This window comes from Tiliqua scincoides, chromosome 3, assembly GCF_035046505.1.
Source record: "Tiliqua scincoides isolate rTilSci1 chromosome 3, rTilSci1.hap2, whole genome shotgun sequence".
NCBI lineage: Eukaryota > Metazoa > Chordata > Lepidosauria > Squamata > Scincidae > Tiliqua > Tiliqua scincoides.
This window is the reverse complement of record NC_089823.1, coordinates 103,467,207-103,539,295: the sequence shown is the minus strand read 5'-3', so window position 1 is coordinate 103,539,295 and position 72,089 is coordinate 103,467,207. Positions and strand designations below refer to the sequence as shown.

The following is a 72,089-nucleotide window of genomic DNA, read 5'->3' as shown; positions in this document are numbered from 1 at the left end:
CTTTGTCAATTGCCTTGAATGCCATCTTTAGCAGCAATGTTGGAACGTTTTATTTTTAATTAAATAACATCTCCATTTACCATTATAGTGCCCATTGACCTATTTTGGAGATATATCCTTCTGGATTTCTTCATAGTCTGCTTTGGATTTCACCATGCTGAATAATTTGGTGCCACCAACCAGCTTGGCCACCTCACTGATGTTCACCTCTGACTCCAGATCATTTATTAATGTTAAATAAATAACAATGTTTCAGTCCAGATCTTTGAAACACCCCTCCCATGAACTATTCATTTATTCCTACTCTCTCTGCTTCCTTTCTGTAACCAGTAAGCAGTCTATCAATGGACATATCCTCTTATCTTGTGAGTGATGTTTAGTTAGGAGCATTTGGTGAAGGACTTCATCCATATTTTATTGGAAGTCCAAAGATCTAATGTTTGCTGTATTGCCTCCATCCATGAGTTTGATAACACACACACACACAAAAATAGTAAAAGTCTGGTGAGGCATGATCTTCTTCTGCAAGCCTTGCTGATTTGACCTCTGTCAAGCTTGTTCTTCTCTGTGTTAATCATTCTAGCTTTAATAATACTTTCTACCAGTTTTGAAAACAAGTTAAACTGGCAGCTTGAAATCTCCTGGATAACCCCAGATCCTTTTGAAAAAATTATGGCTGCAACTCTACACACACTTTCCTGAGAGTAAGCCTCACTGAACACAATGGGACTTACATCTGAGTAGACATGCATAGGATTGAGCTGTGCGTTACTTTGGCTACTTTCCAGTCCTCTGTAAAGTGACAAATTTTAATGGTGGCGTATATTGTTGTTAAAAGAACAGGAATTCAATAGTTCAGGGGTGTCAAACTCATGTCATACAGAGGGCCGAAAAACATTCATGATGTCTGATGAGGGCCGGAGGTGATGTCATTACACACGAAGTGATGTCATTAATCAGGTCAAAACCAGAAATAAACACTCTGTTGTCATGTAGGAACTCATTAGCTGCTAATGACAGGAGAGAAAATACACAAATCTTGACCATATTTCAAGATATGGGAGAGCCCAATTATCATGTGGGCCACCCTTTCAAGCAGTGTCACCTCAGCATTGCTCAGCAGTGAGAGCCCGAGGGCCAGATTAAAAGCTTCTGCAGGCCACATCCGGCCCCCAGGCCTTATGTTTGACACCCCTGATCTAGTTTTAATGACACATTGGTGAATGCTATTCTGCTCCTTCAGAATTTGTCTGTAACTTGCCTAAATGTAATTTGTCAGTCTGTTCTAATTATGGTACATGAATATCGCATGGCACCACACCATTCTGTTCTTTTCAAAAGTTCCTGAGCCATTTTTATTTTCATTTCCTTTTTTTTTTGCCTCCTTCACAGCCTTTGCCAGCTTTAGCACTGAAGCAATCTTCATTCATGTGCATATCACGGCAAGGTGACTTGTCTATATTATTATCACATTGCAACCTGTACATAGTGGCTGACAGCAACCACCTGCAGGCAGACATCGAAATCTGTGTCAGCCCAGATGGCATTCCCTCACTGCCAGTGACTTTGCCTTTTTTCATGGAATAACATTTCAGCTCCACAAATCAACCTGTTATAAACGAGGAAGAGGTGCCTCTTTTTGTCTTTGATGCCACTCTTACAGCATAGCTATACCACAGCCTTAACTGCTTTCATTGCTCCTCTCCAGGGAACCCTGTGAACAGTGGTACTGAGAATTAAAAGTCTTCTTAGCAACTTCACCAAACTACAGCTCCCAGGAACCTTGGCAGAACAGAATGAGAGTTTAATGGCTTCTAAAAGCATAAAGGTTTGTAGTGTACATATGCAGCTAGAGGGCCTTATTTATTGAGGAATGTTTTCTACCCTTCCATGTTACCTCTCCTAGGACAACTTAGTGTAGTATTAAGCCAATCTAAATGCGCAATAAAGACCAACATTTAAAAAAAAAACACATTAAATGAACAGCAGAGTTAAAATCACTCAAACAATATCTTTAAAGACAAGGCAAAATAAAAAGACTTTTGCCTGGTTCCCAGAAATAATGGGTGCCAGATGAGGCTTACAGGGGAGAGCATTCCATAGATCAGTGATGGACAATCCAGGGTCACATGGGTCCAGACTGAGTGGGTCACATGAGTGGCCCTTCTATCTCAGTGGGCTGCAATACTGAAATCAGGTATGTGCGCTAACCATAATCCCATGAATATGATGGGGAAATATGGCAACCCTGAACTTGGGCAATGGTAACCAAAATGTTCCATTGGCCACACACAGAACTGCTGGGTAGGTGACATGCAGCCTGCACCTGAGAAGTCCTTCTCTCCAGCTACCACACATCTAACGTCCAAAGGCAAGGGTCCCCAGAACAGGGCCTTTGAAGAAAATTAGTGTACAGACAGGTATATATGGGGGGATGGTCCTCCATATACTCAGGTCGCAAACCATATAGGGCAATGGTTCTCAAACTGTAGGTCATGCCCCAATGTTGGTAGTTCATGAAACTGACAGGGCAGATTAGGCTATGTGCATCAGGGATTAAACAACCTGCTACTTGGGGGATCACTGCTGCTCAATCACCATTATAGCCACACCCCTTAGCATTTATAAATCAAGCAGCAGCCTCTAGGGCAGTGGTTCCCAAACTATGAGACATGACTCCACAAGGAGCCACAGAAACCAGGTAGGGGAGCCGCTGCCCTATACAATAGATAGGATTGTAGCCCTAATGGGGAGCCGTAGCCAGTGGCTCAGTAGGTCAGGGGACCTGCCAATTGAAAAGGTTTGGGAACCACTGTTCTAGGACCTCTAAAAAGTTTGGGAATCGTTGACATAGGGTTTACAAGGTAACCACCAGCACTTTGAATTGTGCTCAGACAAATGCAAAAGGAGTTAAGAATTGGCAGGATATGTTCCTTTCGGCCAGTCCCATAAACGTAAGCAATGTTCAGAGCTGGCTTCTACACTGGGGCCCCCATGACCCTCTCCATCATCCCTCTGATGGTGCACTGGGTATTGCCACTGCCACTGTAATGAGGGTCCAGAGGTCAATCAGAGGTGGACCCTGACCGACCTAGCTGAGCTCTAGGGCCATTCCTGGAAATGCTTACTCTCCTAATAATTATTCTCAAGATACTTTTATGTGTAGGTGAAAACTGGATGAATAGCAGAGCATAAAGGAAAAACATGTTTATGCTTCAGTTAACATACCACCATCACACACAGCTTTATAGGACATTTTTGAGGAAAATTGTAGAGATGTTTTAGAAAACTGAAGGGGGAGAAGAAATCTTTTGTTTTAAGGTGAGCTGAATAGCTTTCATGAATAAATAAATAAATAAATAAATAAATAAATAAATAAATAAATAAAAGCCAAATGATGGATTTTAATGTGATGCTCTAGCAGAGTCCAGAGACCTAAGATTATGCCTAAGAGTACTGTGGAATCCATTCTGAGGGTGCCATGATTTGCAGTTTTTCAGAGAGCAGAATCAAATTACTCTGGTCTTTTTGGAGTGCAAGCAAATTACCCTACCCCTTCATACTGATTACAGGGCATGCATGTCAGTCACAACATATACCAAAAGGGAAATGGAACTCACTCATTTCTGCTAGTGTACAAGCCCTGGCTTGATCCTTTATCCCTTTTGCAGGTAGAGGAGTTGCATGGAACATCCCCACTTGCATATACCTGCACACCTGGGGTGTACTTGCAGAGCTGCTGTCTCTGTTGAAGAGAATGTGAAAGTTGCTCATGTAAGAGATCCACAGCTCAATCCTATGCATTACTACTCTGAAGTAAGCCTCATTTTGCTCAATGGGACTTACTCCCAGGTAACTATGTAAAGGATTACATAAGAACATAAGAAGAACCCCAAAGGGGCCAAAGGCCTATCTAATCCAGCTTCCTGCACTTCACAGTGGTCTACTAGATGCTCCAGGGAGCACACAAGACAAGAGACCTGCATCATGGTGCTGTCCCTTGCATCTAGAATTCTGAGGTAGCCTACTTCTAAAATCAGGAGGTTGCACAAACACATCATGGTTTGTAACTTGTGATGGTCTTTTCCTCCAGATATTTTCCAATTTCTTTTTAAAGGCATCTAGGCTAGATGCCATCACCACATCCTGTGGCAAGGAGTTCCACAGACTATTTACATGCTGGGTAAAGGAATATTTTCTTTCCTTCTTTTCTTCTTTTCTTCTTCTTTCTTCAGCCCAGTCACCCAGTGGCCAACATACACAGCCCAGGATTGTAGGTGATGTCTTTAAACAGGCGCAGTTATACTATTTTGACATTCAGGTAACAACTGAGGAAGTATATCCTAACCAAGATTTACGGTTCTAAGATAAATAGGTTTGAAGCCATGGGTTTCAATGGGCTACACCAGGGGTGCCCAATATGTAAATCGCGAGCTACCAGTCAATCTCGAGGCGAAATGAGTCGATCGCAGGCTTCTCTCCCGTCCACGCATTCCTGGGAGTGAGCCCCGCCCTGGGAGTGAAGCTCCCTGGAGTGACGCATTCCTGGGAGTGAGCCCCTGGCAGGCTTGTGAGCCCAGGGAGTGAGCCCAGGGAGCAAGCCCAGGGAGTGAGTCCAGGGAGCCTAAGGAGTGAGCCCAGGGAGCCCAGGGAGTGAGCACCTGGCAGGCTCCTCCCTGGGAGAGGAGCCGCTGGCAGGCTTCTCTCCCGTCCACGCATCCCTGGGAGTGAGCCCCATTGACTCTACTGGGGCTGACTTACCTTTCCCCTGTTTTTGCACTGGTATGCATGGAGATCTGCCCCCCCCCCAACTTCCATCTGTTGGTTCTGTGTGCAAGGGGTTTTGCACTGGTCTTGCTGTGATGTCTATATAGAGATCTTCCCTCCCCCACACCTTTCCCCTGTTTTTGCACTGGTCTGTATAGAGATCTGCCCCCCCCCCCACACTTGTATTGGAATCAAGGAAGATCTGGTGAGGAGGTAGATGTGGTGTCAGCAGTGGCCCCTTTAAGGGTAAGGCCTGGGCTTCCAGCAGAGTGTGCTGCACAGCTGCAGCCTCTTGAAGGCAATAGGGCCCTCAGGGATATAAGAGCACCTGAGGCAGGAAGGGCTCCACTTATTTATGTGAGTCAGCCTTTTCCTACATGAAGATCTTTAAGTCCAAGTACCGTTCCACCATGACTGATGAACATTTGGAAGTGTGCTTGAGGCTGGCTGTCAGCAGCTATGCATCCTTGGCTGATTCACTTCAGTGCAAGTCATCAAAGTAAACTCAAGTAATTACAAAAAATGTTTATAGTTAATTACGTTGTGTTGTGCAATATTGGCTCATGTGGTTATGCAAGGTACACCAACATACATTGTACACATAAATGTTATATGTTATGATGGCGCAAACATTGTAAAAAAACTCTGGTAGATCTCCGGGCCTTGCTGGGTTTCAAAGTAGCTCTCGAGCCAAAAAAGTGTGAGCACCCCTGGGCTACACGTACTTTAAAAAATTATGCACCATCTGGGATATTTGTATTAATGGAAACAAAGTGTCTCAATTATATCAGGTACCTGAAATACAGTCTATGAATTCTCCTCATTTGAATCATTCATAGTCCCAATAGAGTATCAGGTTAGTAATGGTAAGATAAGTTCTTTTATTTCCATTAGCATTACACAGATCTTATATACTGATATGCTTCCCTCTGATTAATTGAATAATTAATTATGGATCGGTACAGTTTATTGTATTAAATGTTAGTTAGCGACCCATCTAAGCTGTTAATAGGCAATAATATGAATTGATTGAATGCAAGACTTCTAACAATTTCATACAATATTCATCCTCTTGTTATGAAGAGGAAAAAAAGGTGATCTGGAGATATTTGGCACAGAATGAAAATTCTTGCAATAGAGTGTATTGAATCTCAGGTACACCATGGGTTTGATGGACTATCCTTGATATTATTTGTCCAAAACTGCCCACAATTATGACAAATTATAAAAGTATGACACATTGAGGTGTCATTGAGGTATACTGGACATGGACTAGAAAGACCCAAGTTCAAATCTCTGTTGAAGCAGGTACGAGCAGCTTACCTGGTAACCCTGGACAAAGTATCCCCCAGCCTAATCTGACTCTCAGGACTGTTATGAAAACCAACAGGAATAAATGTGCTACATGTGCTGCTCTCCAGAGCTTCTTAGAAACAAATGTGATCAATATTGTACTGTACTGTATGTAACACAGAGTGGTCAGTAGGATAGGGAGCAAAGCCTCAGATCTTACAGAGCAATCCAAACTCACCCCTGAGCCAGCACAAGTCCATTGCACTGGCTCCTGAGTGTCACAAAGGTGCCATAAAGCAAGTTTGTCGCTACTCAAGAGCTGGCTAGGCCAGCACAAGGACATGCTCTGGCCTGCCAGCACCAGATCCTGCCCTGGAGAGGGTGAGTTTGTGCTGGCCAAGATAAACCAGCACAGGGGATGGGAGTGAGTGGTGGGAGGGCAGATTGGGAGGAGGCATTTTTGCACAGGGAGAGGTTGGACTGGGAGGTGGATTGGGCCTGTGGAACTGGCTGTGGCAGCTTACGCCAAATCTCAACCCCTGTCCCGAGCCCAATTGGCCTTAAGTGGGTTGCTCAGTTTTGCACCCACGAAATTGCGGGTGCAGATCCAAGTAACCCCCTTAGGGGTGGCTGGCACACAACATAGTGTAAGGTGAAAAATATCCCCTTACTCTTGAGTTGCCCTCCAGTCGGCAGGATACAGCACAGGCAACTCAGTCTGCCATCTCCAGCACAAGTTAGGATTGTGCCCCGAGTCTCAGAACTCAGGCTGCTTTATATGAGGAGATGGTTCTTCAAGTATCTTGGTCCCACATAATGCAGAACTTTAAAGACTGAGATCAGCACTTTTAATGAATGACCCCAGAAATGAAAATGCAACCAATGAAGATGATACGATAGCAGAGTGGTGTAATCGGATTGATGGGCCCCAATTCAAACTCTAGTGGATGCATTTTGTTTCTGGACAGTAACCGAACCGTGTTCAATGTCAGCCCCATGTGAGCTGAGCCAGTGCAGGCCCCCTGCGCCAACTCCTGAGTGTTGTAAAGCACATTCGTGCTAACTCAGGAGTCCATTGGGCCAGCATGGACGCTTGCGCTGACTAGCAAAGGACAGCGTAAGTTTGCAGTGGCCTGGGCAGGGGGTGGGTAGCAGGAGGGTGGGAGGCAGAAAAGGGGTGTTTTGGGGCTGGGGAGGGCAAGACAGGATATGGATTGGGCCCAGGAGGGTGTGGGATCAGCCATGGCAACGCACGTTGAATCCTAACTCTTGCTTATGGGCCTTGCAGCATTACACAGGCTGCTTTCATTTCCACCAGTGAAACTGCTGGCACAGGTCCAAGTGGCTCCATAAGGGTGGCTGGGGCTTGACAATATCCCCTTACCCCAAGTTGACCTCTAGCCTGCACCTAACCTGCACAGGATAAAGCACAGGCCACTTGGCCTGGTTGTTCCAGGGCAAGTTAGGATTACACCCTGAATGAATCTCCGTAGTCTGATATGACTATTACTAAGACCCAAATAACAAGTGCAGAAATCCATGTGCTAATGGGAATTTTTAATGGAACAAGTTCATATTAGGTGGCAAAACTCATGTGGGTTTCCTTACCCCATGGATTCAATGCCACAGAATTTCAATCTCTTTGCCACTCATCACCCTCCTAATCCATGAGTTTGAATTCTTCCACATGGGTTTTTGAGTGCATCGTTGCAAAATTCACATGGAGCTTGTTATCCGTGAGCTTGAGCTTGAGACGGTGTCCTAGACCACCCTGCTCAGAGGGAAACTCCCGACCCTTTCAGGTGCTGCTGGGATTTCTGCAGACCTAGGAAATACGCTGAGGGATGCTATACAGTGTGGGAGTGGAGCAGCATATGCTATGAAGAAAGCCCTGGATTATGATGCCCATGTGGTCATAAATCCCACGTGAACTGAAACCCACAAATGTGGCCCCTAGGTGCATTTTCCCATGGGACAGGTGCATGTTTGGTTTGGGCCTAAGGCATGAATGACCAAGGTTAGATCCCCAGACCCAACATAAGCTTTCCATGGTACAAAACTTCATTGCAACACTAAGCTCAAAAAGCAAACAAATGCCATGGGCTCGTACACTCAAGCCCTTTCAGCTTTCAGACCCCTGTTCTGAAAACATTGATTAGCAGGAGAGAAAAGATGAAAATAGAGTCAGATGTCACTCAAGGAAATTACCACTCTACAGAGGATAGTTTGGGGCTGAAGCATCATGTTACCATGCTGTGCCTTTCAAAGTTGCCGACAGTTCTTGTCATTAATAATCAGTAAATAAGATCTGCAGGTGGGCATTGAAGGCACCCGGTCCTGAGCCAAGAAACAGTCGCTGGAGCGTCTGTCTCGAAGATGGGCGACCAGGCTCATTTGCAGAACCCTGCTTATGTTTCCACACAAAAGGGCAACCCTACTTAGCATAGCTTCAGGGAAGCTGCCACAGTACAGGGAATGCTAATTACTGTTACCAACTGGCAATGATGCATCCAAAATTAAATGGCCTGTGACTGAACAGATGAACCATTTTTACAGCCCTAAGATTGGGGAACATGAATAATTTTTTTCCCCCAATTAGCACAATCCCATTGGCCTAAATGGGCTAGCAGAAACATTTCCTTGATTAAGCTATGTGCATGTATTTCACACATAATTGCTTTTGCAGGTTTATACATTATATACAAAGCACCCCCAGTAAGCCATCTATGAAGCTGTCTTATACAGAGTCAGGTCTACCTAGCTGAGGGTTGTTGAGGCTGACTGATAGCAGCTCTCCGTGTTTCAGATGGGGACCTTGCATGGAGATGCAAGGAATTAAACAGGGGAACTACTGCAGGTGATGCAGGGGCTCTACCACTGAGTTGCAGCCCCGCCCCCCCAGTCATTTTTTTAAAAAATTTAATTGAATATAGTCTTTCCATGAAATGGCTCTCAAGGCAGCTTACAACAATAATACAATTAATCAATCATAATGTCAATTAAATCTGCTGTATTATTTTTATGTATTTATATCTTGTCCATCTACAAAACAAGGTGCTGTTCTTACACTGCATTTAACAGTGACAAATCCCTGCCTGCAAGCCTAAAGTCTAAACCAGTGATTTTCAACCTTTTTCATCCCATGGCACACTGACAAGGCACTAAAATGGTCAAGGCACACCACCAGGTTTTTGACAATTGACAAGGCGCACCATGCTGCCACTGGGGGTTCACATCTCCCATTGGCCCTATTAATAAATGACCTTCCCCCAAATTCCTGTGGCACACCTGTGGACCACTCGTGGCACACCAGTGTGCTGCAGCACAGTGGTTGAAAATGGCTGGTCTAAACAGACGAACACATAAGGAAAAGGCAGAAAGGGGTAACCTAATATTAATCAAAGACAAAATTTAACACAGTCACAGAGTCATACAACTTGGCAAGTGCCAGGATCATAAAAGGCTTAAATAAGAGATGTACAGTACAATCCTATGAATGTCAGCTCAGAAGTAAATCCCATTGTGTTCATGGGGTTTAGTCCTAGGAAAGTGTAATAGGATTACAGCCTTGGGGTGGAAGAGATTCATTTTCATGGATCATCCACAAACAACAAATTGGGGGCCCAATCATAAGCTTTGCATGCTCGCTCACTACTGGTGCTAGCCCAGTGCTGGCTGGTGCTGGGCTAGCGTCGGAGCTCCACCACTCGGTGGTCGCATGGATCGCTGGGCAGCAGAGAGCTAGATGGAGATGTGGGGGGGGGGAGGTGGAGAGGAGGCATTCCGGGGAGGAGGGAGGGAGGGCAGGGAGAGGGCGAGGAGAAGGCGTTCCAGGGGGAGGGAGTTGGTGGGGGAGGTAGGACCACCTGACATGGAGGCTCTTGATTCTATGCTGACCTTTGGGTCGCTGTAGAATCAAGTAGTCCCATTGTGGGGCTACTCGCTTTACCTGGGGGAAAGGGACGAAAGCTTGGGCTGCCCATCTGACACATCTTTCTGAGGCAAAATTTAGTAATATGGGAGTCACTGTTGAACATGCTTTACACTTACTGGTAGTTGAGGACAACTTCATTTTCAACAGTGAAGACACCTGCAACAATATGTCTCCAAATGATTTTAGTTCATGGCTGGGAGATTTCAATCCATGTGGGAGACAGTGTTCCCTAAGGTATTCCAGACCATTAAGCATCGTATAAGTCTGTCATGGAGGTGGGTCCCTCCCTCTGGATACGTCTTCTCAGAGGAGTGAGGGGGAAATGTGGGAGAAGAGTACTGGGGATGCTGTGCTTTGAAGCAAGATGCCCTTTCTATGAGATTCGGGTGGTACTAAAGTGGATATGTCGTTCCTATAAGATTTGGATTAGAGGGAAGTGTGAAATCGGGATCAATTGCAGCAGCACAGGTCAAATCTTAACCCGTCTCTGGCCCAATCAGCCTTACACAGTCTTTTCGGATTTGTGCTAGCAAAATCGCTGGCACGGATCCCAGTAGCCCCATGGGGCTATCCCCTTACCCTGAGTTGCCCTCCAGCTGGCACCTACCTTGCACTGGATACAGCTCAGACCACTTGGACTGGCTGTTCCAGTCCAAGTTAGGATTGGGCCACCCGAGACTCAGTTGTGAATAGGACTATCTCAGTGTCAATCTCACTTCTGCCATTAACTCTCTTGGTGGTCTTGGGTAAGCCACTCCCTCTCAACCTTAGTGGCAAAATGAGGATAATAATACTTCAATGAGAACTTCATCAAGCTAATACATATGAAGCACCTGCACTCTCAAAAAGAACTATATAAATGAAGGGTGTTGTTATATCTGATGTTTTGGATGATCAGTTTCTTCCTGCTTTTGACTATTTCTACTGCTAATTGTTTTTACATGTTTTGGAGGTTAGTCGCGATCTAAATCCTTAATGTTTATATTGGTTTTTCTATGAGATTATATTTGATATATTTTGTTAGCTGCCTTGGGCACCCACACTGTGGGTGAAAGGCAGGGTATAAATGTGATAAATATCCTGTTTTCAGTAAAGTGCCACAAAGGACTATCTTAGGGTGGAATCACCCTTTGTTTTTGAGGTGTTAATATGCCGGTGAATTGATTTAAAGTTTTTCTGTTGAATAACTGTGTGCCTTTTAACAGCATAATGGTTTTATTAATCAATTGATTAATGGATTAAATACCAAAACTTCAATATACGGTAGGTGCCTTTTTGAGATAGGGAATTGGAAAGCCCGGTTCACCCATGGATGTGCATCACTTGACTACTCAAGTGACTGTCAGTGTGAAATGATTTGGTTCCAATAAATCTAATTTTATGCAATTCTAAAATTCTGTCCATGATGCTGGATTTGTGATAGTCTATTATTCACATATGCAAGTCACCACTTAAGGATGAAGTAATAAATCGCCATTTAAAAAACAAAACTGACCATTTGTTATTAGGAGAGAGAATTTTTAATACATTTTCATTCCTTAGTACAGTAACCAACCACAAATAAACAACTGTGCCCTGACCTTTCAACTTTGTAGCTTAAAATTGGCCCTCACCAGCCAAAACTGGGCCTCCTCCCAATGAAAGCTGTAGCTGATTAAGAGGGCGAGGAAGAGGCATGATGGGGAGGCGGGAGGTGTGCCAGAGGGCGGGAGCGGGGAAGGAGGGAGGTGGAATGGTGGAGCAAAGCCTTTTGGTCGGCGGTGAATCAAGTAGTCCCATTGTGGGACTACTCCCTTTACCTGGGGGAAGGAGACAAAAGTCCCATTTTGTCTCCTGGGGGAAGGAGACAAAAGGCCATTTTCTGTGCCACCGCAGCCGCACACCCGGGCAGCTTAGGATTGGGCTGTAAGGGCCCGATCCTATCCAATTTTCCAGTGCCGGTGTAGCAGTGCCAATGGGGTGTGCACTGCATCCTGTGTTGGAGGGGCAGTCACAGAGGCCTCAAGCTATGGGAACATTTGTTCCCTTACCTCGGGGCTGCATTACAGCTACACCAGTGCTGGAAAGTTGGATAGGATTGGGTCTTAAGCTGCTTATTAAGCCTTATTAAAGCTTGCAGTCTTCTGATAAGCTCATTGTCAGGGACATGAACATCCCTGCATCATTAGCAGGTTCCAATTACTAATATTAGGTTAGCATGGGAAGTACTGGCATGTGGTGGAAATTTCATACAACTAGGGCCTTTGCTCAAAAACAAGCTTGAGTGCTAAGAATATTAAAACGTGGCCCACACAGCACATTATAAACATGAAAGTTTGAAAAGTGGATATGGGAGACCTTTAATGTTGAAAAACAAAGGGTGTAAAAATGTGGAGAATTTGTAAAGTTTCTTCTCTGCAGAAAGATGAGATCTTCTAGTCATATCTGCTGAGTCGCGTGGTTCTCCTCAGTGATTTTGTTCGTCGCAAATGCTTCTAGCCAATCAAACTTCCCCATTAATCCAAACAGACTTATAATGAAAAGTCAACCTTAATTGAATTTCCTCATTAAGAACACCATCAAATAGATACAGAACACCTTTCACCACCTTGTTTAAATTAGATTCATTTTTCTGATTAATTATTAAAAGCAAAGTTTAAAAAATCATAAAATCTTAAATGCTATTAAAAATTGATTGACTTCACTTTTCATTGACCCACTTAATATATATATTTTTAGAAATCACAGCTAATACATTTGGTAGATGTTTCAGACCTAGCTTTGTAATCATTTTCTCATCTGTCAGCTAATCGTGGCTTCATAAATATTGATTTCAGATCCAATTTTATTCGTCTTCCTTGGAAGAAAGTGTTTTTTTGAACTTGCTGTTGGGGGGAAAAAATCACGCTAATTTTTGCTCCACCCCAAAATCTGTATCTGCGAAGATAGTCATTTGTTATGTACTGTGGAATGTGGCAAGTATGTAGTCTGGAAAGATGCTGAATATCAATTTCTCTAATGGAGAAAATCAGAATCATGGAGTCTGATCCTATAAATGTTTGCCAGGTCCCACTAAGTTCAATTGGACTTACACCCTAAGTATGTATAGGATACATCCTTAGACTCAGATCATACACTTGGGGCTCCCCATGTAATAATTAACAGGAATGGGTAGAACTGCTGACTTGCTCTTTATTTATAATATTTCTATTCTGCCCTTCAGGTAAAAGCCTCTCATCACATGGAGGCATCTGTTCTGTGAATAAGCATGTCCACACATGGCTCCAACATACATCATTGCCAAGATTTGCACAACCATGGAGGTGGCCGGGCATACCTGGGAGGAGGGGTTAGGGGGGAATATCCCAGGAGGCCTTCTGAGGCTTCTGGGAGACCTAAAAACATCACTTCCAATTTTTGGCAAAAACCGGAAGTGACCCTTTTAGGCCTTCCAGAGGCCTCAGAAGTCCTAAAAATGACTTGTCAAAATGACAAATTCTTATTTTGTTTGTTTTAAGGCCTGGGAGGTGGCAGTTTGTGGTTTGCAATTGGTGGTGAGAACAATCATGGTAGCCCAGTGGATAGGCCCCACATGAAGGCAACAGGTAATCCAATAGGCATTCCACATTATCTCCAGCGGGTAGAAGCCTACTAGTAGCCTTACACAGTCCTGCAGGTGATTGTTTGAGAGTCATCTGCCTTATGAAAGCCACTATTCCCAAAATAGGTTTACTTCTCAGGTGGGTTTGTTTTTACCCAGTTGTTTGGATTTGTGTTCTTTCTCCCTCGATGAGAGTCTATGAGTCCAATCAAGGATCAAGTATGAGAGAGAGAGAGAGAGAGAGAGAGAGAGAGAGAGAGAGAGAGAGAGAGAGAGAGTGCATTGTATCTACAAATTACTTAATTCATGTTCAAGTGTGCATCACTTAATGACAGGGATACATTCTCCTATCCCCATTAGGGCTCCACGCAGTCCATGTAATTTTTACAGGAACACAGAATATAGCTTTTTGTAATATTCACCTTGCGTATATATGTAGATCATAAATGGAAGCAAAAAGGCACTCCTACAAAGCAGCAGGTACATTACCCCACATCAGATCTCCAGAGAGATGCCCTGCACCCACAATGTGCCAACAGCTGTCAGCCAACTCTCAGAACTTTCTTTCTCTGCCTGACACTTCCTCAATGCAAACTGATGTTTGTCACACACATCGCTCCCCTTAGTTGTGTGTGTCACCTTCCCCAAGCTCTGATGGGTATCTAGTTCAAAGGCAGGGCAGAGATTCCCATCTGTCTCTTAACTATTAGCTTCCACTGAGGAAATATCAAGTACGCATTCTAACCATAAACAGCAAGCGACCTAATGAAAGAATGGTCAGCCAGAAGTCATAATATATGATAATGCCATGTTTACAATACTCCTGCAAGCCCATGTTAACTATAAGGAACATAATATTTGTAATTAACTTTAATGCTTTTAATGATATTTTAATACTGCTTGCTCATTTTTGACTGTTAAAGCTTTTTGCTTTAATGCTTTGAGCAGGAAAATGACTAGGAATCTGAACATAAAAACCTAAAGAAGAGTAATAATTTAGGGGCAGTAGTCTGCTATTCCCCAGCAGCACTGCAATTTTCCAGCCTGCGGTGCTGTGCTACCACTGGACACATCCTATGATCTCAGACCAAGAGCGCTGCACAAGCTGTTACTACCCTGTGAGCAGTGACAATGAGCATCAGTTGCGACTTCCCAGTATCACACACATGTGCTGCACTACACAGAAAACCAAAAAGTACTAGGCTTGCACAGTGCACCAGGATGAATAGTGGAAGCTGCTTCATTCTGTCAGATTGCTGGTCCATCTCACTTGATACTGTCTACACTGAATGGCAGTGCCTCTCACTGGATTCAGACACTGCTGTTTCCCAGCTGTGCATAGATGCCAGGGATGGAGCCGAGCATCTTCTGCTCATAGAGTGCTATAGTAAGTATGTGCTCTGCTACTGAGCTAAAGAAAAGCACAGAAAACATTCAGAGGTGCAAAATATCCTCATTATGTAATGCAGGTTTGCAAACCACACTTGCCAGATTCCTGAAATGAAGAACAATCATTTCAAGGCTGGGAAACTGTTATCTCTTTCAGGCTACTGATACTAACTGAGAGCTCAATCCTGAGCTCCGCGGGCCAGCTCACCACCGGCGCACAGTGTTGCAAACGTACCATAAGGCACGTAAGGCCTAGCACCAGTGGTAGCCCAGCACTGGTCGGCGTAGGGCTACCACCGGAGCTCCACTGCTCAGCAGTCTTGTGGACCGCCAAGCAGTGGTGAGGTAGGTAGAGGCATGGGGGAGGCATGGAGGAGGCATTCCAGGGTGGGGGGAGGTGAAGGGAGGGCGGGGAGATGGCAGGGAGGAGGCGATCTGGGGGGGGAGCGGGGTGGTAGGGAGGTGGTACCAGTGGAGCTTTGCTCCACCAGATCCAGTGCCTCTGTGTCGGGCTAACTGCCCAACAAGGAGGCTCTAAAGGTCGGTGGAGAATCGAGGAGCTCCATTTGGGGCTACTCGCTTTACCCAGGGGAAAGGGATGAAAGGAGCTGCCAGCGGCTGACTGGAGCATGTAGGATGTGGTGGCAGCCATTTTCGGCACCACTGCAGCCCTGTGCCCCAGGCAGCTCAGAATTGGGTTGTTAGGTATTTATGGACAAGCTTCATATATGACAGTATCCTCAATGAATTGTGAACCCCATTGGGTTCTTCCCAAAGGGAAAATTTGTACTAGTGACCATAGCCACGGGGGACTCTAACCTCCTCCGGGAGAATCCAGACCTCTTCCTTGAAATTTCAGCTTTCATGTTAAATGTAAAATGTAAATTCCAACTTCTACTTAAAATCTCTAACAAGGAAAAAGGCCGCATTTGTTTTGGCCAACAAATGCAAAGACACTGGGATACCTAATAAACAGAAGGATGTTATTTTTAAGTTGTCTCAAATTAAATGTAGTTTTATTTGAATCTTCCTTCACTCAACATAAAAGGGGGGTGCACATGCACTGAATGAAAGTGCGACTGCCCCTGCCCCTAACTTTGGTGTGTCCACCCTCTGTGCCAACTGATGTCCGCACAATCACAGTTATGTGTTCAAGGAGCTTACATGTTGACAGCAGCACACATAGGGTTCCTCTATACAATCTGGTTGGGGTGATCGGAGGTATGCACATGTTTATGACCCACATGTATATATGGAATGCACTGAGGGGCAGCTGTAGCATCATACTCACTAGATCCTCCCTTGGTGTCAATGTGTCCACTGCCCATCCCCTTTTGCATATTCACTGTTAGTCCACCATATACAGTACTTGTAGGCCTCTTTCAAGCTAATGGCAGATATTGAGGACATGGCCAAAGATACAGTGATGTCATGGACAGAGGCAGCAGGCATTGACCCCTCTGTGAACCGAGTGAACCAGGGCAGCCTTCCATTGCCCAAAAGTTCCTGACTGTATGGGGAGGCCACATGCGTGTCCACCATATGCACATTGTCCTTTTCACAGTAAATGTTCAGACATTAGGTCATGACCAATACAGCAGTGGTTCACACACATTTAGCACCGGGACCCACTTTTTAGAATGAGAATCTGTCAGGACCCACCAGAAGTGATGCCATGACCAGAAGTGACAACATCAAGCAGGAAACGTTTTAACAATCCTAGGCTGCAATCCTACCCACACTTACCCAGGAGTAAGATCTATTTGCTATCATTGTTAAAAGAATATTAATACTTGTTAAAAGTACAGGTCTGTAACATTTCTCCAAATGCAGTCACATACCATGGTAGCATCAAGTCTAATATATGAAAAATAAAATATTGAACTGAATGGGGACCCACCTGAAATTGGCTTGCGACCCACCAAGTGGGTCCCGACCCACAGTTTAAGAAACACTGCAATACAGTGTTCCTCTTTCTATTTTTATGTGGGGAATGAATGTGTGCATAAGAGTTCGAGCACACAGGAGGAAACTGATTACTTAACAGGAAATACCCAATATATAACCAACCCTATGAGGGAGGGTAAGAGATACAGCAGTGACTAGCCAAAGGTCACCCACTGAACTTCCAGGCTATGTTGGGAGGTTCTCAGGGTCAGAGACTTGAAGCCCAATCCTGTCCAACTTTCCAGTGCTGATAAAGCCACAGTGCAGCTGAAACGTAAGGGAACAAACACCCTCTTACCTTAAGGAGGCATCCGTGACACCCACCTCCACTGCGGGATGCAGTGCACACCCCATTAGAATGTTCCAGTTTAATTTTTGACAAAAACAACTGACCAGAGATTTATGTGATGTTAAGGACTTATCACATGAAATGTGGAAGAGGGTGCCTACCCTAAACTGTATTCTTGTCCACAATAGAAGAGGCACTAGGTAACTTTGAACAACGCAAAGTCAAATCTTACAAGTAGAAATAAAAAGAATTTTATAAGAGATATTATTTCAGATTATGATGTGGATGATTATGATGTGGTGGTGGTTCCACTGATTCTGGAAAAAGTAATACAGAATGAAAAACATTGTTGTCTATGGTGATTATTACATCATCACAATGATAGTACTTACCAGGACTGTAATGATATTATGGTTAGATGTGCAACACAATCCTACCTTTCGCTGGAACAGGCAAGCCAGGATGTTTGCACTGTATCCAGTGCAAGATAGAGCTGCAAAGTGGATCAGCTCTTCCTCTTACCCTCGGGTAAGCCACTGCAACCCCTATGGGTCTCCTCGGACCTGTGCCACCTCATTGCACAAGTCTGAGGAGAGTGGAGCAGCTTCAAACAGCTCCCTCCCGCACTGCTCAGGTATGGGGGCTAGGATCCAGCATAACAGCTGTATCCCAGTTCCACATCCCACTCCCCACCTGCCTGCCCCCAAGACCGCCCTCCACCCACCCTCCCCCCTGCTCCGGAACACCTCCCTCTCGCCTCCTCCCCACCCTCCACAGAGGTTTGTGTCGGCCGATGCAAGGCTTGCTCCCTCTGTTGGCATGGAGGCTGGATTCAGTCTCCCCCAGGCCGGCACACCACTGCGCGCCAGCCCAGCCAACTCCCAAGGAGGCCCAAACATGCTTTACAGCATGTTTGTGACCCTCCTGGGCTGGTGCAAGGGACTTGCCCAAGGTCCTCAGGATTGCACCCTTAGACTAGGGCAGTATTTCTCAAACTGTGGGTCAGAACCACTAGGTGGGTCACAAGCCAATTTCAAGTGGGCCCCCATTCATTTCAATGTGTATTTTATTTTTAATATTAGACTTGATGCTACCATGATATGTGACTGCATTTGGGGAAAGGTTACAGATCTGTACTTTTAACAGGCTACTATGTATATATGCTTTTAACATTGATAGTCAATGGAGCTTACTCCAGGGTAAGTTTGGATAGGATTGCATCCTTTTGATGTTTGGTGAACTTTTTTTTAATAGATCAGCAAGTGCTTGGGAGGGTTCCTCTTCATTTTAAATAAATTGTAAAAACTATACTTCTTATAAACTTTTGACTTTTGATTTACTTACTTAACCCATTTTTGCCTGGCCCACATGTGTACACATTTGGTTCCTGTTGCAAATATGTAATGTCAGGCAGAAATGACTTGATTTGATTTTACTGTATAGGGGTGTTAAAAATTTTCCTCTCTGATGATGTCACTTCTGGCCATGGCATCACTTCCAGATTAATGACATCACCTCTGGTGGTTCCTGACCAATTGTCATTCTAAAAAGTAGGTCTAAAAAGTGTCAAAATGTTTGAGAACCACTGGACTAGGGTGATCAAGGTTAAAATTTCCATTCCACCCAAAAGCTTACAGTCACTCATTGTCTGTCAACTTAGGGCCCAATCCTATTCAATTTTCCAGTGCCAGTGCAGCTGTGCCAATGGGGTGTGCACTGCATCCAGTGGTGGGGAGGCAGTCACAGAGATCTAATCAAGATATGGGAACATTTGGTCCCTTACCTTGGGGTTGCACTGTGGCTGCACCAGTGCTGGAAAGTTGGATAAGATTGGGCCCTAAGGCTGCAATTTTACACTTTCCTGGGAGTAAGCCCCACTGAACATAATGGGACTTACTTTTGAGTAGACCGGTTTAGGATTGGGCTGTCACTTCAGAGACTGTTGTAAGGCTGGGGGTATCTTTAGTTTATCTTTCTTTGAGATGGTAAACTGGTGCCTGGGCTGGATTAATGATACTGTTTAGCATCTGAAAAGTTTGTTTGGGTGTTAGAGGACTTAACATGCATGATCCTTACTTAGAAAACTGGTCTGTACACTGTCAGCCTCCTGGTCTCCCTACCTCTGTAGTGCCAGCAGCACCTGTCAGGTTTCAGCCAGGAGCTTTTCCTCTGCCCTCCCTGGAGATACCAATGATTAAACCTAGGACCTTTCTGCATACCAAGTAATTTCTCCTCCACCAGGCTTACAGCCCCTCCTGTAACCCTTGCACCGACCCAGGAAAGTAACAGCCCAATCCTATACGTGTCTACTCAGAAGTAACTCACATCAAGTTCAATAGATCTATTCCCAAGTAAGTGTGTATAGCAGTGGTTCTCACACTTTTTACACCGGGACCCACTTTTTAGAATAAGAATCTGTTGGGACCCAACCGGAAGTGATGACATGACCAGAAGTGACATCATCAAGCAAGGAAATTTTTAACAATCCGAGGCTGCAATCCTACCCACACTTACCCAGGAGTAAAAAGCATAAACACAGTAATCTGTTAAAAGTACAGATCTGTCACATTTCCCCAAATGCAGTCACATTCCATTACAGCAGCAAGTCTAATGTATTAAAAATAAAATATTGAAATGAATGGGGACCCACCTGAAATTGGCTTGTGACCCACCTAGTGGGTCCTGACCCACAGTTTGAGAAACACTGATGTATAGGATTGCAGCCTGAGTGTTTCTGCTATGACCATATTGCAGATGCTGGAGGCTCGAGGGCCAGTGGGTTTTCTATGGTCAGCTACTGAGGCTGCAGTCCTCTCCACACTTTCCTAGGAGTAAGCTCCATTGACTCTAATGGGACTTACTTCTGAGTAGACAGGCACAGGATTGGGTTCTTAGCCTGCCCTCCTATCCGCACTTTCCTGGGAGGAAGCCCCATTGACTATAATGGGGTTTACTTCTGAGTAGACATGCCTATGCTTGGGCTGTCAGTCTGTAACAGCAGCAACAGGCCAAGCGGTGACTCCCCACTACATAGCTCCAGGGAGGGCGTCAAGGATCAGGCACTTTTATTCTTTCAGTGGAGGGGGAGTGCGGCCCTCCTGTAGCCTGAAGTGGTGCAGTCCGGGCAGAGCTCTCCCATCTGCGCGTGTTCCTTTCCTCCCTTCCGCCCCACGCGAGGCCGGAGAAAGGGACACGTCCTGCCTGGGTGAGTTCAGCCTCCCCGGCTCCTCCTCCCCCCTCCCAGGAGCTTCTGAAAAGCGCTCTCGTTGCCGTGCCGCCGCGGAAGCTTGTCCTCGCCGCCTTGCCGTAGCCGAGACCTTCCCGGCGTGAGAGTTGAAGAGCCAGCCCTCCTCCCCCTCCGCCGCCGCCGCGGTTGTGGCAGCCGCCTGTGGATTGGAACGTTCACGCTCGCGGGATTCGAAGGCGACGTCACAATGGCTCAGAACGTTCAGGGGGTGACACTGTCTCTCACGCTGCCCATCACTTGCCACATTTGCCTGGGGAAGGTAACGGCACCTGCGCTCGTGGGGATGATGCTGCGACCCTGGAGGGACCCGCTCCCTTTGTATAGGGGCGGCGGAGTTCCTTCTCGGGAAGGCTCGTTCCCTGGCTGGAAGCTGGGCGCTGCTCCTGCCCTGTGTGAATGGAGGGGCTGCTGGGAAGGGGGCGGGGGGCTTCTCCTCTCCCCCTCCCTCCCCCCTCTCCTTTTGTGAATGGTGGCTCCTAGCTGGGTGGTTTGCTATTGGATGTATGTGATGGACTTACACGTGGTGGTGGGGTATGGGTGGTGGGGGGTGAAAGGGTGCCAGCTCTGCAAGTGACAGAGTAGGCCACAGGATGCAGTGCTCAACCCTGGGCCAGCCAGGCACACGCTCACCGAAACGTCTCAGAGAAGACCCCCCTTCTCCTTGCTTCCTCTTGCCCTTGAAAACTTTCCTGAAGGTCAGTGGATCCGCTGAGTTATCCTTGATTTTGCACCTTCAGGGGTTTCTATGGTTGACTTACTAACACCGGCCCAGATTTATGGTGCCGTTTCAGGGCTAGCTGATGTGACCGTTGCCTTGTGTTGAGGCCTGTGGGCTGAATGCGGCCCCCAGTGTATCTGGCCTCTTGTTTATAATTGGGCTCTCCTAGCTTGACAGTGGGAAATATAGATTTCTTTTTTGTGAGGGAAATATAGATTTTTATTTTAAAAGTTTCATACTACAATAAATAATACAAAGGAAAAGAAACCACATTTTACATTTTCAACTACAGTCACGTTACATCAACTGTTTAACTAGAACACAGATACATCACGTTATAGGTGGATTCGCCCCATCTAACCACTCCCACCATTTTTTCCACCTGTCTCTACCGGTTCTTACCCTTTTGTAAGCCGCGACACCGTATACTCTGGAGACCTCAAAGTGGACCCATCCCTGCGTGTTGGTGGACTTTTTCTCCTTTATTTCTTTGCCCCTTTGAATGCCCACTGCAAAAAGGACATACAGATTTATCAATCTTACCGTAGACCGTGGCACCTCGCACCTATCGTCTCCTCCCCTCCGTTGTACCGCATTACTTGTCCTCTTGAGTTCCCTCATACCTCCCGCCGGCTCCTTCCCAGAGATGGTAGTCTCCTAGGCCTGTTGGGCCAGTTCAGGCCACTTAAAGGCCCTCGCTACGCCCCTCCACAACTCCTTCACTGGCATGCACTCTTGGATGAAATGGGCTACCATTTCTATCAGCGGCAGGGCTCCTACCAATCTAGAGAGTGTCGACCCCGAACAGGTCAGCCTCTTGCACCTCATATCTTGAAAGTAGGAACAAGATTTGCATAGATTCTCCTCTGCAGTTAATGAGTTTCTAGGTGAGAACAAAGTGCTCAATTTTCTCCATCTACTTCAGGGATCTTCAAACTCTGGTCCAGGGGCCAGATGTGGCCTGCAGCGAGCCTCTATCCTGCCCATGGCCAGCCTCTGATCATCTGAGAGCCTCTGATCAACTGAGGGTGCAGTCCTAACCCCTTATGTCAGTGCTTTCCAGCACTGGCATAGCAGTGCCAATGGGACGTGTGCTGTATCCTGCAGTTGGGTGTCACTCATGGAGGCCTCCTCAAAGTAAGGGAATATTTGTTCTCTTACCTTGGAGCTGCATTGCCCTTATGTCAGTGCTGGAAAGCACTGACATAAGGGGTTAGGATTGCGCCCTGAAACCCTCTGGCCCAGTTGACCAAACACAACCAGAGTTGTGCTTGTGGGGTGAGGGAATGGGGGTCCATTTAAGTGTGTGCTTTATTTCTTGGGCTGTGTTCATTCTTGGAGAAGTCCTGGACATTTGAGCCCATTTATTTTATTCGTTCATCTAAGTTCCATCTCTAATGTGTTTATTTAAATTTTATATTTAATTTTTTTTCCGGCCCTCAACACTGTTCCAGATATTCCATGCATCCCTTCAGCCAAAAAGTTTAGAGACCCCTGATCTACTTAATGACATCACTTCCTGCTTAATGATGTCACTTCCAGCCATCAGCAGGTAGCATGAATGCTAACTTCCACTCCACTATATGAAAAGAGGTTGACACCCTGGTTTTAACCTGTTTCCCCTCCCCACCCTATGATTATACTTCTGAGGCACTGTGTCTGGGTGTTGCACACCTATGCTGCCACAGGTTCCAGAGCCCTGGAAAGCTTGCTTACGGAAAGTGCTGTGGAGTCTCATAGTAATGCACACTTTGCTCTTTTGAAGTAGCTGGTAGCCCTTTTAATGGTAAAGGTCCGCCAGCCAACTCTGCCACCGTGTGACCTGGGCAAAGAAGTTAAGTAGGGAACTACAACGTATTTTAACAACCTGCTGCCAAGTGTTGTAGAGTAATGGACTTTGATCTGCCATTTGTTTACATGCACAGCAAGGAGCTAATATGTTACATGTGCTAAAAGCACGATTGTCTTATTCTGTGGGTGTGTTTTTCAAGAATAAAAGGTAATGTAAATGTAGCTGTGAATGGAGCCCAGGCATAACTTCTGTACTTGTATTAAAATGTCTTTATTTATTCTATGTAACTCTTGTTTTCCCTGGTCTCTCCTCTTTTCTACCCCTTCTCCCTCAATGCTGAATGATCTTGTTATAGTTATAGCATCATTCAGAGCATATGCACTTAAAAGTACTGTACTGTAGATTTTTCAAAGGGGCTTAATCCTGTGCCAGTAGGCACAGGACAGCAATACAGTATATTCTTGCTTTCAATCTGTTTTATGATGTGATTCACAAAGGTGAGATTAACGTCAGGCATGCTGTTAAGCTTTGTAGCCAAGAAACTTCCTATGGGATGGGCATGCCTACTTAGAGCCTTCCATCTGAGCATCACTAGGGGAGTGCGGTGGGGGTGTGGGCAGCATAGGGGGGTGACACCACTATTGGCCAAAATTGATATTTTTGAATATCATCATGTTATATATAATTTGATTTGTAATTTCATGCAGAATGCAATGAAACAAACTGCATTGAAATACCTCTATTCTATCACAAGTTATAGCCAAAAAAACAGTGGAGTGGGGCGATAGTGCATCCCCACACCCACCTCCCAGGGTGTAGCCCTGCCCACTTCATAGGAGGAGATCCATCATAGGGGTGAAGCGCTGGCCTCCAACACCAGGCAATGCAAACCCTGGTGATGCCACTGCATCAGATATGGGCTGGTAGGTGGTTACCTATTGCAGGTTATGATGGATGAAGGCTGGTTTGCAGGACGCTTTGGTAACGCATGTTTGGCCATGCTATCAAGGCATGAGACTGCCTGCTTCAGGCTAGCAGACTTGGGGGGTACCTTTGAAGAGCAGCAAAATGTCCATTTATAACAGGGATTTGGATTTTCTATCTGGGGCACCTGTCTGGATCTGTCTTCTGTTTGGAAAAGTCCAGGAACAACTCCTCACTGAGTGTTGTGCGCGCCTCCATATTACCTCTGTGAATCGGTTAATGCCTTTTAATAAAGAAAACTTTTGCACATACACAAATTTTCCCCACACAACTGTATAGCACTCTTCCTTTACCACCCCGCCTAAGGTTGCTGACTCTCAAATGTTGTCCAGAAGTCTCCAGAAATGAGCACTAATCGCTAGGTGACTACTAGAAGCAATCTTGGTGACTTTAAAAAGGGTCTTCAGAAATTTCCAACATTATGTGCGGGTGGGGAAAAAAATCCTGAAGAATAGCTTCAGACAAGGTTGGCAACCCCACCCCGTATATATATGTGTGTGTGTGTGTGTTAATGGTATATGCTGGAGTGGATATTAAATGGACAATAACAAACTGCACAGTGATTTTTAGGCATTCCTTCCCCCCCCCAAAAAAAAAATTAAATAAAATAAATCCAGTATCCATAGAGTGTAAATTCTTTGAGATTTTTGCTTATAGAGGACACAAGGATAACTAGGGGTCATTTAATGTAAAACATTAGCATTCATAAATCAAACTAAGAAAATTGTATTGTATGGAGGATAGAGATAGGAGAGTTTGTGTCCTATTTTTTACTTTTTAAAGTGAAAACGTTGATGTTTATATACAAGTTACTAGACATTGTTGTCGACAATGCTGAACCAGCTCAAGTGGTTTCAGTATTGATGTATCAAATAGCAACAGTCAGAATTACAGTTACTGAGAGCACAATCCCAACCTTGCTTCTTTTTATCTCTGTCTGTGTATGATTATGACCTGGGGCTCTAGAGAGCCTCCGCCAACTGGTGTTTCCCCCTCAAATGTTTAGGAATGCATGTTGGTTCTGTAGGTTGCTGAAGTCCCTGCAATCTGTGCTCACAAAGTTGGACATTGCTCACCAGGCATGTATTGTAAACTTGATAAATCCCTTGTTTTTCAGTCCCTGAAACTGGCTGATTAAGGAGCCTCTGGATGGTAGACTGAATTCTGCTTGTCTGATGCTTGGTGCTGGCTTCTTCCCCTGTTTCTAACAGGGGACACCAGTATGTCAGTGTCAAGTGCAACTGTTGCATAAAGTATGAAGTGGATCTGATGCAGTTGGGGAGGGGGGGAAGGAAAAATATTGTCTTCAGGCAGGAAGTGTGGTCTGGAGGTTGAGCTGTTGCCTTGCCTGAAGACGCAGGATCAACCTTGGTTCAGCCATGGATGGGAGACTGGTGGTCGCTAATAGAGCTTGCAGAGGAATGTGAAGTGTGTGGGATATGGTGGAGCTGACTGATAAAAGATAAAATCTTGAGAACTGGCCAAGGTGGGATCTGCAGCGGCCTGTGAAGGCTTAGAAGATATAATCATGCAGCCAGCTTGATGACCACACATTGAAAGGGAGACATTGGGAGAAATTGAGGATTCTGTGAATTGTATATAGAACAATAATTGTAAAAAACCCCACTTTTTAAAAATGGGGTTTATAGTGTCTTGAGAAATCTTGAGAGAGATGGTATAAAAATCCCATAAATAAATAAATGATATTGTGTGCAAGTATATAACTAGAGCAAGCTGACTTTGCGTCCTATGTACTGGAGACTATAGCTGCAATAATATTTGAAGTACTATGCACATTGATAACACAGACTAGCAAGAAAACAAGTTCCTGCCCCGAGGAGCTTACAACCTAAAACTTGCCACAGGGGAGGCAACAATGATACTGTCCTTGTGAAGGTCCTATAACTTGTCTACAAGTCTAATTTTATTACTGTGAATTTATTATTTTATTTTATTATTGTGCTTGGAAAACCATTATGCCTGAAAAGCAAATCGTACATGTTGTTGTTTTTTAAAAAAAGAGGGACAGAAGGAAGATGGGAGTCAGGAAGATTATGCATTCAATTTGGTAACAAATACTTAGGCTTAATTCAGTGGTTTTCAGATTGGGGCATCGCGACGCCCCAGCCAGAGAGTCCTGGCCACTTTCCCCTTAAGGGGCAGGGGGAGGCAGCAATGCAGTCCCCAGGATTGCATCATTAAGGGGGCTGCTGGGGCTGGCATTTACTTACCAGCCCCTGCAGCAGCCTCCCAGGGGTGCGGGGAGCCCTGCATGAACTTCTGCAGGGCTCCCCGGGGCTTAAAAAGTGAAAGCGGAGTGATCACGCTCTACTTCCGGTTTTGCAGAAGCAGGGCATGATCGCTCCACTTTCACTTTTTAAGATCTGGGGAGCCCTGCAGATGGTTGCACAGGGCACCCCGCACCCCCCCCCCCGGAGGCTGCTACAGGGACTGGTAAGTAAAGGCCAGTCCCTGCAGCCCCCTTAGCAATGCAATCTTGGGGATCGTGTCCCTGCCTCCTCCCCCTGCCCTTGCAATGACTTACTGTGGCTCAAACTCTCCTAGTGAGTTTGAGAACCGCTGTCTTAACTTCCACATGAGATAAGGGGTATAGATCAGTGTTTCTCAACCAGTGGTATGGGTACTACCAGTGGTACTTGAGGTGGTGTCTGGTGGTGCTCGCGGGACCCTGGATGCTGGTTGCCTGGCATCAAGACCAGGAACAAGACACAATATACGGCAGTTATCTGATTTTTCTCTGTAAACCGCTTTGTGAACTTTTGTTGAAAAGAGGTATATAAATATTGTTAATAACAGGAGGCTATGCTTGGTGGGTGGAGCTCCAAAGCATGCTTTTCCATGCTGGAAAAAGCCCTCCCGTCCACCCTCAGACTCTTACTGCTGGTTGCTGCATTGCATCTGACCTTCCAACCCAGGACTGGTGATGATGTCATCGCCACTTACTTCCAATAAGTGCACTATGTGAGGACAAAGGAAAAATGTTGAGAAACACCTGTATAGATGATAGGAGAAGGGGAACAGGAATTCTCTTGTGCTCCCAGTAGCTCCAGATTTATCAGTAGCTGCTGAGCAAGCCTCACACATGTTAGAGGTGGCCAGCAGCTATATTTGCTAACGATGCTTTGTGTGGTCTGAGAAATCAATTAAACCTGTTGATTAATGGAAGAAAAATCTACTCCTGATTTACCAAGCAGCAATTTAAAAAAAAAAATTAAAGAAAAGGTAGCATCCAGAGTGATGCTGCTGTGAATGAATGTGGAGTCTGGACATAAGTTTCCTCTGAGAGTGGAAGGCATTGTGTAGGTGGACAGAAGTTAGTGTTTCACTTTGTGTGAGTGGAACACTCTTTCATTCCTGAAAATGTTGCTCTGGATGCTACCTTTTCACAGCTGGTGGGCATTCTCTTTCCCTCTTGCACAGGATGGAATACCTCTCCTAAGATGATGCTTTCTGTGTTACGCAACCAGCATTTTTGTGTCGCTATGAATGTCTTAAGAAAATCTATATTGTAATGTACTGGGGTGATGAGGTTGTTATGAAGCCGCTCCTTGTGATGTGCTTTCATTGAGATATTTGCAACAGCTAGGCTCTCTCAGAGGAGCCAAGAAATCAAAAACCTTAAGAACATAAGAAGAGCCCCACTGGATCAGGCCAAAGGCCCATGTCATCCAGCTTCCTGTATCTCACAGTGGCCCACCAAATGCCCCAGGGAACCACCAAATGCCCCAACCTTATCCTAGAAAAGGACAGACAACAGCTCTTTTGAAAGGAGAGGTAGAAGAAGCAGGGACCTATGAAAACTTAGTTCAAAAATTAATTACTAAGCAAAGCTTTAGGCTTACCCTAAGAAAAGATGGCTACTCTGGGTATTCCTTGCTTTTGTTGTTGCAGCTTATTCTTTTGTCTTTGTATTGGCATGTTAGTTTTCAAGTTGGATAGTCTGAATGAAAGCACAGAGTTTTTTCCCCCATCACCCACCGTAATGAGTCTCTTCTACATTACACCGAGCAAGTAAAATACAAGCCAGGTAGTGTAGTGATTTAGGACTCAGTCCTATTGGAGAGGGAGGTGGGGAGGAGGCATTCTGTGGTCGGGAGAGGTGGAGGGAGGGTGGGGAGAAGGCATGCTGGGGGAGGGAGCAGGACAAGAGGGAGGTGGGGCCTGTGGAGCTTTGCTCCACCAGATCCTGCTCCTCCATGTTGGGCTGTCCATTGCTGGGCTACTCGCTTTATTCGGGGAAGGGATGAAAGTCCCCTCCTCCTGAGGAGGCGGCAGCGGCTGCCTGTGACGTGCATTGTTCTGATTATTAATAAGGAAGGGACAGGTGACTGTCAATGGAACTAATACTATGAAAGTGTTGCTAAGGTAGACTGGGGTAAAACATCTGGGTTCAGCTCTATTTCTGATCTTTCTCTAGGTGTGAGCCAAGCTCATCATCAAAACACAGGTGTACACATGTGTAATGCTGCCCATGTCACAGTACCCTTGTAGGTCATTGGAGAGTTATGCATGTTGAACCAATGGTAGACAAGCACTTTTTTTTGAGATGAGTTTTTTATTTTGTCTTGTACTTCAAGACTCTAGAAGTAGAGTAGAACTTAGAAGCACACGTCTAAGACTTGGAGGAACAGAAAGTAACTTCGTTCAGGAACCAAAACAAGAGTGTTCATAGTGGGAAAAGTTACATGATGCAGAATTTCTCTGTTTAGTTCATTATGGAGTCCCAGCTCTTGACTCCAAGCAGAATTTTAAATGAAAGAGAGTTTGTATTAGTAATGTCTTTTAGAAACTTATTTCTGTAAACTGTTGGCTCCTTTAGGAAAATATATAAGCATCTTGTTAAGATACAAATGCTTATAACACAAGTCTCCATGGCATAAGCGCTTTTATTTTTGCCGCTTTTATGATGCAGCATATTGTATTAGTTATCAATGCTTGAAACAGCTCAGCAGGGTTGATGAAATGTATTGCCCCTTCAGGGAAAGCTTCTCTAATTTTGCCTGGCAAGAGAGAGGACAAACTGGCTGTGGTTTTGCACTGTGAATTTTGCAATCAATGTAATGAAGTTTAAAGACTATTGCCTACAATCCTTTAGCCCAGAGTCTTAGTCTTGGACTTTGCACAAAAATAACTCTGGTGCAGAATCCATACCTTGGAGAATCTTGGCTTTTATTTTTGGAAAGTTTCTAGTCCTTGGTATGATGGGAAAACAAGTGAAAAAGTCTGAATCCCAGAAGCTGTATTGTGTTAGACTGTTCCAGAAAAGACAGCAAAGCAACCTGTAGAATCTTAAATCTAAGCAGGTTTGTGAATCCCTCTTAGGTATTCAAGTCCTACACAGTGTGGACCTTCCTAACCACATCTTTTCTACCACAATTGTGTTTTTCTCCAAAAAATGTAAATTCTGCAAAATATGAATAACTTGAATAACTTCAGGTGCTCAAGCGATTACTGATTACAGGTTGAGCCTCATTATTCGCGTGGGTTCCATTCCAAGCACTCATGTGGATGACAAAAAATGCACTATAGCAAATCAATGTAAAAAACAAAGTTTCTTTGCTCCTGTGATTTAAAAACAGCCTTGCTGACCTTTGTGATGTAAGATAAGAGTCATTAAGAAGACAGTCCATCAATCAGTCCTCTACTTCTCTCAGTCCCTCCCTTCACCAATGCAAAGTGATCACCTTTCTTTCACTTGCTCAGGAGGGAGGGAGGGGTTGCCTGGAGAGAGAAGGATTGATGGATTGTCAGCCAGCTGCCTTCTCTCTCTCTCTCTCTCATTAAGGAGGCTATTGTTAAAGGACTGTTCAGTTTTTTAAACTGATTTTAAAGGGGTGCATTTTTCCCCTTCTCCAGGGATCAGCACATTCCTACTGGTTTGCAGTGGCCATTCGTGTTGAGTCAAATCCGTGTATAAAAATATCCGTGTATATCAAGGCTGGACCTGTATATCAGTATTCCTTACAACAACCCTGTGAGGTAGAACACCACCAGTATGGCAGTTGCACACTGAGAGGACAGCGACTTGCTTGAAGTCACGCCACAGGTTCAAGGCAGAGATGAGAACTGAACTGAGATCTCACTGGCTCATGCGCCAAGCCATTGTTACAGCATGCTACCTCTCTCTTTATGCAGGTCCTGGAGTTTCCTAATCCCGATGACTTTCTGTAGTTTCAGCTAGCAGGGGCAACCCCTGAACTTGCTTTGGTTTCTCATTTGCTTGCCGAGTGAGAAAGATAAGCCCATGGTTGCTTTGTGGCCTTGCGGCCCTGAGACGGCCTGAGTGTGTCTAGTCTCGGAAGCGAAGCCTGGCTCATACTGAGATTAGGGAGATCACCTGAATGGGAAATCATGGGAAGTACAGGCAGCTGCTACTCAAAATAAGATTCTACTCAAAATAAATGAGAGACCGACATAAGCTTGGTTTTGGTTGGTTTTATTTCTGACTGATGCCAAGTTTGTGGTGATCCTTCCCATACCCTAGAAATTTTTCAAAATTTGGGGGAACCTTTTGCCAAAAAGACCAACTATCTAAAATTATATTTGTGCAGTTCTTTGATGTCCTGAATCATTTCAAGTAATTCTTTCTCAAAGGAATACCTCGAAGAGCTAAAACTCAGAAATAGAAGTAGAACACGTTGTACTTTAAAACTCAAAGCAGATTAAGCCATTTTCTGCCCAACATTGCATATATGCAACAGGGACCAGATGTATACACCTGTGGGCTGGGCAGAAATGGGTTAAAAGGGGGCTGAACCCCAAACACACACACTCATCCAATATTTGCATGCTAGGACAAGATAAAGAAATCTTCTCTCACAGAGGGGTTTACTGCACAAACAAAAATATGTTCCATAGAGCATTTTTATGAGAATCCATCTCCAAAACTCACTCTAAAATTCTAGCTTTTTATCTCATCTTTGCTTTAGGGGGAAAAAAAAAACCCTCACAAAAGTATCCCAGAAATGTGTCCTTTCATCACCTGTTAATGCTGGGCCTCTGTGCTGCTTGAATGACAGGCAGCACCTGTCAATGGTACGTTCCCCACCAGGTGATGGGGAGGCATTCCTGGGTGGGGGGAGGTCAGGGGTAAGGTGGGGAGGAGGCATTTTGGGGCAGGGAGAGGGTCATAAGAACATAAGAACATAAGAACAGCCCCACTGGATCAGGCCATAGGCCCATCTAGTCCAGCTTCCTGTATCTCACAGCGGCCCACCAAATGCCCCAGGGAGCACACCAGATAAGAAGAGACCTCGTCCTGGTGCTCTCCCCTACATCTGGCATTCTGACTTAACCCATTCCTAAAATCAGGAGGTTGCGCATACACATCATGGCTTGTACCCCATAATGGATTTTTCCTCCAGAAACTCGTCCAATCCCCTTTTAAAGGCGTCTAGGCTAGACGCCAGCACCACATCCTGTGGCAAGGAGTTCCACAGACCGACCACGCGCTGAGTAAAGAAATATTTTCTTTTGTCTGTCCTAACCCGCCCAACACTCAATTTTAGTGGATGTCCCCTGGTTCTGGTATTATGTGAGAGTGTAAAGAGCATCTCCCTATCCACTCTGTCCATCCCCTGCATAATTTTGTATGTCTCAATCATGTCCCCCCTCAAGTGTCTCTTTTCTAGGCTGAAGAGGCCCAAACGCCGTAGCCTTTCCTCATAAGGAAGGTGCCCCAGCCCCGTAATCAGCTTAGTCGCTCTCTTTTGCACCTTTTCCATTTCCACTATGTCTTTTTTGAGATGCGGCGACCAGAACTGGACACAATACTCCAGGTGTGGCCTTACCATCGATTTGTACAACGGCATTATAATATTAGCCGTTTTGTTCTCAATACCCTTCCTAATGATCCCAAGCATAGAATTGGCCTTCTTCACTGCCGCCGCACATTGGGTCGACACTTTCATCGACCTGTCCACCACCACCCCAAGATCTCTCTCCTGATCTGTCACAGACAGCTCAGAACCCATCAGCCTATATCTAAAGTTTTGATTTTTTGCCCCAATGTGCATGACTTTACACTTACTGACATTGAAGCGCATCTGCCATTTTGCTGCCCATTCTGCCAGTCTGGAGAGATCCTTCTGGAGCTCCTCACAATCACTTCTGGTCTTTACCACTCGGAAAAGTTTGGTGTCGTCTGCAAACTTAGCCACTTCACTGCTCAACCCTGTCTCCAGGTCATTTATGAAGAGGTTGAAAAGCACCGGTCCCAGGACAGATCCTTGGGGCACACCGCTTTTCACCTCTCTCCATTGTGAAAATTGCCCATTGACACCCACTCTCTGCTTCCTGGCCTCCAACCAGTTCTCAATCCACGAGAGGACCTGTCCTCTAATTCCCTGACTGTGCAGTTTTTTCAGTAGCCTTTGGTGAGGGACCGTGTCAAACGCCTTCTGAAAGTCCAGATATATAATGTCCACGGGTTCTCCCGCATCCACATGCCTGTTGACCTTTTCAAAGAATTCTATAAGGTTCGTGAGGCAAGACTTACCCTTACAGAAGCCATGCTGACTCTCCCTCAGCAAGGCCTGTTCGTCTATGTGTTTTGAGATCCTATCTTTGATGAGGCATTCCACCATCTTACCCGGTATGGATGTTAGGCTGACCGGCCTATAGTTTCCCGGGTCCCCCCTCTTTCCCTTTTTAAAAATAGGCGTGACATTTGCTATCCTCCAATCTTCTGGCACCGTGGCAGTTTTGAGGGACAAGTTGCATACCTTAGTCAAGAGATCTGCAACTTCATTCTTCAATTCCTTAATAACCCTTGGGTGGATGCCATCAGGGCCCGGTGACTTATTGGTCTTTAATTTATCAACGAGGTCTGAAACATCTTCTCTTTTAACCTCTATCTGACTTAACTCCTCGGTCAGGAGGGGCCGTTCGGGCAGCGGTATCTGCCCGAGGTCTTCTGCCGTGAAGACAGATGCAAAGAACTCATTTAATTTCTCTGCCATCTCTAAGTCTCCTTTTATCTCCCCTTTCCCTCCCTCACCATCCAGAGGGCCAACCGCTTCTCTGGCGGGTTTCCTGCTTCTAACATATTTGAAGAAGCTTTTATTATTCCCCTTAATGTTGCTGGCCATGCGTTCCTCATAGTCTCGCTTGGCCTCCCCTATCACCTTCTTACATTTCTTTTGCCACAGTTTATGTTCCTTTTTATTCTCTTCATTAGGGCAAGACTTCCATTTACGGAAGGAAGCTTCCTTGCCCTTCACAGCCTCTCTAACTTGGCTGGTTAGCCATGCGGGCACTCTCCTGGATTTAGTGGAACCCTTCTTTCTTTGCGGTATACACCTCTGCTGGGCCTCTATTACTGTTGTTTTAAGCAGCCTCCATGCACTCTGGAGAGACTGGACTCTTTTTACCCTCCCTTTCAACCTCCTCCTAACCAGCCTCCTCATTTGAGGGAAGTCCGCCCGTCGGAAGTCAAGGGTTTTTGTTAGAGATTTGCCTGGTATTCTTCCCCCAACATGCACGTCAAAACGGATCGCAGCATGATCACTGTTCCCCAATGGCTCAGTAACGTTTACATCTCTAACCAGGTCCTGCGTACCGCACAAAATTAAATCCAGAGTCACCTGTCCTCTGGTGGGCTCCTTGACTAGCTGATCTAAGCCACAGTCATTTAGCACGTCAAGAAATCCGGTTTCCTTATCGTGACCAGAACACAAATTGACCCAGTCAATATGAGGATAATTGAAGTCCCCCATGATTACTACCCTGTCCTTCCTTGTCACCTCCCTGATCTGTTTCCTCATTTCAAGGTCCCCATCAGATTTCTGGTCTGGAGGACGATAGCACGCCCCCAGTATTACATCGCTGCACAAGCCTGGTAATTTAACCCACAGAGATTCTACGGTGGAGTCGGACCCACCTTCAATCTCTACTTTGCTGGATTCTATCCCTTCCTTAACATAAAGGGCCACTCCACCTCCAACACGCCCCTGCCTGTCCCTCCTGTAGAGTTTATAGCCCGGGATTGCGGTATCCCACTGATTCTCCGCATTCCACCAGGTTTCCGTTATGCCCACTATGTCAATATTTTCCCTTGTCACCAGACATTCCAGTTCTCCCACCTTTGCTCGTAGACTTCGGGCATTCGCATAAAAGCATTTATACACGGAATGCCCCAGGATGGGCTGCTTTTTCGCTCCTTTGTCCCCGCATCCTCTCATTGTGCCAAACCGTCTATCACATCCCATCACCCTACCTTTCCCAATTTCTTCTCCTACCCTGCCTTTGTCTTGTTGTTCTCTAACCTCCCCATCCTCATCCCATAGGGATGAGGAGTCCCGAACCGGATGCCCCTCGGCTCCTGTCGGCCTTCCCCCAGGGATCAGTTTAAAAGCTGCTCTGCCACCTTTTTAATGTTATGCGCCAGCAGTCTGGTTCCATTCTGGTTCAAATGGAGCCCGTCCCTCTTGTACAGGTCCCGCTTGTCCCAAAACGTTCCCCAGTGCCTAACGAATCTAAACCCCTCCTCCCTACACCACCGTCTCATCCACGCATTGAGACCCCTGATCTCCGCCTGCCTAGCTGGCCCTGCGCGTGGAACAGGTAGCACTTCAGAGAACGCTACCTTTGAGGTCCTGGCTTTCAGCTTCCTGCCTAAAAGCCTAAATTTGGCCTCCAGGACCTCCCAGCTACACTTGCCCACGTCGTTGGTGCCGACATGCACCACAGCCGCTACCTCTCCCCCAGCACTGTCTACTAGCCTGTCTAGACGAGAAGTGATGTCCGCAACCTTCGCACCAGGCAGGCAAGTCACCATGCGGTCCTCACATCCGTCGCAAACCCCCCTCTCTATGTTTCTAATAATCGAATCCCCCACTACAAGAAGCCCCCGACCCCCCTCCCACCGAGGAGTATCCCGAGTGCGCTCGGATACGGGCCCATCCCCTGGAGAAGGGATCCCCCCTAGGGGATTGTTTCCCTCCTCTCCAGGATGACGTCCTCCAGTCCCGAGACTTCCCACCCGGGCAGCCGAGGAGCTGCACGCCTGAGGTTGGGACGAAGCCTGATCGTCCCCGGAAGTCTCCCCACGGTCCTCCTCTGGCTGCCTGCGCTTCTCCAGGTCGGCCACCAAGGCTTCAAGGGAGCGGACGCGTTCCCTGAGAGCCTGGAGCTCCTTGCACCGAGGACACACCCATGACTTATGCCCCAGAGGCATATAATCATACATGTGGCACTCGATGCAGAACACTGGATAGCCCCCACCCTGCTGCTGGCTGTCTGACTGCATAGCTTTCTTGTTGTTGTTGTTGTTGTTTTATTAAGGGGTACTTTTAAAAACCCTACACTGGTTAGCAGCCCTCTTCTCAAGGGAAGAGGAAGGGCAGTGTATGGGGCCCTGGCCTCCTCGCCCTGCTGCTGAAGTCGCCCAGATGCTAAACTCTTGTGCCTTACCTGGCACTTAGTTCCCAGAGGCACTGGGTTCCCAGAGGCCACACGCGTCTGCAGAGGGCCTCACGCGATGGCCCGCCTAGCTTTATACTCCTGGCTGGCTCCTCCCCCCTCCTTCCTTCCTGATTGAAAGGGGGCTGGCCTTCCCAGATGAGTTTACAAAAGCTCAGGAAGGCAAATGGCTGCTGATGGGCGTGACCTACTCTGCAGGCTCCTGAATGGACTGCTTGGATTAGCCTAATGGGGCTCTTAATGGGTTGGGAATTGGCCCTTCCTAGGTCCTTTCCCTCCTAGTTCTGTTCTCTTAGGCTGGACTGTTTTTGTAACCTCAAGCTAGTTTTTATTTGGGTTTGTTTAATTATTTATTGCTCTCTAGATCCTGTGTCCCAATTTACTGACCTGTTTAGGTTATGTTCTAACTTAGATTAGGTTTAACCTGGGTTAAGTATAGGTTTAATTTAAACAAGTAGAAAAACCTGCTTTCCACTTTATCCTCCTCCCTTCCTTCGATTAAGTGCTACCTTAGGTGCAGCTAACTTTCAACTTTGATTTAAATGCCTGACCCTTGGGCTCTTACTCACGAGTAGGACTCTGCTCTTACTCACAAGTAGGACTCTGCTCTTACTCACGAGTAGGACTCTGCTCCTGCTCACGAGTAGCCCTATGTACCTCCCTTAGGTGCTAACTTTCAATTTTGATTTAAGGTTGCTTTAAAGGTAAGATTAAGGTTAGAAGACAGGGAGTTAGAAAGACAAAGCGTTAGAATGAGTACACTTACCTCCTCCTCCTGCTCCTCCTCCTCTCCTTCTCCAAAACTCAGAGGTCTCCTTGCCTTCTCCTCGCCCAGATGCTAAACTCTTGTGCCTTACCTGGCACTTAGTTCCCAGAGGCACTTAGTTCCCAGAGGCCACACGCGTCTGCAGAGGTCACTGGGGTGTTTCACACCCAGGAGAGGGGCAGGGTTGGCAGCCTTTCCAGATCCAATTCTTCCTCCCGTGCCTAAAAGCACTACATGGTCTACTCAAATCTGTGCCAGCTGTGGAGCAAATGTAGATCTGAGTAGACCATTCATTGCCCACACTGCTCCGTCACATGTGTTCTAGACATGTCATGCACACATGCATGCACACACATAAATATATAAAACTGAAATTGGAGAAGTTAGCAGGTGAGAGGTCAAATTTAGCAGTGTGACAAAGTTTTGGGACCACTGACATGGATCCATGCTGCAAATAACCTCAAGGTGCCTCAAAATTAGGCTGACCACAAGACAGAGCTTTTTCAAAGAAGATAAGAGTTTATTAAAGGAATATAGATAACAAGTAAAAGGCAGGTTTATTTTCAGGTCAGTTACAGAGAAGAGAGAGATACTTGCAAATATCTGGGTTTGGACAACAGAAGTTAGTTAGAAAGGTGACTGGATCTTTTTTGAGGGTGGGGGGAGAGAGAAAAACTGCTATGAACAGAGGGAGGGGGGAAAAGATCACCTATCCTAGGAGGCTGGTTGTGGCTTGAGTCTCTTAAAAAGACCAAGAACTCTTCACTTTTCCCTTTTTTAAATTGTTATATATCTTATAAGCATGGATCCTCTGTGTTCTTTAACCTGTGGGTCTGGAACCCCATTGGGTTGCAAAGCCTCATTTAGGGGGTCATGGCAACCATTCAAAGCCTGTGCAAGAGAGGGCTTAGATTCAATCCCGTAATGGTACTGCCTTTTCAAAACTGAGTTCTTTACGAGTTCTTTCGTATTTAATCCTGCACAGCCTCTTCTCACTGCCTTGCCCCACAGCTCCTAAGGCTGGCCCTGCTCAGGCTGCAACCTCGCAGGGTTGTTGTGAGAAGAGATAGGGGGTAATGAGGCAGGTGGGGGTGGGCAGGGACGGGGATTGATGGTGGGTCCCCAACCTCATAATTTGTTTGTTAGAATCGCTGCACAAAAAAGGTTGAAGACTACTGTTCTGGTCAACACCATGGTGATTTCCTATCTATGTGAGCTGGTCAGGGAACGCTTGAATTACGAGCACCTTATTCTAAATGTTGATGTCACTGGTGTTTCTAATTGCTCAACGTTGTGGGTTCTCTGTGACAAGCCAATAGGTAGTTGATGCTGGAATGCGTTTAACGTGTATGCTCTCTCCTTTGCAAGGTTCGCCATCCGGTCATCTGTGCCAACAACCATGTCTTCTGCTCCATTTGTATTGAAGTGTGGCTGAAGAACAATAGCCAATGTCCTGCTTGTAGGATTCCCATCACCACTGAGAATCCTTGCAAAGAGATCATAGGTAAGAGAAGTCTTCTCCATCTCCCAGTGCTACTTTCTTGCCTGGGTATGCAAGACCCTTTTATGGCTTAAAGAGTGACATGCAGTCTGTGGAATGGTTTTTGCAGCTACATACTGGATTTCCAGACAGGCTTTCAACTGCCTTTGAGTGATTATCATATTTATAATCAGCCAAATCATTTGCATAATATTTGCCAGTGGAATGGTTCACCCTTTTTGTGGTGATAGTTTGCATAAGTCACAAAATCCTTGCACTTAGTTTGAATATGGAAGGACCCTTGCTCGTCTTGGTAAGCTGGGGAGGAAATGTAAATAAGTTCATAACCTTATTTATTTATGAATAAATAAGTGGGTAAAGGATTTTTACTCTGCCTTTCTACCACACATTGGGGCACCCAAGGCACTTACCACAATAAATAAACCATAAATATATGGTTTGGTGGAGTTTCCTGGACCAAACTAACTGGTACCTTCTTGGGTAAGGGGATCTCATGTTGCTGTCCATGCTCAATGACCACTGAGGTAGGGACTGAAGCCCCACTGCCACTTATGCATCTCAGCAACTTAGACTGGATCCTAACACCTCTCCTAGCCAGCCCAGCGATACACCGGGCTGTTTGGATTTGCTCCAGCCATTTCACTGGTGCAGCTCCAAGTATACAGCATGGGCTAAGGGGGGGAAATATCCCCGTACTCTCAAGTTGTGTGCCAGCCACCTCCTGACCTGTGCAGGCCACTTGGCCTGCCTGTTCCAGTGCAGGTTAGGATTGGGCTGTTTATCTTACAGGTTGGTTGTGAGGGTGACAAAAGGATGTCACAGCCTTTGTTCTGTGCAAGCAGTCATTTTTTAAAAGGCAAGAGTGGAAGTTAAAAGGAAAATGGATTTTGAGCAACGCTGATCTTATTGTGTTGCTGCAGGAGGAGCGAGCGAAAGTAATCCTGTGTTTAGCCCTACGGTCAGAAAACAGCTCCGCAAAACCAGACTTGAGCTACTTCACAAAGAATACGAGGTAAGAATGTGCAAGGGCAATGTCCAGAGTTGTCATTTGTAAGAGTCTCTGATTATTTAAGACTTCAATAGTGGGATGGGAATGACAGGTATCTAGAGATCCAGAAGTAGTGAAGTCTCTTAATATCCGTGAGGAATCTGAGTATTCCTGCTTTGTAACTGCCTTATAGGTTGCAAACTGTTCTGTATGATCTAGGCACCTTATTGTGCTTTGTGCATCACTTCCATGTGGGTTTTGTGCTTGTGTTGTCTTGCTTTGTGTATTCATTGTGTACATGTGCTCAGACTGTGTACCTATTCACATGATTTCAGTTTGCACATGCAGAAAGAAGCCTGTGTATGGAGCTTGTCGCATACAACAGCTGCACACAGATTCTCTTACACTTTCTGACCTGTTTCTTGTTCCTCTCAATCTGTACTGGTCATGGAAGCAAGGGATGAATTGATCTGTTGCTTCAGATATTCACTCTGGGTCAGGCAAGCCACTGTCTCTTGGCCCCCAATCTGTGATGATGGTGTTGCCCTGCCTAACAGTGTTATTGAAAGAATTACTGAGGGGGGTGTGTGTATGATGTTCTTTCTAAAGTGCTATATAACCGAGTGTCACTGTTCTACTACTTTTTGGCTAGTAAAGGCCACAGGTCATTTACCAATCCATGGAAATATCCAATGTAACTTCTGTTCTTTTTTCCATTCCCTTTAAGCTATGTGCTAAAATTTCCAAATATCAGAGAAAATCTAAGAAATATATGCAGGTCTTGAGTCCATCATTTCCTTGATGTACACAGTCTGCCTGTGTTGTCTGCATGCCTGTCTAGGATCTTCATGTTTATAGGAAAATACCTTGTGTCACTTTTTGTTTCTTTGGGCGGAGAAGGGGTGTCATTCCTACTCGTAGGGATACCCCTTCCCTCTGGGAGGCAGGATCAGACCTCAAACAAAGGCTCCTCCTTGGGGGGGGGGGGATGTCCCTTCTGGCCTCAGTCCAGTCCTGCCTCTCAGGAGAATGGTCAGTATTTGTCCTACCCTGTATCAGGCTCTGTCTACAAATACCTGGATGACAACTGAACATTATTCCATTTCCAAGTTCTAACGTTCTTGTTCTGTTCTCTGTTCTGTGTGTTCTTTTCTTTCCCCCTTCTTCTTTCTCCCCCTTCCCATATGGCTTGCCACATTCCTAAGGATGAGATAGATTCTCTGCAGAAAGAGTTGGAAGAGCTCAAAGGCAAAAATCACAGCTTGGAGTCCCAGCTGAAAGCTGTCCTGCATCCGGTGACTCTGGACGTGACTGACACCATGCAGGAAAGTCCTCAGCTCTCAGATGACGAGCACAAAGTTAATCCCGAGACTCGGGCATCGTGGACCAAGAGGCTTCAGACTGCTCATGATATGTATGAAAAAGTAAAAGATGACATGGAAAAATTAACAGAGGTAGGAGATGTCTACTAATCTAATTGGACTGCTGTCTAAATGCTTACGATAGGATCAGATATTCCATGACGTTCAGAATATCCTTGTGTAAATGGCAACCTTCCTTTTTTATTGCACCATGAGGGTCATGTGATTGTAAGAGCAGGAGTGAGGGCCCCCTTCTTCCTCTGTCCCAACACAATCGGGATTACTCATGCATGTGTGCACACCCCTCATTTAGAAGCAGTCCTCCCTGCCCTGCAAATGTGTCTCCAGTGAGCTTATGGGCTAAAATACTACGGTCCATTGAAGTTCTCTAGCATGAACTATCTTTTAACAAGAACAGGAACTTCTCAAGAGGAAGCAAACCAATACAGTGGCACAGACAGTAAGGCTCCAGGAATTAGGACTACCACAATGTCCATGACATCTACTCTGGGGAGAAGGGGCTGCCGTGTATTCTGATATGGTCTCCATAAAGCATATATAAAGGGCATGTTTCTGGAGCTGTAGAATGCAGTAATTAACATAATTCTCTGAGGCTTGTTGTAACTGTTATAATAATTTACATCTAGTCAATATTTGACCAGTCAACTGACCGAGCATTTTGTGACAAGTCAGCTTTCAACCCTGAACCAAGGCATTGACTACTTGCATATCACTAACTGCCTATGTTAGCCCCTGATCAATTTCTGCCAATCTACTAACCACTAATTGTGTTATACTGATTCTTCTTTTCCGTATTGATGAACAGATTCTTTTCAAACTTCTGATAATCTATGAAATGTATCCAATAGGTTTCCATTTGATTGGCAAGTGCAATCTGGATTAGTGAGGTTGTGGAGACTCTTGCTCTCCTTTCCTAACCAAGCATGTTTCTGATGCAATCTACTGAAACAAGGTCCACATGTCCTTCTAACTTAAAATGGATACAACTCATTACATGAAGCCTGGTGTTCTTCCCCCACTCCTGAAAATCTTGCTCTGTTGGAGCCTTCTAATGCTTAGGGGTGGTTTATAAATTACTCAAGCGGTAAAATATACTGGACAATAACACCAAATTGCATGTGGTCAGGCCATATTGGAATGACCACCATTGGAATGGTAAAAACTCCCAGAACATAGAAAGTTAGCACACTAGATGGTTCAGCCTAGTCATCTGATTGACATCTTGTGTTTGTGTGTATGGAGCATTTGTGGGAGACCATTCATGCATACCACTTGCCCCATACAGCTTGAAATTGTACAGTCCAGGAAAAGTTTCACCATTTAAATCTCCTGATTTATATAAGCCAACTGTCCCTTGCTCTGTACAGTGGGCAGGGCTTACTTGTACGGCTAAGTCTACAACTCTTCATTGCGTGGATCACGGCAGTCTGAGATGCCAGAGAGGTAGTAGCAAAAGGCAGGCCCAAATGGATGTGTTGAGCCTATTGGGTCTTGTCTAAGGGTCCAGTCCTATCCAACTTTCCAGTGCCACTGTAACTGCAGTGCAGCCTCAAGGTAAGAGAGCAAATGTCCCTTACCTTGAGAAGGCCTCTGTGACTGTCCCCCCTCCCCCACACAACAGCTTGCAGTGCATACCCCATTGGCACAGGTGCATCAGTGCTGGAAAGTTAGATAAGATGGGCCTTAAGTCAGGGCCTAGGAGAGGAGGATAAAGGGAGTAATTTGTACTCGGGCCCAGGGTCAAAAAGGGGGCCCAGGAGCCAAAGGAGGGGGCCCAGAAAGTTCCTCAGAACTTACTTTCCTTTCAACTCAGACTTGTTGCCTGCATAGGATGCTGGGGCACTACCACGAGCATGTGCCTGCAGCTACTGGCAAGCCATCTGTGCTGGGCCGAGGAATGCGTACATGACAGTCCTTATGTATGCATGTGTATGCATACATGACACAGTGTCCAATCTGGGAGGAAACTGGCCTGCTATGGTAGCTCTTTGGCTGGTGGATCTGCTTACCATGAAGGAGCGTATAGGAGCTCAGGGACATAGCTGCGGGACTGCAACTGCTGCAGAAGAAAGTTTTGGTACACACAGGACACTTTCCATTCTACTGTGAGCCTAAATACGATGATGCTAATTTTCCATAATGATTTTCTATATTTAAAAGATTTGAGAGGCTTAAGAGAGTCTTTGGTTTTCATATTACTGTATCTAGCTGCTGATGCTGCTCGGTAGATCTGGGCTCTGCATCAGGAAGCCCGGTAGACCCGAGCTCCAGAAACTTTTCTGGCTGTTGCCAACATCCCCCACCCTGTTTTGCTCCCCTTCATGCCCTGCCAATTCCCATCACCACCCTCCCCACACTCACACTAGAATGGAAAGTGTCCTGTGTACACCAAAACTGACTTCTGCAGCAGCTGTAGACCTGCAGCTGTGTCCCGGAGCTCCTATATGCGCCTTCATGGTAAGCAGATCCACCAGCCATAGCAGGCCAGTTTTCTCCCAGATTCTGCTCACCTGACACCACCCTCCCCCGCTCTGTTTCACCCCTCCCCTTTGCAAAGGAGCCCAAAAGAAACTTTTTGTCCCCTGATAAAATTCCTCTCAGAGGCTTTGCCTTAAGTCACTTCTCTCAAAAAATGTGATTTAAGGGCTCCAAGATTTAATAAATCAATCAACTAAAACTTGAGTTGATTAATCAATAGGTTCACGTTTCTTTTCAGTTGAAGGCGTGAAGCTTGTGACCTTGGGCCAGTCGCTCTCTCTTAGTCTAACCTACCTCACAGGGTTACTGTGAGGACAAAAAAAGAAAAGAAACCATGTATACTGCCCTGAACTCCTTGGAGGAATGGTGGTGCAAAAAATGTGCAAAATAGGCTAAGAATGAGGCCCACATGTGTGTTTTTTGGGGGGTGTCCTTGTTTGAGAGTACTTGAGTGCTGATGCTGCTCTGCTAGAGAACAGAAAAGAAGGTATTAAAAAGGGAGCAAGGGTCATCACTGAGACTTCAGCCACTTTTTTTATTTATAAAGCATCTATAAGTTCTTGCACGCATGCCTTACAGCAGGAATGAGGGGAGTAGTATTTAATTTCACATAGATTTAACTCATTTGTTTGGGAGATGGTTTGCCAGTTAGTCTTTTGATCAGCAGCCATCAAAAATGATACTTTTTACTAATAAAAGGCAGTGCCCCACATTGGTAGTAATTCTACCTTTAGACCAGGGTCTTCAAATATGCTTGTAATAGTCCTAGATTTTTTTAAATTTGCCTACCCTTTGCAGTATTACTCAACCAGCCCTGAGCTAGCTCTAGCCATGTGCATAAATGTCCCAGATGTGGTTGCACATCCCCATTGGCAAGAAAACTTAGTCAGCTGGTTCAGTGAACCCCAGGCGCAGTGTAGATGCTGATATGGGTGTCGGCCCACATCTCTGAAAACACAGGAGCCTAATTTCCACATGTAGAACAATATGCTTGACATGCCAAAAGTCCCAGGTTCAGTTCCTGGCACCTGTAAACAGGGCTGTGGGAGACCCCTGACTGAAACCCTGGAGAGCTCCTGCCTGTCATTGGAGACAGTACCAAATTGGGTGGACTGATTAGGTAGGAGGCAACTTCCTTTGTTGAAATCGTGCTCTTCCTTGGCAAAGAGACCAGGCAGCAAGTGGTCCTTTTCTTGATAACTTGTATTCCAAATTTCTAAGCTCATTCCAAGATTCTTCTCTTAACTGAGAAGACATTGACTCCTTTTGGGAGATGGCAGAGAGTTTGTAAATCAAGAGGCTTATTACCTGCATCCTTCTGGAACGGATACCAAAGAGAAGTGGCAGACAAGCATCAATCAACAAGTCATTGTAGATTGGTGTGTGTGTGTCTTTAAAAGAAGAAAAACTACTAGGTAATCTTACTTGGTTTAAGAGAGTAAAGATGCTGTTCAACATTCATTTTGCTGATACCTGCATATTGTAATGCTAATGCATTTAAAGTATTTAGTCATGTGGAGTAGGAGGAGGAAAAACATGGAATTGCCATTAGTACATCCCCTTAATGACTGTCAGAACGAACTAGCATAGCTGTTTATTTCCCTAGATAGGAGGCTTGTGGCGTATTTTGGGAAAATAAATTAAAAATGGCTGTTCTCGAGTCAGTTTTTGCAAGCCATTTCCCAGGATAATTTTTTAAGTGGTGTTCCCGTGGAGGGGTGTGCTGGCGGGGGAGGAGAGAGTTGTCTGTTTTTAACTGTTGCTACTTTAAATATGGCCCCTTCTTGAAATCTCAAAACCAACAGTGTGTCTTATAAATATTGTAAGCCGGCTATGTGTCTGCTGTATGCTTAATACCCTATTTCCATATAGGTAAATAAGAAACTGAGGCTGGAAAATGGAGGCCTTGTGAGGGAGAACTTGCGGCTGAAGGCTGAGGTTGGAAGTCGATCACCCCAGAAGTATGTAAATATTTTACAGCCTGTCATACATTATTCATTGACCAGACTTAACCATTGAAGGACCATAACTGAAACTGCAGGAGGAGAAGTGTTTAAATAAGAATTCTGGATGGCAGAATAGTACCCAATTTTGTTGCCAAACTCCTGTCTTGACCACCCCCTTCCTCCCCATCAATCAAACTATTTATATATTCAAATTGATGCAAATCTGTCTCCACATGCTATCCATAAATTTAGAAAATGTTTTCCAGAACATGTTAAGCCATTTCTGCCCAATGCTGCATATAAACAACAGGGATCAATGCATATATGCAACAGGGATCACTTGTGGGCTGGGCAGAAATGGGTTAATGTAATAGGAGATTCATGGCTTTTTATACAGATATGCAGCACTTAATGATAGGGATACATTCCCCAAAACCCATAGATGAGCCACACCTATAGATGAGGCTCACCAACCAGACACAGCAGTAGATACAGAAGTGGATCTCCACTGCCCATGTGTTGTATGTGTGTTTTCAGGCAGAGGCAGTGGTGATTGCTTCCCTATCCACTCACCTTCCTCATGTGGTTCCTTTAATAAAACGGGAAATCCCATTTTTCCTGCTTTTGAAAAAGCACCATGCAAGGAAGGAGCAACATGAGGAGGTAAGGGGCTTTACATAAGAACATAAGAAAAGCCCCACTGGATCAGGCCATAGGCCCATCTAGTCTAGCTTCCTGTATCTCACAGCGGCCCACCAAATGCCTCAGGGAGCTCACCAGAGAACAAGAGACCTCATCCTGGTGCCCTCCCTTGCATCTGGCATTCTGACGCTTTGGGGGAGGGAGTGTGCTTGTGTGAATGCCACAGTGGAAGTAACAAGGCAGGGCAGTGATAGATTCAGTTTCACTGTCCTTGCACTCTTCCCAGTAGTTGTCTTGTGGTAACAACCCCTTCAGTGCCTGTGTTAATATTAAATTCAAGTCAAATTATTGTGTTGACTTGAGAACAGAAAACATTGTTTTCCTTGTCTTACTTCCATCTTGGCCTAAGGGGTTGATATGAGCAGCTTTAATGCTGACTTAAATCTCTCCTGTTAGAGCTTCTGGGTAGGAACCTCAATTTTGCCTCTTAGAGTTGTGGGACTAAGGAATGACTTGTACATTACTGTGGTGTTATGGGAGTAGTTTCTGTGTGGCTCTTTCCTGTGCCGCTTCATTAATTTATAGATAATATAAATCACCTGGGCCACATCAATGTTACAGTTTCTTCCCCCATAAAGGCCTTCCAAGGTTCAGAGATGGACGTGGTGATATGGGAAGCAATAGATTTTACCCCAATAATGTGGTTCTATCATCCCCCCCCCCCCTCACCCCAGTTATGTATGGAAGAAACTGCTTGGTGCTATTTTGGAATCAGTTTGTTAGGTTATTGCAACTGTCCACAAGGGTATTAGTGCCATCACCCAAGTGCATTCCCCTGGTGTTTGTGGGCAGTCTTTGCAAATGGCCTGTGTCTTAAAATGGTGGGTTGAGAGTGAGATCTGGTTGTGTGGAAAAGCTACACAGTAGGGCCAGATGTGGCTGAATTCCTTTGCTTATTTGGTGGAAATGTTCTGATAGCAAACTAGTACAGGCTGAGTATCCCTTATCCAAAATGCTCAGGACCAGAAGTGTTTTGGGTTTTGCACTTACTTCATAAGTGCATATAATGAGATCTTGCAGGTGGGACCCAAGCATAAACACGCAATTCATTCATGTTTCATGTTTCATATGCACCTTATGCACATAGATTGAAGGTAACTTTGTTTCCCTTGGGGACGCTGAATAAACTGTCTGTTGTGCACCTGCTTTTTTGACAGTGACCAGTCACATGAGGTAGGTGTGGAATTTTCCACTTCAAGTCAGCGCTTAAAAAGTTTCAGATTTTGGAGCAGTTCAGGTTTTCGGAGAAGGGATACTCAACCTGTGTATGCTGATGTAGCCAGCTAAATCAGTATGGATAGACACATCCCTTATGGCTCCTAATATATTGGTTCTTCGGTAAGACTTTGGAGAACGTGATTCATTTTTCAGTGGGAGACATTTGTTAAGAAAAACTGCACTTGAGAGTACAATGCTTTCTCTTGGTAAGCAGATTGGAGGTTGTCACTAATGCAGGTTACATTAAATAAACATATTACACATTTCTTCCATTGAAATTTTTTGCTAGATCTGCATAAAAGTGAACTGCGCTGAATTTTTGCATAAATAAGTCTCTCTCTCTCCTGCAAGAACTACAATTGACTCCTTAAAAAGTTGTGCTTGTTTAATCGGCCATGTTGCTTGATTCTTCTCCCCATTATCGAGCCTTTTCACATTGCACTTGTAATGTGCCTGGTTCGTGTCTCATTCATCCTTGCAACAGTCTTTTGACGGCCTGGATTTGCACAGGGATATGCAGTGAATCAACAGCTGTCCAGCAGATCTGTGAGAGGGAACAGGAAAGTTGGTTGGCCTTTTATACAGCTTATCGTCACAACCACACTTCCATATGCTTGCTTATGGGCAACCTATGTATGTTAATTCTTTGCTGCTGTAAAGCACCCTCTCTGCCAGCTGATTCAGTGTATGAGAGATTTTGAGAATTCTTGTAGCCTTACATTCCATGGCTGTGTCTGGTTGTACTTGCTCTGCGCTGGAGTGCTGCTCTGTATTGTGAAGTAAACATTGACCTGAACATAACCTTTGGTGAAAACGTACATTTTCAGACTTTTCTAGGAGCTGAAGTATCTTGCATTACATATCTTCCAAAATTCAGTTTATGCTCCTAATAGATAGAATGTCTTTTGGGATGTACTGTGTACCCTACCTCTTGAAATAGTTTTACAACAATTCAATTTCTAAATAATCAAGTACTTAGGCTATCTTGGACTTTGGTTCCAAACTTCATGTCTCTAGCACAGTGGTTCTCAAACTTTTAGCACTGGGACCCACTTTTTAGAATTGGAATCTGTCAGCAGAAGTGATGTCATGACTGGAAGTAACACCTTCAAGCAGGAAAATTTTTAACAATCCTAGGCTGCAAACTAGGTGTGCAACCCACACTTACCCAGGAATAAGTCCAATTTACTATCATTGTTAAAAGCATATACATAGTAGCCTGTTAAAATTACAGATGCGTAACATTTCCCGAAATGCGGTCACATACCATGATGGCATCAAGTCTACTCTATTAAAAATAAAATATTGAAAGGAATGGGGACCCATCTGAAATTAGGTTGCAACCCACCTATGGGTCCCGACCTACAGATTGAGAAACACTGCTCTAGCATATAGATATAGCCACCAGATATATCATTCTCTGGCCACCAGAGAGTGAGTCTATATACTCAAATCTCTCTCTTAATAGAAATCTTTGAGCCTGCTGATGAACGAACACACACACAATTGCAAAATAAGTACTGTAAATTGTGAACCGACAACGTGATCTGGAGGTCAGCATAAGCTCTAGCTCTTCTCTGTTCAAATTGCTGCTGTGTTTTGAAGTTGCTGGCACATAATTCCAAGAAAACAAGCAGCTTTGCAAGATAATTTTTTTTTTTTGGTGGAATTTTTTTTTTGTAAAGCTCCATCCCTACAAAGGCTGAGCGAAAGCTATACATCAGAGAGGAACATAATCGCAAAGCTCCAAATGAGTCTTTTTAAAAACCACCTCTAAAGGATGGTGACAATTACTGAATTTCATATTGGCATTTTTATATTTGACAAGGTGACATTGTGGATGAAATGTATATTGTAAAACACTGCTGTGCTGTAAGAAAATGATTGAATGTAAATATTTCAAGATGTGGACTGCTGTTCAAATGTTATCATAAATCTCTGCCATTGTTTTAGGGGATAATTCTTCATGCATATTTGAGTTGAACTGATAGGTCCAGCCCCTGGAAGGGTAATCTTCCACTTGTTATTGCCTTAGTGCTGCTAATGGTTTAATTTTCAGCTGTAGACTTCTTAAGTATTCTCTGCTTCCTTTATAATAGATGTGGGATTTTTATTCTAACGAGAGCGTAACGGCCATGTTTTATTGTCTCCCGCATGGTCCTTTTGATTTTAAAAAGCATGGGCATGATCCAGCCCTAGCATGAGTTCAGCACCAGCATGGGGACGACTTGGCATAAAGTTCAGAAGAGCTTATGCCAAGACCAAGGATTGGTTAAAGCTGGAGAAGTCTGCACAGACCTTTCTTTCATAATAAAGAACTGCACTCGGGTATATAAAGGCTCTCACCGAGGAGAGGCAATGGGCCTCTGTTGAATGTCATGCCAGTCAGCATTATGCAGATGCTGTGCCCACACTAGACTGGATCCTGCCCTGCATGCTCAAGCACTTGGCGCATTACCCAAGACTTGCACAGTGCCTCCCATATAGCATGGCTAGATATGGGGTGTGAGTTCTTGTTTGCCCTGAGCCTTGGAGAATGGATTTTTGCTTTCTGCTGTGGCTCAGTTGTGCTTGCAAACAACAGGAAAGAATGGCGCAACAGAACACCCCAAATGGGAAGATGAAGTGGGCCTCAAAACGGGTGCTGGAAGGTGGTTATTTGTTCTATGAAAAATGCCCAGTGTTTCTTGACTGTGGGTTGTCTTTGGGTGCAAAAGATTGTGGCATGTCACATACTGATGCAGCCAAAGCCACCTGCAGAGGAGCACTCATGGTCAGCACATGTGGGGCGTTTCTCACAGGTTCAATTATTGATGACTTGTATCACTGGTTTGACGCCTGCCTCCTTCTTCACTGTTACAATCTACAACCATGCTAACCTCAAAATGCTTGTATTCATTCTTGATCCTTTGCTTCGTGCCCTGTTTAAAAGGGGCACAGGCAGCTGTGTTTGGTAAGAGCAGGTGATAGATTATGGTGGAGGAAGCTGCAACCATTCCCCTTCTCCCCCCCCCCCCAGGGTTTCAATAGCACCTTTCCTTGCCTATGCTGTAAGCTCCTCCACTCTTGAGCCACTGTGCCACACACATGTAATGTTTGTCATATGAGATCTGGAACTGATTTCTTTTTCCCCTTTCATCTCTAAAATTCTTGCATTTGGTTTCTTGCAGGTTTGGGAGGTTTACTGTAATGGCCCTTCAGTCCAAGCTAGAGCAGTGTGAGCGTGAAATGAACCGCCTTAAAAGGGCCCTGGAAAGAAGTGACACTTACATAGAAGATCTGGAATTGCAGGTTTCTCAGCTAAAGAGGGAATGTGACCAAAGGAAATCCAGAAGTCTGGAAGGTGAGGCTACAGTTGCAATGGAGGACAAAGAGAGTGAGAGTGCCCCCGGTGAGCTTGCACTGTTGAAAAGCCCAGAAGAGCATACAGAAGACAACTGCCTGTGTGCTAGCCATGGACCTGATGATCTTGAGCAGCCAGTAAGTAGTGGACTCTTGGGCAGCAGCAATGATGTATGCTTAAATTCAGCCAGCCAGGGGTGTTCAGAGGAGTCCGTTGCACAGTGCTCCACTGGAAGAGATGTGTTTACTAGCCCTCAGGAGCATCTCTTAGATATCGGTGGCACCGAGATGGATACTTGTTCGGAGCAAAATTGGGACAAAATTGAAGATTGCGTCTCTTATAAGGAAGAACTTTATGACCTGCCAGATCCGTGTACGCCCTTGTCTCTCAGCTGCCTCCAGCTGAATACTCCCAGTGGCAAGGATGACCCTGTGGCAAAGGAGGAGAGTTCGAGAAAGCCATCAACCTTTCTGCGGAAACTGGAATTTGAGGATTTTGGTGATGTATCAAGTGACTGTAACAAAGACTCTCCGGAACATAGCGCAAGCAGTTGTGAGAGTGCTGAAAACAAGGCAACTTGTTTCGCTTCGGACAAGCCAGTGTTCTGGAACAGGTGCCACCCACACTATGACACGAACTTGAACTTCGAGGGCTCTGAGCCAAGTGGGGCTCCTAGCGATGCTTGTGAGTCTTCCGCAAAATCCAATGACAGAACCCACAATGCGAGTGTGCCGAAAAAACTGCATTCTCTTCGCTCTTCAGAAATGAACCGCACCAGAACGTCCAGCGAGGCTTCCATGGATGCCGCCTACCTTGATAAAATCTCTGAGCTGGACTCCATGATGTCGGAATCAGACAACAGCAAGAGCCCCTATTACACTTCCAAGTCATCCTCCGACCTGGACAACTCCTGCAAATCGACTCAGTGTCCCGCTAATGAAAAAGAGAAAAAAATGGAAGACAAGAAGGAGCAAAATTCTCTAAAATGTCCTCTGAGAGATGATCATTCAGATGTGGGGAGTGAATGGAAGTCTACTAGTTTTTCCATCCTCTCTCCATCTGTACTGGACATAACAGAGCCTTTCCCTCTGTTTGCGGGACGGACTTCAGAAGCGAGTGAAAGCAAACCCCAGAGTTTTTTATTTCAAAGAGAGCTTTCGCCAAGCTTCTTGTTTAACAACTCGCGAGGGTCATTTGAGGAACAAAAACTTGGGCCTTCTCTCTTTAAGGTGACTCCTGAGCTGCAGAACCTCCACAACCAACTCCAGTCTCCTTGGTCTTCCTCCTTTGTACCTGACAGGAAAGCAAAAAATATTCATGCATCGGCCAAACGGAAAATTCAAAGTAGCTTGTCGAGTGCAAGTCCATCAAAAACAACCAAGAACTGACTCTCTTGTTGACTTTAAATTTTCTATTAAAAAAATAGTGCCAATGTGAAAATGTCCTCTGCCCCCACCTACCCTTACACTCCACCCATGACTTCTCCTTGGTAAGTCCTCCCCTTGGTCTGTTCACTACTTAAAGACCAGAATGTTGAATATTCCCCCTTCAGATTATTGAGCTCTTTTGCTTCAGAAAACTTCACTCCATTCATCCTCTTGATGATGTCTTCAATTTTAGACAACTTGAGAGGTGGTGTGTTTTTTGTTTTGTTTTTTTAAAGTGTTGGGTTATATGAAGTCTTCAATCTTGTGAGGAGCTGTTCAATGTTGAGTTGCTGAATGTGACATTTTTTAAAACGGTTTCTCAGTGCTGCAAATCTTGATATAGGTAAGGAACTGATGAGATGGCTTCTTTAGTTGCTTTTTCTGTGCAACAATGTGATGGCAGCTTTAGCCTTGCTTTTACCTGAACCTGCCTTTGGGTATCAAACATTTGCTTGCTGATATCTGCATGACACCAGCCTCTGCTGAATCTGTAGGTTAAATGTGTAGCTGTTAGAATCCTCTTAAGTTTTGCAAGTTTTCAGTTGGAGGGGGAAAATGCTGTTCTACTTAAGACTGAGAACCCAGTTATTCTTGTTTTTAATTCAAACCACTGCTTTTAACTCCCCCTCCCTAAAGGGGGGGAAGCTCCACTGTTGTACAAGACCACATTTTTTGTGCCTGTGTAGTTCATAAAAATGGGTTGGTATGCTAATGGCTTGTTTACCAAATGTGCACTGAGCATTTTACATGAATACTGTACTGTTTTACATTAATACTGCATGCTTTTCTATGTGGAATGAATAAAAAAAATGTCACAAGCACTGTAATCCTTGATGTTGCTTCAAATATTGAATTAGCATAGGAAGAATGGAGGAAACGTCTGTAATTAGAAATCCTACTTGAATTTTCCTTAAGCAGTTCCCTGTGATCGAAATCCATGCCATTGTTATCAAAATGGTAATGAATAATATAGCTGGTTTCTTGAATTTCTGTTTTTCTAAACATTTTCTAAATGTTGTGTGCTTTTGTGTTTGGGGGTGTTTTTTTCTTTTTGAAGAGCTCAGAGTGTTGCACGTGAGGCAAGTGCAGTGTTACACCTGCTGTGGGTTGGGACCCACCAGTGGGCCAAGAGCTGGTTTTTAGTGGGTCGCAAAAAGTTATTGAAATATTAAAAAAAAACACTTTGCAATCACCCATGCCCAGTTTACAGAACAAAATCATTAGCTGAAATGCTAACCTTAGGTATGAGGTAATCTTCATAACCCCAAATTAAAATGTCATATTTTCCTATTTTCCTCTAGTAATTGGAGTCCTATAGATCACATATGAGCTCAGTTCCAGCCTTTTGTCTGGTCTGGAAATTCCTAAACTACACATCTCACTCTTCTGTTCAGCCTTCTGGGTACCCTGGAATGACTGTAATGATTTGGGGCAATAGTCATTAGGGAGTTTCTAACGACTCCATTTCTAGGGAGAGTGTAGCGATTGTCTCCACTCACATGCACTTGGAAGCACAGGACCCCTATTATTATATAAATAATTCTTTCTAGATCTTGTCTGTCTTTTTTAATCTGGTGAGTCGCAATGGATTGTTTCAAATAATGGGTCCCAATGCTAAAAAGTTTGGGAAGCACTGTGCTAGTGAACTTTTATCACCCTTGTCTTGCCAAGTTAGCTTGGGTAAGAATGAGTGGCTGAAACTCTACATTATGGCACTGCTAGCCCATGTCGTCTTGGTAATGTGTGGCTGGAAGGGGAAAAAACTGCACTGTGTGCTTTCCACCACATGTCAAACTTCACTGACTAGGGCTTGTATAAGTAGGGAAATGCTAATAGAGTGGCTACCAGGCCCTCTCTCTATTAGATGGTAGTTCAGGCCTCTGCTTGAGGAATAGGAATTTTAACCTTTATCCACTACGTTGCTGCTGGCTCCCTAGGGATGCCTAGAAACAGGGATTGTTTCTAATTAAGTTTGGATTAACTTAATATAGGACCTTCTCATGACTGTTTATTAGAGTCTTCTAGGCTATATCCTTCTCCAGCCTCTCATTTCTTGGGCAACATTAGCCCCATTCACATGCTGGATTCAGCATATGGACTGTATACAGTGCACACGTAGCAGTGATGGAAGCAGTCTGTAAGGGCTCCAGTCTCTGTAATGACTTTTAAATGAATACATGTACATTCATTTACGTGAAGGGGTGTGGTTGGTATGGGTGTTGTGTATAGACAACTCTACTTTGCATAATAAGTGAACAACCCTAGATTGTTTGTGTTTGTGTGTGTGTGTGTGTGTGTGTGTGTTGATCCTAATGTATAAACAAGGTTGTTGACAAAATACCAGGAAACAATTTGCACCCAATTGCTATGCTCAGGGAATTCTGTGCACAAGCTTAAGACATGTGTCCTTAATGCGTGTACTACCCAACTTTACATTTGGAGAGCAGTAACGTATTACTTCGCTTGCAAACAAAGAGCATAAAGTAGCCATTTGGTACATAGCCCTGAGGATACTTCAAAGGTCCATTTCTCAGTGTTTGATAGGGAGAAGTCAAGAAACTGGGGTGAGACCCACTTTCTCCAACTGCCTTTGAGCTGTCTGTCTGTCTGTGTGGAAAGGGAGGGAAGCGCTAATTTGACTTTTGACTGGTTTCTTTACAAATTTGAATACCCTGTCTAACTTCCAAAGGTGCCTTGTTGGAGAGATTGGAGGTTGTGCACATTTAAAACTTACTGAATGTTATTACTGCTCTTTCTTTAGAAGAAAGGCTCCTATTTGACCAGCCCCACCCCCATTCCTATTACAGTACAGCACCACAGCTGCAATGACTTCAAACCATGAGTGCACCCTTTGGTTCTTAACTCTAAATGCTGGACTTTAATTTTTTAATTAGCCAAAGTGTTGGTTAAAACCTTGAAAGTAGTTGATGTATGCTTGCTTGGGAGTAAATCTGACTTTTGACTAAACATATGTCGCTTTGGAATATACACTGGTAAATGAGTGCTGATAATGGACAAGTTCTGTTTTTTTTTTTCATTTTTATATCACACTTCCTCCGAGGAGCTCAGGGTGGTGTATGTAGTTCCTATCCTCCTTTTGTCTTCACAACAACCCTTTGAGGTAGGTGAGGCTGAAAGAGAGTGTCCAAGGTCATCCAGAAAGCTTCACAGCTGAGAAGGGATCTCCACTGCCTCTAGTGGGCAAGGACAAAGGCTCTGGTTTTGTCATTCCAAATGGCTGGACTCTTAGCTCACCTCAGCCTTTACTACATATGAAACTTCAACCTAGACATGTCTTAATTCTGGAAACTTTGACACAGAGACAATTTTCCAGAGGGAAAAATATAAAATATATGCATTATTACCCAACTGGGTCTGTAGGCCGCTTGGGGCTTCTGGAAAGGTGGGGTATAAATGTCTTGAATACTGGAGCTATAACTATTTTGACCTGGATTTGGACGATCCGGGTTCAAATCCCTGCTCAGTCATGAAGTTTCCTGGGTGACCTGGGACCAGTCACTCTCAGCTTCACCTACCACACAGGACTAGTGAAGATAAAGGGGGGGGAGGATAAAGGGGGGGCATGTACAGGTGTGCGCCACATAACGACGGGAATATGTTCTCCAATCCCTGTTGTTATGTAATTAGGTTGTTAAATGAACACTCAGCCCAGTTTAGTGCCTTTGTAGTGTAAACAGACACACACTGCCAGAAACTAGCTAGCTGCACAGGCTGTTGGAAATAGATTGCCTCTTCTTTGCATTAAGAGCCTCTTTGTTTTATAAACAGACACTCTGATGCAGGCTATCGGCATCCTGACTGATGCATTAAGAGCTTTTTTGTGCTTTGTCCACCATCGTATATGCAGTCCGCCATTAAGCGGAAGGTTGTTAAGCGGTGCACACCTGTACACCACCCTGAGCTCCTTGGAGGAAGGGTGGTATTAAAATGTGTTATAATAAATACATATTTTCAACTTGACACACAATTGCACAGTTTCCTTTTATTTCATATTTTAAAAGTATAAAGCCCCTGTTTTCAAGCAGTGTACCATGGCACATTGGTGTGCCATGAATGGTCCCCAGTTTGGAGGAGTGTCAGTTATTAGTGGGGCATTAGGAGATGTGAGCCCTCCACTAGGAGCATAGTGGGCCTTGTCAATTGCTGAAAAACCGATGGTGTGCCTTGACAATTTTAGCCCTTTGTCAATGTGTCATGAGCTGAAAAAGGTTGAAAATTGCTAGTATAAAGCCTTGGTTTTTACCTTGGTTTTTAATTAATAATTAATTCTAATTAATTTAGAATTATAATTACACTATACCCATTGTGATGGATTAACCCAGTGGTTTTCAAACTCTCAGGGAGTTTGAAAACCACTGTAAGTCCTTGCAGGGGCAGGGGGGCAGCAGGAGTGGGGGGGAAGACAGCAGCGCAGTCCCCAGGATTGTGCTGCTCAGGGGGCTGCAGGGACTTGGGTGCGCTTACCAGAGCCTCCTGCAGTCTCGCAGGGTTGCGGGGGAGCCCTGTGCGACTGTCTGCAGGGCTCCCCAAAGCTTTAAAAGTGAAAGTGCAGCGATCGTGCCCCGCCTCCGCAAAACTGGAAGTGGCCTCTAAACAAATCTGTGGTGGCCACATTTGGATTACTGTGTGCTTTTCAGGTTGCCACAACTCGAGAAGAATACTGCAGCGTTGGAAATGGTGCAAAAGAGGTCGGCCAAAATGAAACCAATGTGTCAATGATAGATATAGTAGCATTTTTCAAGTCGCTCACAATTTTCTCTGAATCTGTTTCTGAAAGAGTAGTAGCTTTCAACCTGAACGGCTGTGTTTTTGTTTGTTTTTGGTCTCCATGGGCTCCAATGAACTGAAGTTGTGCACAGTCTCCCCAACTATTTTACATGTTCTCTTGTTTGTTGGTTTGGTATACGCATGAAGTTTTATTTTTTCTCCCCGCACGCTGCAAAAAAAAAAATGGCGAAATCTGACAACCCAATCCTGAACTGCCTGGAGCGCAGGGCTGCCGCAGTGCTGCTGCGTAATCCTGAATGCAATCAGGCAGCTACCAGTGGCTCCTTGGGGGAAGGGGATGTTTGTCCCCTACACCCGAGTAAGGAAAGTAGCCCCACAAAAGTGTTCCATGTTAGACCATACGGCCTGACAGGAAGCTCAGGATCCAGTGGAGCTAAGCTCCTCCGATCCTGCTTTCTTCCCGCCCCACTCCCTTCCCATGGAACACCTCCCCCCCATGCCCCCACCTACCTCTCTGCCTGCTCCACTGTTTGGGTGACCGCTAAGTGGTGGAGCACTGGCTTTCCATGATGCTAGCCCAGCATGAGATCACGCTGGATTAACTCCGGTGCTGGCCTGGCACTAAGCCCCATAAATGTGCCTTATGGCATATTTGCAACAGTGCATACCAGTGGTAAACTGGCGTGCAGAGCTCAGGATTGGCCTCTCAAACTGGTGTGAGGATCTGAGAGTTGCATAAGAAAAACCTGACTTGGTCAAACCAAAGGCCTATATAGTCCAGAATCCCGTTGTTCCCACAGTGACCCACCAGCTTCCTGTGGAAAGCCTGCAAGCATACATTCTGTATGTTGGCAGTTTACAGAAACTATACTTGCCTAATAATGGTAGATACATTTCATTTTGCTTCTCGGGGCGTTTTGAGGGAATAAAGCGCAGTGAATATTTTGAAATCTTGCCTTTTAAAAATGTCACCATTGTTCCTAAAATATTTGTAAGGGCTTCTTTAGTGTTTTTCATCAATTCCAACTTTTTCACTGGAAAGATTTTTTTGATTCTGTGAGGACACCGTATTCCTCCCATATTCCCAGTGCTGCTTTTCCCATACCTTCCCATCGTTCCACCTGTGGAAAAAGTCATTCCTCAAAACAAGAGTTTTGTTCAAGTATCAAATCTAGATGTGAACTCCCAGTAGGGATGTGCATTAGGGGTTTTGTGCGGTGATGGTTGTAAACGTAAATGCCACTTTTCCACAAAAATGTTTTATGAAATGATTTACATAGCTAAATTAATTGTTCCCTGTTCCCCCAGAGGGCTCACAATTTCAAAGCTTCAAATGTGGTACAACTTTAGTATATCTAGCCCTTGAGAATATTTAAAGTGTTTCACATTTTTTTTTCCCCTTTTTAGTAATCCAGCAATTTAGGTTAACATTATCCCCAAGTTGCAGATAGGCAAAAGAGGTGGAGAAACCAAGGACTGCCTACTAGGAATGCACCTACTGCATCTGCAACAAAAAAGGAGGATTCAAACTCGGGTCTTCCTACTTCGTAGCTCAGTCGTGCCAAGAAAAAGGTACACCTTTTTGGCCAATTCATATTGCCTGTTTTGGTCGATCACTTGGAACTGCAATCCTATGTTGTGTTAGCCTGTATTGAAAACTGGAGGACTGCTCAAAACAGCAGGGTTATTTCCTTGTTTATCTCAGATGTTGCTGTTCTGAATGGAAATATCTTCTTTTTTTTTTTTAAACTCAGGTGAGTAATTAATGTGTCTTTCTAGATAAATATGAACTTGTAACCCTTTGGGCACCTGGGTTACATGACTGGAGAGTGAAACATCAACACAGCCTCTTTAAATTCAAACCTTGGTCTTTCATGACCCACTCAAGGACATAGGATATGCTTCATGTTCATGTCTTTGCACATTGTTTAAATATTTAATAGTACAAGGCTTGCAGTGTGTGTGTGGGGGGGGGGGGCAGCCAAAAGAGTGACTACAAATGCAAGACTGTGCTGGTTACACAAACAAAACTCACAGGTCTTAGATGCCTTAAAAACCCCACTGTGTCTTTTTTTTTCTGGATTTAGATTGTCAACCTCTAATTACCATAATATGCAGTTGTTGGGAAGAGACCACTGTAGTTTATACATTCTCTAAAGTTGTAGGCCGATCTATTCTGGTTTTATGGAAATATTTACTGTCTCTTCCCACTAGGAGTTTTTTGGAGTCTCCCCAAGCATAAGTAAAATGTAGCCAGCATGGTGTAGTCTAGTGGTTGCAGTTGAACTAGGGAAGACCTGGAGTTAACGGGAGCTGTGTGGGGGAATTATTTAAGAAATGTTCCCAGGAGTAGGATACAGGTTGGCCAGTCCTGCCCTTCCAAAGGGGAATTATTAATGTGCAATGAAACTGCTGCCTGATACCCTTATCTTTTAACTAGTTGCTGTGTACTGGAAAAGGTTGAAAATAGCCTAGCTAAGGTGTGTCTGTGGAAAAGAAAGCATTTGTTGGAGACAGACAAGGATGAGTGTGAGAAAGCACACTTGTACATAATTAGACCATGGGCTACACTAAATGTCTTGAATCATATCTTTGGCCCTGGCGTGTTCATCCTCTCATGTTTTGGTCTTGATGTGTTTGTGGTGTCATCCCCCCCCCCCCCCATAAATAGCACATACAGTGGGCAATCCAGACTGGGACTGCAGCAGGGTATAAGGGAGGGCTTTAATCCTACCAACCCTAGTCACAATCCAACTTAGCACTCTATACTGCAATTTGCCCTGGGGAAAGTACTGAAGTTTCCATTTGCTCCAATGGGATCCCCCCCCATGCAAATAGCATTGCAGTTGGGATAAAAAAAATGGAGGAAAGGGGACAGGCTTCATCAAGGGCTTCTTTATGAAGATTAGTTTGGATTTGACAGAAATGTGACACCATAATCTAGAAGGGTGTGGTAGACACAATGGCCAGCATGGAGAAATGGATGCAATTGTTTGTGTTGGCTAATTGTTGGCTCCACATAGGGTGGTCATTGGTTCCTGCTCTCCTGCATTATATGACACGGTTCCTTTTCACATCTGGCACATGTGGTTTTTGTTATTTGACTCCGGGACTCTTTTAAAATTGTTTTGTTGCACAAATTTTGCATTCCATGCTCACACTGCTTTGGAGCTTTTTAGCTAGCTAAATACATATTAAGGCTGAAATCCTAAACATATTTACTGGAGAATGTCCTATAGATTCAGTGGGATTCATTTCTGAATCAACGTGCTGAAGTTCACACTACAGATCTGTTATTCTTTAAGGTGCCTCTGGATACCGTGGGCCCATGGAGATTCAATCCAGGACCACCCATAGATACTAAAATATGTGGCTGCTTGGGTCTTAGATGGCAGCAGGGTCCTGGCATTGCAATCACTTTGGTGCTGTGTCCATTCCATGGGACTCTCCACTTCAGAAGGCCTTGCAAACGTAACCAGAAACCAATTCCATTTCATGTCTGTAACTTTGGTCACTTCTGAGAGGTAATCTGAGGCCAGGGAAGGCAATGTAGTGGACCTCAAGCCAGCCTGTGTCTCAGAACACCACCTGGACCATGACCAAAAGTCATGGATGCAAACCAGAAGTGGCTTCCAGTCACATCCAGCAAGACTTCTGAGGCATGGGAAAGCATCCATGAATGGTGGAATCCATTCAAAATGCCATTCAAAATACTGAGCCTATGGATAAGGAGGTCTCACATTAGTCTGCTGCCTCTGCTAGATTGTGTAACTATTTTTGGTCTGTGGCTGATTCACACACACACAAACAGCCCTTTTTCCTTTTGTAGTGAAAGGATGCATCAATTTATTTTTACCTTTTACTTTTAGGTTTCTTTAATATTTAGCTAATACACGACCTTTCGGGTAATAAAGACAGTATGATAAAGAAGATAAAGAATTTAGCTTGAGAATAAAATTGAGAAATGCTTCTTGAAAACAAAACAAAAACTTTAGTTCCCCTGAAAGGTGATACTGGACATGATAACGCAATGTCTTGAGGATGTTAATTTAACCATTGTTTAAAAATTTAAAAAATATGGTGCAAGCAAAGAAGAACTACAACTGAAATCTGTCTGGCAAATTTCAGGGAGCATTTTTGCTTGTTTCTACTGCTAAAAGTGGAAGAAGTGAAATCTGGTCATAATTGAAAACAGAAAATCCCAGATTTTGCTTGTAGTGGTTTGGCAATAGGGTGTGTGCCCCCCCTTTTATTTTAATAATTGCCCTACCAATGTTCCCTATGCTAAGACAGAACATTATTTGTCTTAATATGTTGCCTCTGTGTTGCAGGTGGAGCGAGGGACTGGGAAGAGTAGCCTGAGAAATATTCTACAGGCAGTAAAGAGTAGCTTATGACAACCCAAAACATAGTGCCACATTGAAGGTCATACCTCAGTGATGGGCCACCTACTTGGCATATGAAAGGTCCAGATGATATTCCTGTCCTTTCTTCAACTGGAACTCTAAAGCAGTAGTTCCCAAACTGTGGGTCAAGATCCACCAGCAGGTTGAGAGCTGATATTGGGGGGGGGGAGGCAGGTCACAAAGTCCTGGACTTGCCACCAGCTGCTACTCTTGTTGCTGCTCTCTGGCCTCTGTTTGTCTGTCTTCAGCCTGCTCCAGGCCTCACTGTATCATGTTTTCATAACACTGGCCAGCGCAAGACATGACAAGGCCCAGAGCGGGCTGAAGACAACTGAGCAGAGGATTGGATGGTGATGAGAGAGGTAGGCGAGCCCCAGGCCTTGCCTGCCACATTATGTGGGTCATGATAGATTGTCATGTTCAAAATTAGGCTGCAGGGCCAAAAGGTTTGGGAAGTGCTACTCTAGGAAATCACTGCCTATCAGTGCAGGGAATACTGAGCTAGATGGACCAATGACTGGACTCTGCCTAAGGCAATTTCATGTATTCATAGTACTATTTCCATGGTGCAGTCATAAGTTTTATTTTTAATGACATATTACCCTGTCATTTCTCACAATTTTTCCATGTAATGTAGTCCATTGTTAACATCTCCATATTCCAGAGAGAGAATGTTATGATGACCTGATATTGCAGACTGTGATAGGGGTTGTAATCACCTGGACTGATGATCTTCATAATCCAGTGGGGTTGAAATTGATAGACGGTAGTATCTTAAAAACCTCTTTAAAAAGATTCTGAGAACATCACCTGCTCAGTCTTTATTTCTGCACATACAGGTTACCAGGATATTATTACAGAGTATACAGACAGTAGAACAACTACATAGGAGATACAGACGTTTCAAGAAAATTCACTTTCACTGACAGTGTTCATGTGTCCAAATTACCCCACATCATCACATACACATAAGAGATAAGACAATACAGTAAAATATATCTTCCACAATGGTTCTGCTTCTGGTTGAGGCAAAATTTGTGATATTACCTTCACAATCCATAGCCAGTGCTCTGTTGAATGTGTTTTGGGCAGTTATCAGATATCCTAAATCAAACTCTGTGTGTGTGTGTGTGTGTGTGTGTGTGTGTGTGTGTGTGAGAGAGAGAGAGAGAGAGAGAGAGAGAGAGAGAGAGAGAGAGACTAGTTCCTGTACTGAACTCTGGTCAGCAACTGCCATAGCTTTGGAGATTCCCTGAATATTGCATGTACACACTATCAAGCCTATCTAGGTCTTAGTAAGGGCTAGTAACTTGGGCATTTTTTTTAAATGAGAGAACAAGAATTCTCTGCAAAATGATTCTGTGCTCCGAACCATATTATGTGATTGCATGAAATTGAAGAAGAAACATACACACTCCTATATACAGGAAAAGATCTTACATCAGTTTAGTTGGCATAGATGACTCATTTATGCTGTAAAATTGTGTGAGTGACTTGGCATAGATGGCTTAATCTGAATGCTTTGTCTTGCTTAAGCACATACTGTAGTAAGCCCTATATTTTGTCCTCTCTAGGTGCAATGGACATCATGGCTTGGTCCACATGCAAGAGCCATGATTAACAACAAACCAATATTGATTTGTTTCAACCATAAGTTAACATGAAACTGTGATTTTGAGTACTGAGAGTAAGGTAGAAGTAGGACGATTGCACCAAACTGTAGTAGATGTTTACTTCTCTTGGAAGAAATGCAATGTGAATGGTTCCAGCATAGGATCTGATTGTGCCAATCTGATTGTGCCAATCTATAAATGTTTCTGAAGGACTGAAAGTCAGAATAATAACATTCACTGCAGTTTCTTCTTAATCTGTAGCAGCCACCTCTCGAGCATTCAAGCTGCTATCAGACTGAAGAATCCCAAGAGTGTGTCTTGCATATATCCATACTACAAACTTAATCTTTCTGTCCAGTTTACCAGTCATGTTTCTCTAGCAAGGAGCCATGGACAATGCATTCTTCAATGGACCCACAGAACTCTAAAAGCATACGTACTCTGCAAACATATTGATTTTATGCCACTGATTTATGGCTTCTCCCAAAGAATCTTGGGAATTGTTGCATGCTGAGGATACTGAAAAGTTGATTATGGATCCCATCAACTACAGTTCCCAAGGTTAAAATTTACAGATTGAGTTTCCTTATTTGCAAGGGTTCTGTTTCCAAAACTCGCATGGATGGCAAAAATTACATTAAAGTAAATCCATTTTAAAAACAGTGTCCCTTTGCTAGGTGACCTAACCTTGCTGACCTTTGTGAGGTAAGATAGTCATTAGGCAGACAATCCATCAATCAGTCTCTCTCCAGATGCTTAGAAAGGCTTCACTCTGAGCCAGCAACCCCTCCCTTCACCCAGAACTCAGCACTGGGAAAGAATGCAAAGTGATTATCTTTCTTTTATGTGCTCAGGGATAAGAGAGGGGTTGCTTGCCTTGAAGCTGTTCTAAGTGCCTGGAAAGAGAAAGATTGATGGATTGTCAGCCAGTTGCCTTCTCTTGCATTAACCAGGCTATTGTTAAACAACTGTTTTTCCTTTCATTTAAAGGGCCCTTATCACGTTGAGATAAAACCGAGGGTAAAAAAATCCATGGATAATTAGGTTATACCTTTATAGTGTTCAAACAAAGAACTGTATCTTTGTAAGTATACAGCAAACAAACTGACAAAGACAAGTAACAAAGAACTAGTAACACTCCTACAAAAGTTAGATTTCATGCTAATTTACAGAAGTTCATAGTCATTAATCCATTTCTGCCCAGCCCACAGGTGTACACATTTGATCCCTATTGCATATATGCAGTGTTGGGCAGAAATGGATAGATATGCCATTGGTGTAAACTGAGAAACAGGTAAATGAAAACTAGCAGGGAATGGTATATTAAAAAAAACAAATGTGACTTCTGGCTTCTGTGTCTCTTAACAGATCCCCATTGTATTCTTGTTAAGGAAAAATTGGGGAGAGGGGGAATGTGCTTATATATTACAGTACAATCCTATGCATGTCTACTCAGAAGTTCCATTGCATTCAATGGAACATACACTCAGGAAACTGTGTGTAGGATTGCAGTCTAAATTAGGGCTGTCCCAATTAAACGTTAGTGAAATAATGAAAGATTAACTTTTCATGAATACATTGATTGTATTTGCATATGAAAAACACTAGTTCTAAGGAAAAGAGCATACCTTTATACTGAGATGATGCACAGGTTGCAGTAAGCAAGCAGAAGAGGCCTTCTTGTCTTTCACGCAGGAGGGCATGCTTCTTTTTACATGGTACTTTCCATAAAGATTTGTATTTGTATTAAACATGTTGAAAATTGACAAATCTGTTGCCTGATTAATCAAGAGCATCTTCATCCACCAACATGTTTTGAACAATTTAATCTCTAACCAATTAATCAGCTAAATGACACTCCCCTCCCCCACATCAATTAACATTGCTGGTAGTTTTTTTATCCTTTCAAAGTGAAATCTGAACAGTGGGTATCTGAATTACACCTTGGTATCATACATCCTGTAACATCAGTTGGGCTTTATGATGTTTTATGGACTTTCCCTGATGTATGTTGCCTCAGATGGCATTTGGAACCAGGAAATATGACTCATCAGCTTAAAAAAAAAATTTCCTTAAGAGGTTAGAGAACAACCTAGTCTGATTTAGGGTGAGAGGCAAATAGGCAGAAAGTAGAGCTTGTTATTAATCAAAAATTTAAGAATATCTCACAATTCTTTAAAGTGTAGGTTTGGATAAACCAGTGTGAGAGTGTTCACATAAACAGCTCTTTTGCCACACATTTTGATGGCACATGAGCAGTTGATGTGTGTGGTGAAATAGCATTTGATAAGATGGTATGGGTAATGGTCATCTAGCTGGGCTCAAATTGGTGCCCATAAACAAAGTTCTTATGGGGTGTCCTGTCTTTCAGTCATGGGTCTTCTGCTCTCCTCCTAAACTGGGGTCTTAAACTCCCTTCATCAATGGGTGATTCAGTAACACCGGGGGAGGTGGTTCTCAAGCATCTCTTTGCCACAGTGACAGGTGCCAAACTTTCTGAATATTTCCCACACCATGCAATTGAGCAAAACTTAAATGTTTTGAATCACAAATTACAGTATGATTTACTAACACCATAGTCGGTGAGCATCCCCCAGAAAAGAAACAAGAGGAGCCTCTGCTTGATCCTGTGGTCGGTAATGTGGGAACAAGGCAGCCTGGGCCATTTCACCAGCTGTGTCCACCTGGCCTGTGGATTCCACATCTGTGTGTTTCTCTCTCTCTCTCCTGTTTGTGCTGCTTCTGACAGTGTTGAATCTCTCTGTTTCACTTCCAGCCCAGTTACTCACTCTTGCGATTTTTTTGTTTTAATTATTATTACTGCTAACAAAACCTGGTGATTAAGCCGCACAACTAACAAAGAGTTTTCTTTCCACCTTAACCTTGCCCACAATCCTTTAACAAATTAATTAATCCTAATGAATTAACACTTCATTTATTTAAACGTGCTACAGTTCATGAATTAAATTTTCATGCAGTGATTAAAGGCTGTTGAAATATGCATGATTTCGTTAAAATTTTATAATAAATCAGCGCAATGTGTTACATGACAAGGCAACTATTTCCCAGTCTCTTCCCCCCCCCTCCCCCTGTCCTCTTCCTCCCAGAATGTGCTCTGATTTGCACAGAGAAAGAAAGGAGGGATTGCACTGAGCCAGGAGTACAGCTCTAAAGTCCTGGATTTTTGGCAGACCAAAGCCTCTTGCATGGCATTTACATTTTAAATTCTAATCGATCTCCTCCCCTTCCCACTCCTCTACTTTCTTCTCCATTTTTCTTTTCTTTTTAATACAAGAAAGGTGCTTTAGCTGTGCCTGAGGGATTTAAAAAAAAAAAAAGCTTCACCAGGAATGGATCTTCAACCTTGAAAGTGAAATTGACCAATACCTTCAATTTATGAGGAAGTGAAATTGACCAGAGCTGAAATCAGGGCCAGTCCTCTGGGATTGCAAGGCAGGTGAGTTAGGCTTCTACTCTAGAAGGCAGTGGGCAGAAAGCAATCAAAACTGCGCAGGCGAATAAGGACATCTGTCGCCTACTGCACCATCAAAGATGACTTACACGTGTAAACGGGCCATCACGGGTATCCTGACACCACAGAGATTTCCTAGCACATCAGACCCGGTTCGCCCAGGCAGCTGTCACTGGGCGAGTGTCCAGGAATGAAGTCTAAAAGAATCGAGTGATGAATGTACCAGCTCTTGACTCACTCAGGACTTGAGTGTTCCTAGATGAGCATGGAAACTGGCATCCATTGAGAAGCATCCCGCTCGATGTGCTCTGAAGTTTTGACCTGTGCTGTTAGACACGGGCAATGGGCCATTCACACGTTCAGGTTATGCCTGGATGTTGTAGTGGCCAGGTGAGAAACATGTATGTATTGAACCAGCCCAAGATCCCTACTGGTTTCCAGTGAAGAGCAGGTAAAATACTATCTTGACTCTCCCATTGAAATCAACGGGAGACGAACTGCAGCCTCTCTCATGTTTACTCGGGGGGTACAGCTGAAGAAGGGCTTACTCCCCAGTAAGTGCCCACTCGGCGTGAAGCCTTAAAGGGCAAGGCTATACACCTTTACTCTTCCATGAAGCATACGCCCAGATAAGTGGACATAAGATTGCGCTCTCTCTCTCTCTCTCTCTCTCTCTGTGTGTGTGTGTGTGTGTAAGGGGGTGTCTTAATTGGGACCCCTTGAAATAACCCCAGACGTCCTTAGCGAGACCACTAGCAGCGATGTGATCTTCCCTAGCGCTCCCCCCCCCCCACCCCGCCTCGCTGCTCTGACTCCCCTAAGGGGACGCTGGGAGCTGCCCTGGGACTTGAACTCACAATCAAGCTTTTCCATATTTAATATGACAACATTCTACACTTTGGCTGCACAAGCAGGCGTGGCGGCTCGAGCCCCGCTTAATTAACAGGGCCTGGCGTAAGGGAAAGACTTCATTAGACATGGAAAGACTTTTTGTGCACCCAACCAGAGGGATTTGTTTTAAGGCAGATGGGGGAGGTTCTCCATCCCTTCTCGATCCTGGGACGGGAAATCAGCTTTAAAATGGGATGTCTTGATGGCCCTTAAACTTGGCTGACTGTACTGTAGTTCTCCCAGGTGACCAGTCTCCACGTAAGTAACTTGAACCCTCGGTAATGGGTAGCAGCTGAACGTGTGAGTGGACTTCTTCAGCCACACGCATTCAGTCTTAAAGCCTTAGAGTTTTGTGGATTTAAGTCTGTGGATCTGGTACACGTGTGGAAAGAGACGGTCCTAAAATGTTCTCGTTCTGATGTCGGTTTCACTGCGGTCCGTGAGACTAAGGCTGTGGTCCTATATACACTTCCCAGAGAGTAAGTCCCTTTGAATTGAATAGGCCTTACGTCTGGGTAGACATGACTAGGATTGCATCGCAATGCGGCTCCCTGCTTAGAAGCAGGGATCAGGACATTTATTGGGATTTACTCCGAGGAGACACATTAGGACTGTACTCGAATGAACACTTGTCTGGGAGTAAGTCCCACTGAACAGAGAGGGGACTAACTTCTACATAAAAACCCATTGAAGAGACCGCACCCTTAGGACCAGGAGCCTTCAGGTGGAAGCAACTTCTGTTGAGCTCAATGACACTTAGTTCCGAGGAAATCTCTGAGAGTATTGTGATTTTCTATAAATCTTAAAATAACTTAGTGAGGATTACTCTGCCTATGGTCATCAGTTGGTGATGATGATTTTAATATATACGTCAAAAGCCATAGCGCAGTATAATACCAGCAAGGTTAGGCTGACAACTCCCACGAGGTTTGATTTATTGGTCTTTTAAAGAGCCTTTTAAAACAGGAAACTCATCTATAATGGGTTCAGCATAGTAACGTGTGAAGAAGTGCTTCTTATTTGGGGGACAGGCAAGGAGTTATTTCAAGACCTTCTCCAGCAAGGTGAATCGGTCGGTTTTAAGGGAGCCTTCCTCTTTCTAACACGTGCACGAGAAGAAAAGTGTTCGAGACGCTGTCCCCCTATTCTAGCCATTCGATGAAATATGCTTCTCCCGCTCCAGTTTTATTGACCATGTTGGGTCATTAAAAACAGAGCTGCAGCCCAGCCGAGTCTCCAGTGAACTTGGTTCCTCCAAGCTTTGAGTGTTGGGGACCATCAGTATTCATGAGCGTGGCAGGAATTCCCATTAGGAATAACAGCGAGTATTAAAATATATTAGGAGGCCCACGAGAGAAGGCATACTTCAAGCAGCCAAGCTTCTGGAGGGGAGAGCGGTCTGTGTGAGATTTCAGAGAAGGCTTTGCTTGGGGGGGGGGGGGGGAATAAGAGAAGGGGACCTCGTGGACTTACAGTTCCAGGTCGTTGTCCATCACCACCACCACCACTCCTGCAAAGAAGAGCTGAAATCTGGACATACACCAGCATGGCAGGTCCATTCCTCTCTCACACGCACGCCCCACTGGAAAAAAAATGGTAAATCTGTCATGGATCTGAGTAGGAAGAGATCAGAGTTTCCCTTCTCCTCCTTCCCCACAGGCCAAAGCCTTTCCACCCCAATCCAGAATAATCACCACATGTTGATGGATGGAATCAGAAGAGTGGCTGCATAAACATGTATGTGGATGGGGAACTCTCTCTCTCTCTCCCTCCCCCACTCTACCATAGCTATTATACTGCAAGGCAGACCTTGATCAGCTGTATCAGGCAGTCTGCTTAACACCACAATGTACCACGAATTAGTTATCCCTGAATAACTTGTCCTACTCCTAATCAGGATTAACCATCCGAACCAATTTGTCCTATTCTAATCCTAACCACTCTTTCAGTGGTATGTTTACGAGCGACGTGGGGATTTCAATGTGTGTGAATCTGGAACTAGGGGGTGATAGTTATTTTGGGTTACTGAAGGCAAACTACAAAAAAAAAAGTCTGTGTTATTTTGGATGGGAGTTTGAAAGCTGGAATCTTCGCAGGGTCTTCGTGTAACCAGAAAATTCCTTCACTTCAGCAGCAGGGTGACCAAATATAATGGGGAACAGAGTGCCTCTACCTTTAACTATTCTAAGGAAGGGGAAGTTTGGGAAGGAGCAGCTCAACATGGAAGGGTTTCAAAAACTGCACCTGCCCAAATTCTATACATTGGTTAAAGTTATAGGCCCTCTGTCCACCATTGTATCTGGTCACCCTGTTCAGCAGACAAGAAACCGAGATGCGATTGAATTGTACTCGTAGGTGCCCATTCTTTTATCCCAGGCCACATTAACTAGACACAAAGGGAGGGCAAAGGAAGGAGCAGGGTATGGAACTGCTATTGAGCAAACTTTTAAAGACACTTGGCTATTGGAAGAAAACCCAAACGCTGGGGAAAATTGGGAAATTGGGAAGTTTCTTGTTCCCAGGGGGGGAAAAAGAGACTTGTTTTATTTGACTGGCTTTTGTAGACTCTGAACAATGTCTGACGAAGAGCTCTGTATAGGCGAGAAGATTGCCTAAGCTGCCGCCTACAGACATTGCTCTGGGGGAACCACCCCCTCTCTCTGAGTGTTCGATCATCCTTTCCCAGCCAACTGGCCTGGGCGACCTTTGTGTGGCTTGGCGCTGAGTGATGGCCTGACGTCATTGGGGAGCTGTCCAGCATTAAGAGCTCCTGCAACGCGCAGCATCTCACAGCGGACGAACTCTTTAAGCACCACCACCACCATAGTAGGGAGTATGTACGAAGTATATTGAGAGCTGCTGGTGACAGTGAGCTATATTGCAACGCGGGCGTTTTCCAATCTGGGAACGTGAGCAGACAGCTGTTCGGTCACTCACCCTACCTCTTGCTGGCTTGTTAAAGGGACATCCCGCAATCCCTTTAAGACTGGCATGTATATCCCCCCCCCCAGTAATGATTTTCAGACACCCAGCAATAATTGAATAATAGTTGGGGAAGTAGAGATATTGTACTAACTAACCAAAGCAACATGCAGAAACTCTCAGTGGCCAGAAGAACATGAATTTAGTGAAATAACTTGAGAGGAGCACTGCGCTTGTTTTTCCCGGCCATTCAAATTTTCCCTAACTCTACCCCTGCTTTGTGTTTTCGCCCCCTCTGCCTGGCAGGGACGCCAGGCCCAGGGTTTCTCTGCTCTGGTTTGTAGGAGTTCAGAAACACTCTTGATGCTGGGTATGTTGACATTCGAGGGCAGTCCAAACACACCTGCAGCCAGACTTCTCTCTGAAGTCCCCATAGGCAGTGGCGTCAACCGGTGCGGAGGCCTGAGCGTCACCTCATGTAGTGGGCGGGGCAACTCCCAGGTGGGCGTGGTGATGTACCATCGCCCGCCCCACTGGTTTTTTGGCTGTACCTTTTGTTAGAACACAGATATTTCAATGTGGATTGTTTCATTTCATTCTGCATGAAATTACGCATTGATTGATATATAACATTATGTCTTATTCCTCCAAATTCTGATTTTAGTGATTTTGAAAACTTGTAGAGTCTCACACACATGCCCCCCTCCTCCCCCGTGTCAACCTACTAACACCTTATTGCAGCAGTTCTCAAACTTTTAGCACCGGGACCCACTTTTTAGAATGACAATCTGTCCAGGACACATTGGAAGTGATGTCATGGCCAGAAGTGACAACATCAAGCAATTAAAATAAATAATTATAAATAATTAAATTAAAATAAAATAATTGCATAAGGGGGAGCCAGTCCTGTTCCACCTAGTTAATCTACTCTGAAGTAAGTCCCATAGTAGTCAATGGGGCTTACTCTCAGGAAAGTGTGGGTAGGATTGCAGCCTGTGAGCCCAATCCTATTCATGTCTACTCTGAAGTAAGTTCCATAGTTGTCAATGGGGCTTACTCTGTAGTCTGCCTGCAATAACACCCCCCCCCCTCCAAAAAAGAATCAGTGAGATTTCCAGCTCTCCTTAGTGCCCAGTTTAAAGATCTTCTATTTCAGGCATATCAAGATAAAGACCCTCCTGGTTTTACAATTGCAAAATAGAATACTTTGCCCTTACCACTCAAGCCTCTTTTTGGTTCTTTTTTTTTTTGCGGGGGGGGGGGGAGAGACTGCCTTCTGTTGCACTCCAGCTCCATCGGATCAGGACCCTTCTGGTGTCCTCACATTCCCCTTTGCCTGGCCTGACCACCAACCAAGGCACGTCTGCCTACTCGCGAGTAAACGCGACTGTGAGGCTGCTTGACTTTCCATAGGGCTCCATAGACTGGGAGGGAGGCAGCTGGGAGGGAGGAACCTCCTTCTCCGGTGTTTTTGGGGGCTTCACTCATTGGATGAGGACCATTCTGACGTCCTTGGAGCCTCTCAGCCTGCCTGGACTAAGGCAAGTCCGCCTACTCGCGAGTAAACGCGGCCACGTGGCTTGTTTCGCTTGCAGCTGGGAGGGGGAGCTTCTCGGATGTTTTAGGGGCTGCATTCATTGGATCGGGACCATTGTGGTGTCGTTTGATTCCTCTTAGCCTGCCCTTTCCAACGGACTATGGCAAGTTCGCCTACTCGCGAGTACACGCGGGCTACGGCTCACTTTCCCTTTCCATAGGGCTTCATGCATTTTTCCTTCCGGTTTTTTGGCCATAACTTTTGAACGAAAGGAGCGATTTCAATTCCGTTTTTTGCCATTCCGCATCCAAAGGCGTATGGCATGACGCGGTAGCTCATAACCCCGCGATGTTAGCGCGTCCTCCCCCCGGGGCGCATCCCCCCCTGGCGCGTCACCTGGTGCGGCCTCCCCCGCACCCTCCTAGCGACGCCAGTGCATAGGACATATTTTGGGGGCAACGAAAGGCCCTGAACCTGGCTATAGGGATCCCTACAGACAGCATCAGGAACCCCGATAGCAGACTGTTAGCAACTCACTCTGTACCAAGTCACAATCTGTATCCGGAAAGTCAATGGTTAAGAGGAGTTCGGTTCAGTCCCTATGTAATGTGGGGGTGCGGGGGGGGGTCAGACGCTCTAAGGCTGCAGTTCTCTTACTGAGATGGGGAATCCATCGCCCTGCAGTACTTCGAGAGACTTACAGCGCAATCTATGCATGCCTACTCAGAAGTAAGCCCCATTCTAGTCAATGGGGCTTACTCCCAGGTAAATGGGGATAGGATTGGGCCACTACTTATATGTAGGATTGCACTGTCAGCGTGATGGAACAGTTTCCGACCCTCCCGTCGGGAGCACCCTCCTCCCTCCGTCAATGCGAGCTACAGGCCCTCCAACTTCTCCTGTCTCCCCAAGGACCCTCGCCACCTACCCCAACGCTACTCTTCTATGACCGGCCGCACCATCCTCACGTCCCTGCTTGGCGTGTTCCGGACAGTCGATCGGAGGCCTCCTTTCAAACCCGAAGACAACTCAAGGCCGAAAGCAACCCTCAGTCTTTAAGAAGAGAACAGTGTTAGCGATCATAGCGAATGAGCAAAATAAATAATGTCTCTCCTCCTCCTCCTCACTCATCCCCAACAGATCAGGATGTTTTCGTTCCCAGGACATACTTCACCGAGATGAATTTGATTCCAGGAACCCCACGGGATACATTCAAGGATGGAGACAGGAATTAATGAGCGCCTTCGCCTCCCTGGCTGCGGGAGGAACCGGGGGAAGGCGGATGATGGAGAATGTGGGTTTTCGTGGCGTGCGGGTGTACACAAATCTCGGGGTAGGAAGCGCCCCATCGCTCAAGGAGGGGGAC

At 44.9% G+C, this 72,089-nt stretch overlaps 1 protein-coding gene across 1 annotated transcript; it reads left to right on the top strand.

Annotated features, from left to right (window-relative positions):
* The first annotated feature begins 20,559 nt into the window (after positions 1 to 20,559).
* Positions 20,560 to 51,944, top strand: OBI1 (ORC ubiquitin ligase 1). The gene is made up of 6 exons (XM_066621464.1): positions 20,560 to 20,705; positions 37,517 to 37,652; positions 38,570 to 38,661; positions 39,843 to 40,091; positions 44,370 to 44,458; positions 49,534 to 51,944. The coding sequence occupies exons 1-6, from the start codon at positions 20,634 to 20,636 to the stop codon at positions 51,092 to 51,094; spliced, it is 2,199 nt and encodes a 732-aa protein (XP_066477561.1). The 5' UTR covers positions 20,560 to 20,633; the 3' UTR covers positions 51,095 to 51,944.
* The last annotated feature ends 20,145 nt before the right edge of the window (positions 51,945 to 72,089 follow it).

Bases quoted from the DNA above. Each gene is read 5' to 3' on its own strand.
- OBI1 (XM_066621464.1), top strand. From the start codon at position 20,634: ATGGCTCAGAACGTTCAGGGGGTGACACTGTCTCTCACGCTGCCCATC. The intron at 37,653-38,569 runs GTAAGAGAAGTC...GTGTTGCTGCAG, and splicing joins TCCTTGCAAAGAGATCATAG to GAGGAGCGAGCGAAAGTAAT. The intron at 40,092-44,369 runs GTAGGAGATGTC...ATTTCCATATAG, and splicing joins ACATGGAAAAATTAACAGAG to GTAAATAAGAAACTGAGGCT.